Below are 72089 nucleotides of genomic sequence, written 5' to 3' on the forward strand. Positions count from 1 at the left end.
AACATTAGTTCCGCCGATGACTTGCCTGGAAAAGTGTTTGGGTTTAGTGTTATCCTATAAACCCTCGAGAATTGTGTCAACGCTGCGTCATTCTTGATTTCTTTAATGCTCTTTTAAATATATCCACGAACCTTACCGCTTGCCCGTTTGATCTTGGGTGATATGGAGGAGTAGTGATATGTTCAATTGAGTACATCTTGCAAAAATTCTTAAATTCATTTGCCATGAATTGTGTACCGTTATCGGAGACTATGGTATCCAGGACACTATAACTAGCAAATGGTTCGTGTAGAAATTCCACTGCTACCGTGGATGTCGGTTTTCTACATTAACACATTTCTGACCATTTAGTAAAGCTATCGACCACTATTAGATAATATAATCGGTTTAACGATCCTGCAAAGTCTATGTGTAGTTTGGACCATGGAATATCGGTCTTGGGGCAAGGTCAAAATTTTATAGGTGGCAATTTCGCTGCAAGAGCACAACCTCTGCATGATTTTACCAACTTCTCAATATCTAGATCCATTTTTGGCCAGTAAACTTAACTCCTCATAAGCGACTTCATCCTAAACATTCCTGGATGTCCAGTGTGGAATTCCTTTAACATTCGACCTTGAAGTGAGGTAGGCATTACGACTCTTTGCACATACATATCGAATACAAATTATCGCATATCGAATACAAATTCAAAACTGTGTTATGTCCAGCCACACCGTCCGTCTCTGCCTTAATTTTTATTTCCTCCAATGTCACAAGCAATTCACGCACAACATTGCACAATATATATATTTTTTATTTCATTTTCGCCTTTTAATGCCGCTATCACTGTGTCTTCTAGTGATTCATTGTATTTTGATATTCATCTTGTCAAACCATCTGCATGTCCCAAATTTTTCGATGGCAAATACTCCATTTTGAAGTCGTAATTCAGTAGGATCGTTCCACAGTGCAACAATCTGTTGGCTGTATGGGTGGGGATACTCTTTTTTGATCCATAGATCAACAATAATGGGCAGTGTTCTGTCTGCAGGGGGAAACTTCTGCCATGTAATTTTTTATGAAATTTTTTTACCGCATATATGATGGCTAATGCCTCTTTTTCTATTTGACTGTAACTTTTCTCAGCCGGCAATAATGAACGCGAAGCATGAGCTACTGCTTTCAAGCTACCTACCATCTTCATACTTGTGTAAAATCACAGTTCCAAAACCACCTTCACTAGCATCTGCTGTCACTACTTTTTCTAAATTCGGATCAAAATGTGATAACAACAATTCCGACGTTAAGACATTTTCAATTTCTTCAAAAGCTTTTTGGAATTTGTCCGACCAATTCCACTTAACATCTTTTTTTAACAAGTTATTCAGGGGTGTTCTGAAATCGTGTATGTTCGGTATGTATACCTGGTAGTAATTTGCAAGCCCCAAAATGCTTGTAACGTTGTAATGTTTATTGGAGGAGGCATATTTTCTATTGCACTCGCCCTAGACGGGTCTGGGCTGCGTCCATTTTCGGCAATAATCTGCCCTAGATATCTTATTTTCGGCATAAAAAATTCATTTTTCCTCACTGAGCTTAAACCCATAATCTTTTATTCTTTCGAAGACCTTTTTAACATGCACAGCATGCTGACCCCGAGATTCACTTTTTATGAGTATATCGTCAAGGTAAGCTACAGCGAAATCCGAACCTACGAGCATAATGTCCATAACTAGTTGGAAAACGTCAGGTGCTACCTTTATGCCAAAAGGGAGTCGATTAAATTTATACAACCCTTTATGGGTATTTATTGTCAATAACTTTGAATATTTCTTCTCGATTTTCACCTGCAAATATGCTTCAGATAGGTCCAACTTTGAAAAAAATTTTCCTCCATTCGACTTCGCGAAAATTTCCTCCGGACTTGGTAACAGGTAATTATATGGCATCAAACATTCGTTTAATCCCGTTGAAAAATCAGCGCATACCCGGATTTTTTTTTCTTGACATAAACTGTTGGGGACGCCCACTTTGTGTAACCAATTTTTTCAATAACCCCAAGTTTTTCAAGTCTATCCAATTCGTCGCTGACTTGTTTCAACGCTGCGAAAGGTGCCGTTCGTTTTTGTTTTGTAAAGTTTGCGTGTAGTGTATTGGATGAGTACAGTCGCCTGAATTCATGTTCTACTTTGGAGAGTGGAATATTAAAGTTGAAATATCAAGAAGGAATCTTTCTTAAATTATTTGAGGATGTGCGTAGGTCGGTGATGGGTCTGTTTAATGAATGCTACTTCGCTTAGGTTTTGATTGGCTTTAAAATTGAAATGATTTTGTCTAGTTTCCAGCTTCTCAAGTATCAGAGTAGCTGTAGTAATTCCTTCACACCGTCAGGATTTTCCTAATTTTCTAGACGGATATAGTTTTGGATGCTAATGACGAAAGTCACATTCATTTTCAAAGAAGTGTATAATAAAAATGTTACAAACCTTTGAAAGTCTAAAATTTTAGCCAGTTGGAAGTCTCCATTATCGATGTAGCAGAAGTGGTACTCGTCGTCGGGAACTAGAACTGTCGTCTGTTTCTTAGAATATCTGCTATAACCTCTAGTCTATTTCCTGTTTTCAGCCAGGTGTTTGAACCAATGCACCAAGCGGTGTTGTTTTATACAAAACTAATTATTTTACAAAATAAGCGTTTTGATTGTGAATTTCGGAAATTTTTGGATTATATCAAGACGGAGTATGGTGTAGCATTTTTTCTTTTCAAGACACAAAGTGATACCAAAAAAAAGATGTGTCATAGGTTACATGAAATGAACATGAAAGTAGTTCATAGCAACATCTGTTGGTGCTGCAACAAAAGTAAATGTCACAAATGTGTGTTAATGAGGAAAGGCAACATGATTAAAAGGTGGCAATCTTCCTCTTAGAACTGTAGCTGTTTCTTTAGACAAAACAGATTTTCGATAAGAAAATACAACCGAGGAAGAGTGTTACCTAAACAATGGGGTCTCGGTGGTGTCGCGAGGCACAAGTATTCCTTCAGGCCATGCATTGACGCAATCATTATATACTGAAAGATTACATTCGACAGTCAGTTCTGCAAGGAATAGCTATATACAGTGACTTATGGCAAGCACATTCGCTCGTAACAGAGATACCGGGCTACAAAATTTTGCACAGAACAGTGAAAAACAGCATTCAGTTTATCAACTTGCAATACGAGTCACACACAACAAATTGAAAACATTTTGACTTGCCTCTAGTGAGGAAATAACGGCGCTGTGGGACTCATCATTCTACAGTAGACTCGCATCTCTGCGAGTTCATGAGGTTCTAAATGCATTTAAAAATCCTCTTTCAAAATCTGAGCGAGTGCATAACACAATTTCGTTTTCATTTCTACCTGTCAATCTTACTTTTGGGAGCTTTTCCTTCTTTTTCTTTTTTTTCATTCCGTATATAAAAGTTATAGATTTTCATTGTATTTCATAAAAGTTTTCAACTTCGTAAAGTTTATTCTTAATTTTCTTTGATTACTCAATGCGGTGCCCCAGGATGACCGCATTCTAATGAGTGAAACAAGTAAAAGATAAATTCTTTTTATCCTTTAAGCGAAAACAATCCTTCGGAGTTTCGTAATGGTTCCGTTTTCTTATTGTGAAGACATGGAAATTGCGACTTCTGATATAATAAGGCATTCGATTGACTAAAATTTCAAACTTGCAATGGTCTGTGTGTCTTTTTTTTTATTATTATTAATCTTTATGAAAATTAAATATGATCTTCATCATTAGCATGCCATACTACAATTGTCTCTTGAATTTAGAGCAAGAATACGAATGTGAGAAGAGTGGTTATAGTAGCACTTTCGGTTTTCTTTGTTATGTTTCGTTGTATTTTGGGATTTGTCGATGCAATTTTAGATGTTTTCTGTTGTCGATTTGTATGTGTAAGTATATTGTTGGGTGCTCTTACCTTTCGGAATAATTTATCATCTCACGCGAACCATCAGTTCCAAGTTTTACCATACCGATATTTAAACATGGTTTCTTTATGTTCCAGCTCTACCTTTCTGTGAGAAAACGAGATAGTCTCAGCATTCCAACTGTGATTATTTTGTTTCTTTTCTGGCATTTTATGTCCGCAGCAGAATAATCGAGTATATTCAATCATTTGTAAAGCAGTGGGATGAAATTGAAAGAGATTTCACTGTTACTTTTATTAGGCCGAACAACCGCAGAGATGCGTCTTCTTTTGGTTCGAAAAGGAAAGTTATGGGAAGGCTTGGTGCTCCCATTCACCAAGTAATGCAGGAAATTGGCTTATCTACGAGCCAACACAAAAGCAATAAACTTAAAGCGAAGACCTTAGCGTGTCCCAGCAGATAGACTAGAATTTACATCAATGGTGTTGTTAGACACCACAATAAATGTCTATCATTTCTTCATTCAAATGTTCACCTAGGTTTTTGGAGTTTCAATAATTTGATATGTCATTCCTGCGAGACCGAACCAAAAGCTTTTTTTTTTTTTATCAATCTATGCATACGAAAATTACTTTTTGCATAGTTATGCTTCATCTATTACTAACACCTTAATAAAGAACCGGTCATTTTTCAATTAGTCATAAACCCTTTTGTCCAACAGAAATTAAACTGTTCTTTTGCAAATGCTCAATCATTCTGTTGAAAGCTGGATAAAGTGATGTTGATAAAGTAACAACAGACAAGCGATAGGGCACTAATTAAAGGTATTTTCTTGAAGTTGTTCTAGTCCTCCAAATAAGAAACCAACTAGTTACTTGTCCCAAGTGGCTGACCTACAGTGACATATAATATAGTTTGTATTTCAATGGTGTGGATTTTCTCACCATTACGCCTCCATTCGATCCACACCGTTTTTGCATTTCAATTTACAACGATGTGTAGGACAACGTCAATGGCAAATTACGAATGGAAGACCTGACATCATAATTAATTTGGTAATGGCGATATCTTATTTCTTTTTATTTCGTTTAGCAGGGGAGTCCTATTTTCGTTTTTATTTTTATAAGAAGTTCTTTGGGGTTGTTTTTTTCTTGTTAGAGGAGCAGTCTGCTATTTACATTTGATAGTAAAACAATGGGAAAGCTTCTGACAAGCTTAGACCACAATATGACTTCAGTTACATACGCCTGTACGCATCATACCACTTCACTTTATTTTAGTCAACACCACTAATACTGGTGGGAAAAACATGAACTCCATAACTCCCTACATCTCAGTAGCCCTTGTACTGTATCGAGACGATAGCAATGTTTTCATTTGAATAAATTGCCTCATAACCAAGCTGAATATTTCATCGTTATTTTTTTACTTTGATTTTTCATTCGTTTATTTCTGTCTTTTTTATTATATATTTCTTGGAACTAACTTAATCAACAATGTGGATAATAATATTTAATATATATGCAGTTTATCTAATGGCTTGTCACTCATGATATCTAAGCAACAGTTGTGTTTTCACATTCTGTATTAACATCATCTTTAAAATCATCATTATTATTATTATTATTATTATTATTATCATTATTTCTCAATCAGTACGTATTTTGTGTGCGTGTGTGTGTGTGTGTGTACTATCAATCATGATTGAAGCGGTTATTAATTGGTCAACAGACAATAAGACGTATAGAACGATTCTAGTCTAATTTATCATCAAAATCATCACCCCATATACATACACACCTCCCTCTTCGCTCTCTTACTCTCTCTCTCTCTCTCTCTCTCTCTCTCTCTATCTATCTATCTATCTATCTATCTATCTATCTCTCCACACACACACACACACACACAGAAGGAAAGGGAATTGTGTAAGAGTATGGGAAGATGATCTGAGGTGATTTGGGAGATTATCTATGTATGTATGTATATATTGATGTATGTACCCATGTATGTATGTGCGTGTATGTATGTATATATTCATGTATGTATCCATGTATATATGTATGTGTGTGTGTATATATATGTATGTATGTATGTATGTATGTATGTATGTATGTATGTATGTATGTATGCATGCATGTATGTATGTATTTATGTATGTAGCACTAACTAAAAAAATCCAAACAAGTACAAGTCATATGTATTCTAACCAACTATTAAGCTAAGAAATAGTATAATGCACAAAGAAATACACCGTAGCAAATACATCAAGCAACACCGACAAATATGCATAAACCACACACATAAGGTGTACAACAAAAATTAAATATATAGCCATGGAATAGCTATATATTTGATTCTGTTGTGTTATTAGCCAGGCTGTGTTGTAGGGAAGGATCGGAAGTAAGGGAGTAGGCATGTCCTGTCGGAAGTGGGGCCTGTGGACCCCACCGGAAGTGCCGCGGTGGACATGCGGCATTCAGTGAAGCACGAGGGTCTGTCGGCGGCGAACAACACATCAGAGCAGACGTGTGAGAAGGTAGAGCATCGGATAGCGCACGTGGACGTGGAGTGAACCTTGGAGATCGTGACAGCACGTGGATGTTGAAAGTGACCCTTTCTCCGGACCGACAGGTAAGACTACCGTAATTCTCTCTTCGCTTCTGTCTTTTTTCTTCCTTTACATCTCAGATTCCATATCAAAATCCTCATAAAACGGGATACATTGCATCAAACGATAAACTAGCCCTAATGGTATACTACAAATATTACTAACATTTAAAAACTTTATCGACAACAAATCATCAGCTGGTAAGGGCGTAATCAAGCTACTAACAACCAATGTGATTTTAAAATTCCATTGCAAATGTGGAAGCTGCAAACTTCACGACTCCAAATGATATTCGAGTGAGTGCGACATTCTCTAAATCATCATGCTTTTCCCACGAGGAATAATTATAATGTATAATACTACATGCCGCAAAGCAAAACTAGATCAGACAACATCAGTAGATAATACATCTATATCTAGACAATTCTCGAACAATAAATCTGGAATGGTCGAAACAATACCCATTTCTCAGCAGAATGCTAAAATATATTCACAGACAACACACACACGTAACAAATGGAAATGAACGAGTGGTTAATGACGTATAAATCTAAAGGCCAAAATTCAAATTTTGATGGTGATTTATGACAATCACATCGACTCCGTCTACAATAATGAAGTTATAATACACACCAGCATCCTAATGATGAGCTATGTAGGTCTAGAAACGTTGATAATGAATTTAGGAATTTCTCTGTTCTAAACGAACCCAAGAAACTTATATGATCGGTTGTTCTTCCCTCTGCAATTGCAGCAATAACCCAGTTTTCACGGATGCAGAAGCTCCTTCTCTTAGCCAGCCTACCTACCACGTAGTTTGCAATTTGGGAAATTCTAAGCAATACCATCAGTACGCAATTATTAGGGAGTTTCCTTTTTATGTCTAAAAGTTAAATGTGTATGTGTGTATTTATATCAAAAGGATGTGTTATAATACTATTCCACACATACAAAAACTGCCATACCAACAATCCAACATACTTCCATTATCAGCGGCCCCACGGATATCATTATGCTTTCGACACCTGAGCAGTACCATTCAAACCGGCGGTGTCAACAGCACTAAAATAAGTGTTGTTTGGGAACAAACATACCAAAGAAGCCACAACTGTCAAACACATTTACTACGTACAACAGTATCGGTAAATAAATTCAATAAGTAAATTTATAACCAACTCCTAAATATGTAACTAAACAGCGACCAAACCTCTAAGTCATACAAAAAATATTCCCAACAGTCTTCCATATATATATATATATATATATATATATATATATATATATATATATATATATAAATTAAACAAAGTTAAAACATAGTCTGGGTTTCACGTTTTTTTTATTATGGTTTTTTAATAAAATTAGCGCTTTCTGGGTACTCCTCAGATTTCAAATATATTTAGTAAAATAAGGATTTAGATAGAATCAGTTACTTGAAAAGATACAAACCAGGTAGGGTTGGATAATCTCCTTACTTTCCACTGCTCTAAGCCGACTATAATAAAATATCACCTACACCCCACTCCTGTCTACCTATGAACTAGTCTAGCAGACTCCTATCTCACCGGGTCGTTGACCTTAGATATCATATTACACACTTTCAAGAACTAAATACTTAACCTCAACGGCCAACTTAGTTGGTCATTCTCCCATTTCATATTTGGCCTCGACAGACTTCAGCCAAATACCTGCTGTATTCTTGAGATATTCTTTTGTTTGTAAAATCACTTCACATCTGATGATTACGGTCTTTTGTAATAATGTTCTCATTCTTCTGTTACAAATTTACGTAAGAAACAGCTGTAATGAGCTGATAATTATCCATCGTATGTTATTATTCATTTGATGTGTGTATGTGTTTGTGTGCGCGTGTGTGTGAGTGTGTGTGTGTGTGCATGTACACACACACACACACACACACACACACACACAAACACACATGCTTGCTTTTAAAGCTAGTCCAACAAAGGCTAATAGGCCAACAGTCTCCGTCACCCCTCTTAATTGTAAAAGTTTAATAATAAACAAGAGCACTCAGAGAATGCAAATCTCCGCCAGAGCAACACCAACGTCCTCTCAACGATTAGCCGGAGATGATTTTTATAAAATGAATATCTGAAAAAAACTCAACTGCTCTTAAAAACGAGAATACTATAAATGAACTCGACTGCTCTCAAAACTTAAGTTAAAAATCCAGAAAAATAATCCTGAATCCTTGTCCGGCATCTGATCGATCTCAATGGTAGTCATGGAATGTGAAGGTGGGTGTGCGGGCCGTGTTTGTAATGTTTTGTGTGTGTCATCTGCAGTAAGAACAGGGACAGTTTTCTCTATGAAGGCCTTTTTTAGTCTATCCACTGACATAGTGTCTTTACGACCATTAAGGTCTCTAGTGAAAACTTTATCCGTGCGTGAAAGAAAACGGAAAGGACCTGCATACGGTGTTGTTAATGGAGGTTTAACAACATCGTTGCGCACAAAATCGTGAGTCCAATAAGTAAAGCTTCCTTCAAGGCAGTGCTAGAAATGCAATTGTCGAGTAGGTAAGAGGTTTTTAACAGGAGCGATATATTCAAAATTGGTAAAACTAAAAATTGTCGAGGATAAATTAAATTTATTATTGTTACTGAATATATTAGTGTTATTTAATTTCTGAACTTTTTTTGCTGCTGTTTGTTTATGTAGTTTGATTTCTTTAACCATCCGTTTCTACTAAGATAGAGACGCGAATAAAATCAATAATAATAATAAAATAAATGCACCCTTTTAAAGCCTAGCCAAGCTCATGGGCCTCTTTTCCCGGTTTCAGTGGCGTATGTGTTCCCCAGCTGGACGGGACACCAGTCCATTGCAGCGTTACTCATTTTTCCAGCTGAGTGGGCTGGAGCAACGTGAAATGAAGTGTTTTGCTCAAGAACACAACGCGTCGCCCGGTCCAGGAATCGGAACCACAATCTTACGGTCATGATGCTGACACCCTAACCACTAAGCCACGCGCCTCCACAAAATCAATAATGGAGAAACGAAAATAAAACTTTGTAAACAGCAACGCCGCCATACATTACGCGGTTTCAAGAGAGATAATCAGAGAACGACTTGAAAATCAATGTAAGATCGTAATACTTCATGTAAAGTAAATATAACAAATATTCTAGTATCCTTGTCCGGTACCGGATCGATCCCAAAATCTAATTAGTTCGTGCCAGTCACGAGGTCAAACATCCAGCGGTTTTTGAAATATCTTGTCCACGGACAAACAAACATAACTGAAAACAATACCTCCGCCTTCGCTAAGGCTGAGGTAACAATTGCACACGCGCGCGCGCATGCATACACATACTAAACGGTATAGGACATTCCTTGTAACCACCCAATAAAATAAATTTTTTAAGTCCCGCACTTTCCTCCAGAGGCATGAGATGGCATCTCAAGCAAGTGCTAAATATATCTTTAGAATTCCTTGCTAAGGTTTTAGCGAAATCCAGAGACTGGCAGAACAGACAGAGGAGGGTCACATATTTTTAACGGCTGTAAAGGCGGATGATGTCTGCAACAATACATTACTCTCAGTCATCTTAAAGCGTTTACCATTGAACAAAGCGTCTCAAAGTCGGCTTCTCAAACCCAGGCATCACCCAGATCGTAAATACTCGTCCACTTTTCTGCAATATTGACAGCTCCTCGAATTCCTCAATTTTTGCAGGATGTCTTCCTTCAGTTGCGCCAAGCCTGCATTCTTTTTTATATGCTTATAATAAACAGCGAACTTGCATCTATCAACACCTAAATCCCATGTAAACGTAAATTTAACGTATAATGATATGAAGTTTAATATTTCGAAATATACTCGTGCTTAAGTTTTTAACATTACTTCTTGATTGTTTCGAAATTATTTCCCTTTCTTCTTTAAGAATTGCTAAAAAAAAAAAAAAAAGAAAAAGCCTAGCAGTGCTAGGGTGGGTTTTTTTTTTTTTTTTTTTTTTAGCTTTCTTTCTCCGACTAAAATGAACATTTCAATTAATTAGAAATGTTTTTTCGCAAGCCCTAAAATCACCGTTCCTTAATACTCCAAAATCATGACATTTAGCCCGTCTGAGTTGTTTCCCTTGGCACATTTTATTTCTTGTAACTTTGGCAATCTGTATTTGGAACGCAGATGGCCGGATAGGCAGAGAGACGAGCAGGCAGGCAGACTTCAGACATGCAGACAGACAGATTAGCAATATCGTTAGAGCGACGGATATTTACTCCGGATATCTTCGTTCTAATTACTAATCCTGCCTAAATAAGTTTTGCCTTTCATCCATTTAGAGTAGATAAAATTAATTCTAGTCTAATACATTGACTGGCAAAATGGATAAGCATTGAACGGGAAGCTTTGCAGTACCTGTTCCCATTCTTTGCGTTCTAAGTTCAAATCCTGCCGTGGTCTATAATACCATCACTTTAAACCAACCTGTTGCAAACATTCGGGTCAGGTTTCCAGTTTAAGGATCCCAACCGTGCCAATGGCCCAAAAATGGTCCTGCGTACTGCTCCCTTTCCTATTGATTGATTGTGAGAGAGAGAGAGAGAGAGAGAGAGAGAGAGAGAGAGAGAGAGAAAGAGGTGTGTGCGCACGCGTGCTGACGAAAGTTTTTGAGATCGGCGAGAGAATTGCTAATAAATCGCTGCATCAAACACAGAAACTTTATAGTAGTCATTATACCCGAGTTTCACAATCACTTCAAATGTTGTGAAATAGTTACTGATCCGTTAAAAAAACTAACGATGATATTGTTCATAAAACGCATGTTAAAATATTTTATTCACTTTTTATAAAATGATGTCTAAGGATGGAGAATATACTCATTTACCCAAGCTGTACAGTATGAACAGCTATAAGCCTAAGTAGAATTACCTTGGGCCTGTATTTAAGAGACTAGATTTTTTCATTCGCTAAATATTTTTTTCAAAGGCAGTAAAAAATCTCAAAATCGGCTATAATAATATAGTTTTCCAGTCTAATTGCTATGAAGGTATGATGTGGAGAAAAAAGTTATAGAGGTTTAAAAATCGAAAAGACTATGTATTTTTAGCAAATAGGGAGGCAGAAATTTTCTGCGTTTAGAGCAGAGCGGTGTCATCTTTAAGGCTGTACCCTATGAAATTTATAGTTTAGCGTCTGTGAAATGACCTCTTCATTGTAGGTTTCTAAATTAACAGAAATACCTAATTTCATTGCAGGTTTCTAAGTAAACAGAAATACCTAATAAAATCAACATGTATCATCTTACTGTTTCTTTTGTTCTTCATTGATTGTATGTTTTTATTATCTTTTAAAATTTGATATATTAATATATTTGTCTGCATGTGTTTACTTTATGCGTATTTCGGTATTATGTATACCTGTCATGTATTTGTGTACATCATTAATATATAAGTGTGTGTGTGTGTGTAAAAATGGGGCGTCTGTTGCCAAAACTTCAAAGTTGAGTAACGTTTTCATGCTTGGATTTGCAAACTAGGATAAGAATAACACTAGTCAACAAAGATACGAAAAATAAGTTTTGCATGCAGAATTCAAAAATAATGTCAAATTGTCTGTACTAAGTTAACATATTCGGATCTTTTTGGTTTGACGGGCAACATTTTTCATTAATGTTTTATGTAGTGTTTTTGTACCGAAACACTTTCAAACTTCGCATACTTGTATGTCTTGTCTTATAGAACAGATAACATTTTTTGTATTCGAAGTTATTTCATGTAAAAAGTTGTCGTATTTCGGTAATTTCAACCAATCACTGACGTCTACTGAGGTGAAAACAATTACTGCCGTAGAATATAAACAACATGGGATCTTTTCCTTTGAATAAAATTAGTGCCGTTGTTTGTCAACAACAACTATCGGCTGTACTGTTATCGTTCGTACGTTTGTACTGGTTTTAGCTTTAGGGTTTTAGGGTTAGGGTTCGGGTTTGAGAGTTAAAGTTAGTTTTAGGGTTACGGTCGTGATTATTTTTGCCATAACCTCACTCATAACCCTAACCCTAAAACCCTGTAACTCATAACCATAACCCTATTCCTAACCCCAACTCTAACCCTAAAACCCTAACCAAAACTCTAAAACCCGAACCCAAACGCACGAACGATGTTATAAATAACTACCGACGATAGTTGTTGTTGACAAACAACGGCACTAATTTTATTCAAGGGAAAAGATCCCATGACACCGTTGTTTACATTCCACGGCAGTAATTGTTTTCACCTCAGTAGACGTCAGTGATTGGTTGAAATTACACAAATACGACAACTTTAACATGAAATAACTTATTAAGAACTAATTTTTGTTAAGAAGGCTAAGAGAAAAAGATGTTTTATATGATACATTCTACCAGTATCCCAAGTTTGAAAGTGTTTCGTTAAGAAAACAAGTGTTGCCCGTCAAACCAAAAAGATCCACATATTCCATTCACCTTCATAATGCCAAGAAACTGTATAAACATCGCAAACAACTTTTGCTATAAATGAAAAATACGTAAAATATTAAGACAATTGGCGAAAAATATCTATAATAAAATTCTAATTGATGAATATAGATTTTTATAAAAACAAAATACGCGGGTGAAGTAAATCTGGTAGTGCGAATAATCAACACAACATGCGGGTGAAACACAACACAACGTGCAGTTGTCATGGTAACAAGCTGTTAATGCCTGCTGTCTGTTGATTGGCTAAAATTACTCAAATTTCCCAACTTTAATTCCAAATAACATTGGATTCTTTAATTTACGTGATAAAGTAATAGGTTGATCGTAATCAAAATTCAGAGTCGCATCGATATACCAAAATTGAAAACAGTCTGAGTGGTGGGGGTTATTTTGCGAATGAAAAAGACTAAATCCGAGAGCGATTGAGAAAGAGTTAAATTTATTGAAATTTGTGCGCTACCCGGAACTTTCATTAGTAGATAATATTTGATTGGACACCCTTAGTCTACATTCGTTCATGTTATTTTCGTTTAGACGGAAATTCGGTTTCTTATATTTCAAAAACTTAAGATATATCATTATGTCTGCAGCGAGCAAACGAAAGGTTGTGTGATATTGCTTTTTTTTTGTTTGTTTGTTTTTCTTAATTGTATTATATTTCTTTGATAGAAAAAATACCTCTTAAAACGAAAGAAAAGATGGAAAGACTTCCTTTTGTACCCCACCGTAAAATTTGGAAGTCTTTCCGAAAAGATTTCGTTTTTAATAGGAAAGAAACACAAAACAAATATATTGCCTTGGGCAATCCTTCGATATTAGTCATTCACCCACACAACCTTCTCTCATGTCATAAATAGGCTTAGGCTTTAAAAAATGGTAAATTACGTTGTCCCTTCACACCAATACCAAAAGAACCCATTTTATTGATTGTTATGTTTTATCTTATATGTTAAATTTTAATTGATACGGTCAAAGTTAAAACAAAGCGACTTCCCCATTTGTTTATGTTTGTAAATTTGGCGGGGAACAAATTGTTAGTAAATACGGAATTCTTTTGCCTTTGCAATCTTCTTGTTTTCATAATGGTTATTGTAATTGAACTGAAAAATAATTTGTAATAATTATATTAAATTTCCCATAACGAATTAGCAAACAATATAAATGGTAAATAAAATTTTAAAAAACAACACATAACTATACCACGTGCTATGACAAGGTATTTGTAGGAGTTGTCTTTCCCTGAAACGTTTATTTCGATTTATTCTTATGATATTAATCCGTTATCAGTATTTAATCTTATTTAATTTGTTCTTATATAGCTTTTAATTGTCCTCAAATCTCTCTCGATCACCTTGTTTGAAATGTAACCAGGAAAAGACAGGATGGTCATTGTCGGAAGGGTTTATTCGATCAAGGTTGACTTAACACTAAACAATAACATGTGACACATCGATTTTCTGTGAGCCAGTGAGGGTGCCTCTTAGTAGTCGCTCGATCAGTCAGCTAGAAATAGCAGCCAAATGTATCTCAAATCACTCATCAGTTCATTCGAGTTTTGGTACTATTCAAGAAGAGTGGTCCCGGTGCGCACACTCGCGCATCCGCGCTAGCGAGTCGTGATTAGTCGATCTTACGATTACCTAGGGCGAGTGCGCGTCATGCGCAAAACATGTATGAGGGTTTTTTCTAAACAAAGTAAATAATTTTTTTACACAAAGTAAATGAATTACACACTACCTGTTTTTGGTGAAGAGGATCGACTAGTCACAACTCGCTAGCGCGGATGCTCGAGTGTGCGCACCGGGACCAGAGAAATTTCCTGTGGTAAAATGAGAAATACTCTGACAAAGTTGTAAAAAAGTGTTTGTTGGAGATTTGACTGTTATTCCAAGGCTAATGCAGAATCACACCTCTCCTTGAAAAATGCATTTTTTTGAAAAAACATTTTTCGGATTCCTACATTTTAGATGTCGGAGATTATGAATATGCATAATTTTTTTTTTAATTTCACCCCTTTCCCCCACCACCAATTTAAAATTTTGATTTTGTTTGCTTTAAAGAGAGTGTAGTGAATTGACAAACATACGCAAATCGAAATTAAATATAGACAAAAACATTAAAGTGAAAAGAATTTGTGTTTGCCTTAAATAATCGTAAATAATAATGAAATGTTAATTAAATATATACCATTTTATGAGAAACAAACATTAATATGTTTAATAATTGATATTATAAAGTTTAATAAGGGGCTTAAATTTCACCCCTCTCCAATTTTAAATTTTGAACTTTTTCATCCATTTATTTGTCTGTCTGTCTATTTATCCCTATCCGTTTATTCATATCTATCTATCTCTTTATATACATATCTATATGCTTATTGCTGAAAAAAATATTTAAAATGTCTGTTTTTATGTGTGTGGGGGGGGGGGATTACTGTGTGTTTCCTAAACATGCATTTTTCCAAGAGAAGTGTGATTCTGCATTAGCCCCACAGATTCAGTCTTTTAATGCAGTTTTGATGTTTAACCCTTTCAACGTAGGAAGTGGATATATCCACCCCAAACTTTTATTACGGTTGACTGCAGAAAGCAGTTTTACCACCGTACTTTTTAGTAAAGACAAATTTTCAGATTTTCTTAATTTTTTTTCTCATTTTTCATCAAATATTTCTTTACAGTGCAAGCTTCATATACTTTCAGTAGTGGATATGAAAACTATACCTTTTCAGTAATACTGAAAAAGCATTGCAGAAGCAGAAAATATCAGTTCTATTGTTTTGTTGGCTAATTAATACCATTACAAAATGACTATGAAATTTAATTTTGCATTAAAGAGTTAATCCAATGGTTCCCACCCTGCGTTTAAATCCTGCTAAGGTTGACTTTGCCTTTCATTCTTTCAGAGTTGGTGAAGAAAAGTACCAATTCAAGATGCTGAATTAGTAGAACTGTTTAGATGATAGAGCAAGACACATTGTAGTATCTGTTCCAGCTCCTTTGCATTCTGACACTAATGCCTGTGATGACACTGGTATCAAATAATATCAGCTCAAATTGGAAGCTTTTCCATCATCACCATTCTGGCATGAGTTAGACAGTTTAACAAGAGCTGGCAAGCCACAGAGCTGCACCAGGCTCCATTGTCTACATTGGCATGGTTTCTGTGGCTGGATAACCTTCCTAACACCAACCACTTCACAATGTACTGAGTGCTTTTTATGTGGCACTAGCACTTATGCTTTTCACGTGGTACTGACATCAGCAAGATTGCCAAGTAATTTATGAGATGAAAACCTCTCAACTGGGAGAGGGAGTGGAACTACAGGAAGTGGTATTGTACCAGGTGAGAGGTTAGAGCATAACAGAAGGATAGAAATAGATGTCTTATTACAGAGGAGATACGTGGCTACCCCAGGAGAAAAAGAGAGAAGAGGAGGGAGAGATTAAGGAAAAAGGTAGGGAGACAGAGAAAGAAATAGATGGTGTTGGAGATGCATCAGGACTTACCTGTGAGGTAGCAATGTGGGGAGGGTATAGAGCAAGATGTCTCATAAGAGTGCGAAAGGAGGTGTTTAGAGATGGGAAAGAGGTGACTAGCAAGTGATAGAGAAATAGGAGTGGCTGGATGGGGGTATGGTATATATGTGAGGGCATACATCATGTGCAGATAGGCATGTGAGAGAGTGGAGAAGCCCGCAGTAGGTAGTGATCATTGGTGTGGCTTTGGGGAAGATAGGTTGCAAGGAAGTTTTCACAGAGGACATTGTGTGTGTGCATGAAGTAGAGGGAGCCTGCCCCAATTTTACTTAGCTTGACATGTCCTCTCAAGCACAGCAAATCACCAGAAGTCTTGGTCCCTTATCATCTCCTCTGAGGCTCAACATCCAAAGATCATTTCTTCAAACATTTTTAAACTAGGTTTGCACATGTATGTACAGCTGCATGGTCAACACTGACCAGTAGAGGCCCAACACTTTTTAAACTAACGTGCAGGTGTGACTATGTGGTTCAAAAGCTTGCTTCCAAACTATGTAGTTTTGTAGTGCTTTCTATGGACTCAGGGCTAACCAAAACCTAGTAAATTTGGTTGATGGAAAGAAGCCTGTTGTGCACGTCTATATATCATCATCATCATCATCATTTGACATCTGTTTTCCATGCTGGCATGGGTTGGACAGTTTGGCTGAAAACTGGGTTGCAATCTGATGTGGCATGGTTTCTACAGCTAGATGCCCTTCCTAATTCCAACCACTCCAAGAGTGCAGTGGGTGCTTTTTACGTGCCGCTGTCACAGGTGCCATTTATGATACACAAGCATTGGCCATGACTACACTCTCACTTGGCTTGACAGGTCTTCTCAAGCACAATATATTGCCAAAGGTCTCAATCACTGCCTCTGTGAGGCCCAAGATCAGGGAGTGCTTTTTACATGCCACCAGCACAGGTGCCTCATATACAACACTGGCATCAGCCACAACTACATCATCACTTCACTTGACGAGTCCTCTCAAGTACAGCATATCGCTCAATGTTGAAAAGGTGCTTTTTATGTGTCGGTTGCATGACACTGGCATCAGGCATGACTGCAATTTTACTTGGCTTGAAGGGTCTTCTCAAGCATGGTTATTTGTTATTGCCTCCATGAGGCCCAATGTTTGAAGATCATGGTTCATCACCTTGTTCCTTGTCTTCCTAGGTCAATGAGACAAGGTGATGAAGCCCATAGTCCCAGGACTTGATCACCTTGTCCCATATATATATATACATATATATATATATCATCATCATCATCATCATTGTTTAACGTCCGCTTTCCATGCTAGCATGGGTTGGACGATTTGACTGAGGACTGGTGAAACCGGATGGCAACACCAGGCTCCAATCTAATTTGGCAGAGTTTCTACAGCTGGATGCCCTTCCTAACGCCAACCACTCATATATATATATTTAGTTCAAATTTACAGAAAACAAAAACAAAGACAGGTGAAGGAACAACAAGCAGGTGTATTAGTTTAATGCTCGGGAAGAATGGAAAACTCTTTGACAGAAAAGATTAAGAGGACAGAGATAGAAAACATTGTAATATGATGGAGAAACATTGCAGCTGATTCCTTTTAATCTTTACTAATCTGTTTTAATAATTCCCTAACTGCACTGCTATAACTTAATCAAACTGTTGATGGTTATTTGCTTTTCTTTTTTAATTTTTACAGAGTGCAGATAATGCAAAAGCTGAAGTCAAGAAGCAGAAAACTGTAATTATGATTATTTTAATTATTTCTTAGAAAGGAGTTGTGGGGAGATGAGTTCTTTGTTTTATTTTCAGAAGGGGAAGGGCAGTGTACATGGCTTTTTTTCAGAGCCTTCAAGAATTGTGAGGAAAAGGAAGGGGAGAAGTTATCCTCAAATTAGAAATAATAGCTAAATGTCTTTCAAATCAACTTATTTAGAGGCTTCTTTGTTGGGTTGTTTCACACTGTGGAGATAAATCGTTGTATTTGATTACATATAAGATGTACTTATTTTTCAAAAACATATCTCAAAACAACTCACCCTAGGCCCTATATTACATACTTTAAAGTACTAAAACCTCTTTTTCTTGAATATGAAATTAGGGTGTTTCTAATATGCCCATGCATTTGTTATACCATGAAATATGGTTATATCGATACCAGTAATATTTTGGAGTTAATTCCAATGAACTATATTCCCCAATATAAATGTTTCGCTCTGTGTTATTCATAAGAATTTATTGGTGTTTTTTGGCAGAATCATTACAGTGCAGTATTTAATTAGTCTTTCACATTCTGTTTATGTTCTGTTTTTGTATGTACCCATAAAGGTAATCATTCAACATTCAATAAAACAATTTCTGAGGTTGATATCATCATCATCATCATTATTATTCACTGTCTGTATTCTGTGTTGGTGTGAATTGGATAATTTAACAGGATCCTACAGGTCAGGGTTGAGCTCCAGTGTCCATTTGGCATGGTTTCTAATGCAAACCACTTTACAGAGTGTACTTGATGCTTTTACATGTCACCAGCACTAGTGAGGTCACCAAGTAGCTTGCAAGACGTGACCACTTGTTTGAGGGAGGTGGCTTATGCCAGATGCTGAGAGGAAAGAGTATGATAGAAGGATAGGAACAGTTGTCTTGCTGTAGAAGAAATACATGGCTTCCCCTGCTGGAAAAGGATAAAAGAAGATGGTAGTAATCAGGTGTCAAGATATACATGCAAGGTAACAAGTGGGTGAAGTGAGGAGGATAGGAACAGAGGAAAGGTGAGGGGGAATAGGGAGAGCAACAGATGAGTTGAGGAAAAGAATAGATGATGCAGTGAACAGCAAACAGGGATGATTGACTAAAACCTTTGATGATGATATCTTGCATGGCTGCAATCCAAAGACTAAAGAACTACAAACAGTGATCTCGAGCTCAGCAATATCTTCCTGCATTTTTAAACCAGAATAGTTTGTGACAGTATACAATAATCACATTAGACAATGTGTGTTGAGATCATAGATAATGAACGGTAAGGTTATTTGACTGTGTATGTTGTCATTAATCATTTCACTTGTAGATTTATGAAATTTGTAAAATTGCCGTTGTCAATTCTTTCAAAAGGATGCTGAGAAACAAGAAGGTTCTTCAGATAAAGATGGCCAGACTCACAACTTAAAAGTTATATCCTGGAATATTAATGGAATTCGAGCTTTCTTGGGTGTGAGTACAATAATGTGATATCATTTATATATTATTTCTATTCACTTTTCATCAGAGAGTTTAAGTAACACCTAATTTGAAAATTATGATGACTCCGTTCAGTCAAGAACACACATAAATAATAAAGAGGGCAAATCTGCACAGTCCACATAGGACTCCTAGCTTCATTCTATGCCTGCAGATCAATGAAAATTCTGCTACTAAGAACAAGAAAGGTTAAGAAGATATCTGAATTTGCTACCTGCTGAATATTTGCAATATAAACACAGGCATAGTTAAGAAGCTCACTTCAGAACCACATGGTTTCAGGTTCCATCCCACTGTGCAGAATCTTGGCCAAGTTCCTTCTACTATAGCCCGGAAACTAAATGAAGCTTATGTATTTATATTCATTTCGCCTTGTCTTTGACATCATGCACTTATTGTATACAAATGTCACCATCTTAGAACTGGTTTCTCATACTTGCAGTATTTCATGAAACATGTCTAGCTATTTCATCAGTTGCTCCAACATTCATTTTTGTGAGTTTCTTGGCTTTGTGGATAAGAAGTTTGCTTCCGCATTCAGTATCACTGTGTGGCAATGGGCCCAGACCTACCAAACACTTGTATGTCAATTTGGTAGATGGAAAGTGTGAGGAGCCTGTCATGTGTATGAGTTGGTGTCTCCTCGTCCTAATATCATGTGATTGTTGCAAATGTCACTGTCATCCAAGCAGTATCCAATCTTCCCTATGAACATGCCCAGCCAAGGGGAAATAATTTCCTTGATATTGTAAATTTTATATTTTTATAATTATAGAAAAATGGATTTGACTATTTCAAGAGAGAGGACCCAGATATATTTTGTCTTCAAGAAACAAAGTGTCCTGAATCACAAGTCCCCGAAGACTGTAAAATCAAAGGTTATTATAACTACTGGTACAGTGCTGAGACTGATGGTTATGCAGGATGTTGTTTGTATAGCAAGAAAAAACCAATCTCTGTCACCAAAGGAATTGGTAAAGTTCAGTTAATTTCTTTAATCTTTCATGTCCTCTTTTATGTGCGTTATATCTACTTGTTAATAGTATGTGTGTATGTATATCATCATCATTTTAATGTTCACTTTTTTATGCTCACATGGGTTAATCAGAATTTAAGGCAGATTTTCAATGGCCAGATGTCCTTCCTGTTGCTAATCTTACTTGTTTCCAATTAAGGCAATATTTCTTCAGTTGTGGAAGCAAGATCTAGAATTGAAGGGCCTTAAAATTAACCTAGCAAAAACCAAAGTTTTAGTAAGTAGAAAAGCAGACAAATCACAAATCCCCAGAGGTAGATGTTACTGCTTGATCTGTAGGAAAGGCATTGGTAGAAATGCCATACAATGTACCCAATGTAAGCTATGGACACACAAGAGATGCAGCAATATCAGAGGAAGGTTAACAGGGAAACTAGTTTTTGTGTGTGGAAGGTGCACAGGTACAATTAACACTAAAAATGTACAGATAATAGACTCCATCAAATACCTGGGGGAAAAACTAGTAGTTCATAGCTTCCAATACATAGGTGACCAAGTCAGTAGCAGGGGTGGATGCTCTGAGAGCGTAGCTGCTAGAATAAGAATAGGTTGGGGAAAGTTTAGAGAGCTCCTACCTCTGTCAATAACAAAGAGCCTCTCCTTTAGAGTGAAAGGCAGATTGTATGATGCCTGTGTTGCGAACTGCCATGCTACACAGTAGTGAAACATGGGCTGTAACTGTCGAGGACGTGTAGGCTTGAAAGAAATTAAGCTAGCATGCTTTGCTAGATGTGCAATGTCAGTATACATGCACGACAGACTTTAAATGTCTTGAGAGAAAAGTTGGGCATAAGATGTGGCGTGCAAGTTACGACTGCGCATGGATGTGTTAAGAAGTGCCAATCTCTACCAGTGAAAGGAAGCTGTGGAAGAGGGAGACCCAGGTCTGACCTGAAACCATGTGGTTCTGAAGTGAGCTTCTTAACCCATGGTCTTCAAACGTTGGGCCTCATGAAGGCAATGACTGGTGACCGAGACCTATGACGATATGCTTGACAAGACCTGTCAAGCCAAGTAAAATCATAGTTGTGACTGTTGTCGGTAACACATAACTGGCACCCATGCCAGTGGCTCATAAAAAGCACCTTTTGAGTGTTGGGCCTCATGGAGGCAATGACAAATGATTGAGGCCTTTGGCAAAATGCTGTGCTTGAGAAGAAAGATCCATCAAGCCAATGAGGTCAATGCCAGTGTAGCATAACTAGCATCTGTGCTGGTAGCACATAAAAGCACCTTTCAAGCGCTGGGCCTCGCAGAGGCAATGGCAAATGACAAGTGAAATCATAGTTGTGGCAGATACTGGTGTCATGCAACTGGCACCCATGCCAGTGGCATGTAAAAGCACCCATTACACTCCCAGAATGGTTGGCATTAGGAAGCATCCAGTTGTAGAAGCCATGCCAAATCAGACTGGGGTCTGGTGCAGACCCTCAGCTTACCAGCCTTGGTCAAACCATCAAACCCATGCCAGCATGGACAAATGGATGCTAAATGATGATGATGATGATCAGATGTTTTCACTGATTGAAAATGATGGTGACACCTGTTTCCAACTATCATGCAATATCAAGACAAAGCAACATGAACACACACATATATATGTAATACAACAGGCTTATTTCACTTTTCCCTCTGCCAAATCCACTCACAAGGTTTACGTCAGCCTGAGACTGTAGTAGAAGACACTTGCCACAGGTGCCACATAGTGGGACTGAAATCAAAACCATATGGTTGGGAAGTAAAATTTCCAATGATACAATGTATGGCTGTGTAGTTGAGAATTTTACTTCCCAACCGTAGCTTCAGCCTGACTACAAAGCCTTGTGAATGGATATGGTTGACAGAAACTGAAACAAGCCCATTACACACACACACACACACACACACACACTTGTATGTATATGTCTAGGAGAAGTATTTGTGTATCCTTATCTTAGCATCATTATACATTGTTTACAGTCAGTGTAATTGAGGATGCCATTACACCTCCTCTGACCATCTCCCCATCATTCTTTGTATCACTCAGTATCCAACATACTTTTCAATTTCCATGCCACCCAGATCATAATGTAATCCTTGTATTGTCCTTTTTCATGCCCTGATGATTTTCAACCCAAGGTATTTTGAAATGCAAGCTTATATATCTATATAGGTTTTGTAGTTTAAACTGGATGCGAAATGAAACAATTGTAGGTGAAGATGTTAATTAATTAATTTGTTTCCATTGGATCTCTGTTTTCAAACCTAATAATTACATGCACACATACATGTATAAAAGATTCATGCTGTTTCTTTTTAGCTCTAGTTTTCAAATCTAGAGGACATAAATTTCGGCTGTGCAAAAATGCTTGTTTATCAACAGTAACATTTTCATATCTTGTGAGAGCTAGATGAAAATAATCATAAATTTGAGTGTCTGTATGAAAAATAAAAAAGAAAGTACTTGTAGCAAATGTAAGCTCACAAACTATAGAGATGCTCCATAACATACATAGTAAACTATATTACTTGCTCCAAGAGAGTCTGTACACTAGGACTTTTGTTATTTCAGGAATTGAGAAACATGATAAAGAAGGAAGAGTTATCACTGCCGAATTTGAAAAGTTCTATGTTGTCACAACCTGTAAGTAACGTTTACAGCTTTGCTAACTTTTAATTGTTTAAATGTTATCCTTGCATGAGAGACAACAGCTATGTGAGTTGCTTTGGGTTTTTTTTTCTATAATAGAAACACTCATTTTAAACTGTTCATATCTAAATTAAAACTTACCATTATGGTTTTATGTATGAACCTTTTAAGTTGTGTGTCAGCAGCCAGCTCATTATACATTAATAAATGAAACAAAGTGGTTATATTAAAAAGTTTCTTCCAAATACTTTATGGTTTGCAAAATTATTAAAACAGTGAAAATACAGGCTAACAGAGAAAGTAAGCTTCATATTTGTCATTTGCACTGCTGAGAGCCCCTTCGGTCATGACTGACCATGGGATTGCACCTAGAAAGTTACCTTCGCAGGCACAAGTCCAGGCAAGGTTGTTTATGGAAGACCAGCAGTTGCCCATGCATACCAGCCTCCCCTCTCCATGCCACCAGTGTTATCCAAGGGAAAGGCAAAGGCTGATACAGCTTGGCACCAGTGACATCGCAATTCATTTCTACAGCTGAGTGAACTGGAGCAACGTCAAATAAAGTGTCTTGCTCAAGAACACAACATGCAGCCCGGTCCGGGATTCAAACTCACAACCTCACGATCGTAAGCTCGACGCTCTAACCACTGAGCCATGCGCCTTCACCATTTACACTAGAGAGATACATATTGTGAACACACCAGAAATAGATTCTCTTAAATGACGAGATGGCTCACTTGAAGTAGTTGATAGCTTTTCTTAGCTAGATGTAATTAACAAACAAGGCAGTTTGTTTCAAAAGTATAGCAGCCTGGCTAAGAACAGGTTGGGAAAAGTTCAGAGAATTTCTACCATTGCTGGCAACAAAGGTCTTTTTCTTCAGAGTAAAGGGCAGATTGTATGATGCTTGTGCTATGATGCTGCATGGCAATAAGACATGACCTTTAAATGCAGAGGACTTTATAAATCTGGAAAGAAATAAAGCCAGCATGCTCAAATGGATGTACAATGTAAGTGTGCATGGACAACAAAATACAAATATGTGGAGGAAAAAACTGGGCATAAGAGGAATCAGATGTAGTACATAAGAAAGAAGACTGTGCTGGTATGGGCATGTGATGCATATGGATGAGGGCAGCTGTATAAAGAAGTGCTGCTCATACTAAATGGACAGAGCTTGCAAAAGAGAGAAACCCAAGAAGTATTTGAAGGCTGATCTTGATTGTCACGTATGTGCAATAAAATCTTGGTTTCTCATTCATGTATAGCTTATAGGAATTTTGTACAAATTATGAGCACATGTCCCCTTCCAGTGCACCATATCTGCCTGTCATCTATACCCCATATTATCGTATGTAAGAGAGTAATGTTATCCTAATATAATTTATTGTTTTAGAAGCCTGTAATAAATGCTTCTCGTGTCTCTTTTTATTTAGAGACAGAGTTGCTTCCCTTAGTTTAATGTTTTCGCTGGTTTACCTGCAGCTTGCAGTAGATAGATGTTTGTTACAGTCAATAAAAGTTGTAAAATAGTATTATTTGGGGTGTTTGTGCAGATTCACATTGTAACTTCATGAATACGTTTGAGCATTATTTTGTTTTATATAGTTTATCTAAGTTAGTTGGGGCTGACAGGAATACATACCTCTACAGGCTGATGAATTATCTGTTTTACAACCTTCGACTGTGTAGCTGCAGTAAACTGTCGCTCTTTGTGATAACCTTTTCTACAACTGGTCTAGCTGAGCTTGCATTATTTAAATATCTTGATCATGTACAAAACCAATGATAGATGGACAATTTACATCTTTCAAACTGTTGCCCAATATTGTAATGGTTCATCCAGTTGCTTGCAATTCTCATATGTTTTGTGTATGTATAAAAAATGGTAATAAGTAGGAAATTACATCCAAAGAAAATAAATACTTTGATGTTGAACTGTAGCAGATGTGGGACATTCATTTTATTGAAACCACAAATAATGTTAGATTAAAAAGTTTTGGAATTTATACCTTTTATTTCTTTTCTTTTCTACAGATATTCCTAATGCTGGCAAGAAATTAGTCCGATTGGATTACAGAATCAAAGAATGGGATGTGGATTTCTTAGATTATCTTGTCAAGTTAGATGGAAAGAAACCTGTCATATTATGTGGAGATCTGAATGTTTCACATCTTGAAATAGGTAAGTGTTCTAGGGTTTTTTATCTGTTTATATGTTAAGGTTTATGTTTTGTATGTTGCATTGTTCAAAGTAGGCTAAGAACTGAGGTCTGTGAAACTTCTTAACCCTTTGCCATTCAGATTATTCTGTCAAATGAAAAGCTTATTTATTTATAATGTTTTGAATTATTCATGCATTATCTCTTAGTTTTGAGATTTTGATGATGTAATTGTTTATTTTTAGAATAGCATTGTAGGATAGGCATGAGTGGCCAGATTTGGCCAGTTTGAACCCGAAACCTGTTTTGAATATACATAAAACAAATAGAATATTTGAAACGTGTTTTGAAAATAAGACAAAAGTTCACTTTGCAGCCACATGGTTTTGGGGTTTGTGAAGGTAGAATCAGAGTCAGAAACAATTACTGAATTACTCAAATGACAAAAATTAATTTGACTGATTTCACAGACATTAATCAAACCAAATTTAAGGGCTTCTGTGAAGTAGAATCTTGTAGGTAGATATAATTCAGTTTCAAACAAGATGTTAGTGAATTTTAGATTTGGATGTTTTAATTTAAACCCTATTCTATAGACAAGATGTTTCTTTAATAGATTCTGTAGGACTAAAATTTTCAATATTTTACAATAAAATCCATAATTCATTTTGCGTAATGTTTTAATCCTTAAAATGTTGGATTGTTATAATGCCCACTTCAGTATGCAGTATACTTAGCAAAACCAGTACAGATACAACTATCTCTGACCACCTACTATGTACTTCACTTTACTTATAGTGACTAGGTTATTCCATTCATCACGTGGGAGGGGTGTACCATTATTACTAATTCCCTACATCTCTCCTTTTTTTATTCACCCTACCTCCCAGTTTTGAGTTGTTTTTTTTTTTTACAATTTAAGATTTTTTGAGCTTGGCATCTATGTTCAGGAACTTTGTATGTTTTCTTTTCCGTTCACTTGTACGCCTGAGTTCAATCACTTGCAGTGGCGTTGGTACTTGGAACGTATTGTACAACCATTCCATCAGTCACTCCAACTTCTTTGGTCCACTTTCCACAAATCTCTTTTTTAGTTGGTTCCTGTATCTCTTTTGTATACCTTTTCTACTTTTTACCCAATACATCATTTTACCTATGCATTTGATAATTATGCCATTTCCCAACTCTGCTTTCTATTTTTGTATGCCCTCATATACACCTTTTCACCAACTTTAAAGAATCTTGCTATGTCTTCCCTGGCACATTTTGTTTTCTTGTCAGGTAGCAATTTATCAAAGACTGATTTTACTTTCCTTACAAACAACAGCTCCACTGGTCAGCTACCTGCTGGTTTATTCGGATTTGGTGTCACATGGTGCACTCTTAAAAATTGTTGTAGAGCTACCTCATCCATGACTATCCATATTCAATTTTCTAAGGGCTCTTTTGACAGTATCAACAAAGCATTCTGCCTGTCCATTAGATCTGGGATGGTGTGATGCCATAGCTATATGTTCTACTGCGAATCTTTCACAAAATTTTTTTAATTCGCTAGACACAAATTGCGTACCATTGTCAGACACTATCTTGTCTGGGATGCCAAATCACACAAACAATTCGTGTAAAAAATTTATCACAGTTGAGGAGGTTGGGTTTTTACACTTAAAAATTTCAGGTCATTTTGAAAAACTATCCACTACCAAGTAGTAAGAACCATTCAAAGAACCAGCAAAATCAATGTGTAGTATCAACCATGGAACATGTACTTTTGAACAATGTTTACTTTTTGTTGTGAGCAATTTTTCATTTCATTCTGGCTTACACACAGGTGTTCCACTCTTGTTTTACTGCAATTTTTTTGTTTCAGTCCCTCAGCCACAGTCAGACCTTCAACTGAACCAACTATATTTCCATACAAAACACTTATGGGTGTATTCCATACTTTGAATAGTTCCATTTACTCTGTGCTGAATAAATTAAGTGAACTTTTTAACACATTTACCTTTTCCATTTGGCCTCGAAATGTTACATTACATACGAATTCACCTAGAAAATATAATTTTTTTCTCGAAACACCATGTGCTACCTTTTTTATTTTATTAATCTTGGCTTACTGGCATATTTCCACATTTTCTTCATTTTTAATGGTGATATCACTACCAGTGTCCTACTGCATTTTAACACTTGTATTTCTGATTTTCACCTTCACGAATTTACTCATTGTTATATTACCCATTTCTTCAAATGACATACTATTTATTCTTTTTCCTTTGTTCTGACGTTCAGTCATCTTCAATCTACAGTGTGTCTTTATATGTCCTATATTTCCACAATGAAAGCACTCTCCTTTTTTAAATGCACAATTTTTCCTTAGGTCTACACCTCCACATGCAAAATATGGTTTGTTGTTTTTTAGAAAACACTTTATCTCTATTCTGACTATTTTGCATTTGCTTTACTTAGAAACAATCTTTACAGTCAATCTCCTCTCTGTCTTGTCTTAATTTGGCTATCATTTCACATTCTTCTGACACTTGTTGTAGGGTTACATCCTGGTTTTGTTCCAGTTTAGCGAGAATTCTAGTTCTAACTTCTGCATCCTTTTTGACAGTAAGTCCCTATGTAAAAATCAGGCATTTGAACATATCTGGCGTTAATTCATCCAGCTTAAACTTCTTGCATTCCCTGTTTACTCTACCAGCATATGTGATGTTGTCCTCGTTGTTTTTCTCTATGTTCAGATACTTCCAACGTTTGTTGAACAGTGAGCTTTTTTCACTGAAAATTTGACACAATATATCTTGTGTTATTAAAGTTTATGTTTGAAGATTTTCTTGGGAGTACACAATTGTTGTTATGCTCATGTTCTGTTGCTGCCAGTTTTCTCAAAACTCAGCGTGTTTTCATCTTTTCATCCCAATCTTTACATTCTTTATCAAAGATTTGCTTATGTCTTCTGTAGTATGCCTCAAGGATAACTCCTTCGCCTGGTTCATACTTGAACTCTGTTATGGAGTTTACAACATAGTCTGGCAAGAACACTTTTTCTGACTTTCTTGACAACTTCAGTAATTGCAGCATTTATTGTTATATTATATTTTTTGTTGTTGTTGTTGCTTCTGTTGTTGCTCTTGCAGCTGTATCTGCTGTTGTAGTTGTTTTGGCAACTCAAGCAAACTTGTCAACAAATTTTCCATACTTTTACAATTTTTTGTAAAATTTGTACACCATCTTTGTGAGTTTATTAACTGCACGTGAATTGGTTTATTCTTGTTGCCACTGTTGTAATCCTTCTAATGTTTGATTGTTATAATGCCCTCTTCAGTATACAGTATAGTTAGTAAAACCAGTAAAGGCATGACTATCTTTGACTGCCAACAATGTACTCTGGTACTTCACATACTTCTCTTTACTTATAGTGATTTGGTTATTCCATTCATCACATGAGAGGGATACACCATTATTACTAATTCCCTACATGTAGTCTCTCATGTTACATTCACTTGAATTTTATATTCAAACAATGATTTTATCTCAAGAAGGAAGAATTATGTATGTAATCAAGTTTATTTCTTTTAACATGATCATCTGTTTGGCTTTACATGTCCAATCTTTTTGTTTTAATTCTGATGTACATTTGATTTTTGTACTCATGAACAAAGATATTCTGGATTTTCTCTTATAGTATTTCTATAGGTTCTGTAAAACCTTCTGATAAAGAAGGCCTCTTTTTCTTAAATTTTGTAAGTTTTTTCTTATACTTAATTGTTTGTAATTGTCATCATCATTTAGCATCTGTTGTCCATGATATTAATGGCATAGTAAATAATAATAACTCTTTCTACTACAAGCACAAAACCTGAAATTTAGATGAAAGGGCTAGTTGATTACTTAGAAAAGAACTGTTTGTTCAGGGCAGCATGCCCTTAGTACAATATAGGAATAAAAAATCTTTAGTGTGACCTACTGACCTGTGAGAACTTTGGGAGATTTTCATTTCAACATATTGAATTCGCATTTAAACCAGTCATATCCAGCTCAAATATTCTACCTATTTTGTATTTAAACTGGTTAGATCTTACCTACCTTAAAATGTCATTCTAAAAATAAACAATCATATGCATTTACATATGTAGCTATATACAGCAGCTACATGTATACACACACACACACACACACACACACACACACACACATATATATATATATACATAATTATATATTTACATAAGCTCATTTATCTATACCTACACATGCATACACTTTTTATGAGAAATAAAATCTTCCTTGTTGAATTCATTCCAGATCTAAAAAATCCAAAGAATAATAAGAAAACTGCTGGATTTACTCAAGAAGAAAGAGATGGGTTTAGTAAGATGTTGGATAAAGGATTTGTTGATTCATTTCGACACCTGTACCCCAAGAAAACAGATGTTTTTACCTTCTGGACATACATGATGAATGCTAGAGCTAAAAATGTTGGATGGTAAGTTTTATTGTGAATTTAGTTAGATATAGGCACACACATGGCTGTGTGGTTAAGAAGTTTGCTTATCAGCTATGTGGATTTGGTAGATGGAAGTTGAAAGAAGCTCATTACATATATATGTGTGTGTGTGTTTGTATTTGTCTCCCACCACAATTTAACAACTGATGCTGTTTACATCCCCGTGACTTAGCAGTTCAGCCAGAGAGACCAATTGAGTAAGTACACGTGCTCATGTGTATATGTATTTATATCTCCTTGTCTTCACATCACACAACAGTTATGAATGAGTGTCACTATCATACAAATGGTGTTGTCCATTTCCAGTCTTGTGTGAAAACATGTCTGACCATGCAGAATTATTTTCTTGCTTGGAAACAAGTGAAAGTTGGTGACAGGAAGAGCATCTGGCTTTAGAAAATCTGCCTCAATGAATTCTGCTCAATCCATGGAAGTTTTGGAAAAGTTGACATTAAAGTAATTATGACAGAAAGCTGGCTGGTATGCCTTTTACCCCTGATCTGTTTGATCTAGGGTTAAACAACAGCAACCAATACTAATTTGAACCAAAGACACATCACATGTCTGGAATAAAAGATGTGATGGCAATGATTGGAAATCCTGTGATCATAAATCTGCTGGGTCAGAATTGACCCAGAATAAACAAGTGAATTAGACAGGATTCTCTTCTGGAATTATTTTTCCTTTACTTAAAAATCACTGCAAGTCAAGGTCCATCAGTAACATCTAGGTAATGGGTCAGTGGAAAGCATGAATATTGATAATGCCATAAAAACTCTCTCTATATATATACGTGCTTATTTAAGATAACAACTAAAAGGTGGCAATGAAATTTTTTTTTTTTTTTTCGTATTTCAATGAAATACAAAGAGATGATAATAAAAGTAATGGTGGAAATAATATGCAGTAAATGAGACAACAATAAAGAATCTAATTAAAAGAAATGTCAATAAAAGAACTAATAAAAATATTGAAGTGAAGAAAACCCACCTACATTTAAAAAGTTACTTGTTTGTAGAGTATGATTATGAGAAATGGATTTAGGATTAACTTCAACCCTTTAGCATGCAGATTCTTCTGTCAATTATCATACTTATTTGTGTTTACTGTTTTGAATTAATCATGCATGATTTTGTGTAGCTTTGAGATTTTAATGATGTGATTGCTTAGTTTTAGAATGACAGTGTAGGGTAGGTGTGAGAGGCTGGATCTGGCTTGTTTGAACATAAAACATAGAATAACAGGGCTGGATATGGCCAGTTAAAGTATTAAATTTATACTAAAACTAAACAATTGAGTGACAGAAGATATATTAACAATATGATGTTGATGTTCATGACAATAATATTGTTTCTTTTTTTTCTCCTCAGGCGTCTGGATTACTTTGTCATTTCTAAGAGACTGGTAGATAATCTCACTGATACTTTGATTCACAAGGATGAAATGGGGAGTGACCATTGCCCAATTGTTTTGCTCATGAACATGTAACCTGTCAACTTATATTAGAACCTTCTAAGTATAGACTATATTCTGTAACGTATCCCAAGTCTTTTCTGAAGGGCTTTTTTTTTTATCTGTTTTTGAATTGTAACACTCATGTAACATTCCTTTCATGGCAAAGCTCATAATGGGGGGGAAAAACACATTTTCTGTATTAAATTTTCATCAGGGTTTTTTATCTTCTTATTTTATTAAAGACATTTTTCATCTCAGCGTTTGAATTTTTATTGCTTGTTTGGTTGAATACATTTGTCACATTCATGGAATTGGTACAAATAGTAGAGAGCCAGATTACATGCTTATAATGGTGACTTCCACAGAACTTTGGGATTGGTTCACCCTATAATGCTTATCTTTAATAATTCTTGATGCTGCTTCAAATATCATGCCTTATGGGAAGGAAATAACAAAATTGAAAGATTTGTTTAACTCTAGAGATTCTGTTTGAATATTATATCATATAAGCAATTCTATCTGGCAGTTGTTGCAGAATCAGTGACAGTGAAATTGTGTGTGTGTGTGTGGTACATACACAGATATTGATATAGATATATGGTCACAGGTGTGCTTGAGAAACTTGCTTCCCAAGCATGTGGGTTCAGGTTCAATCCAACTGCACAGCACATTGGGCAAGCATCCTCTACTATAGCCCTATGCTGACCAAATTCTTGTGAGTGGATTTGGTAGATGAAACCTGAAAGAAGCCCATGTATAGATATATATGTGTGTTTTGGCATTATGTAATGGTTGTGAGTGAGTGTCATTGTCGTACAAGTGATGTTGTCCATTTCCAGTCTTCCTTGAAACATGTCTGGCCATGGAGAAATATTACTTTTCTTAGAAACAGGTGAGGGTTTGATGACAGGAAGTGCATCTCACTAGAATCTGCTTCAACAAATTTCATTTGACCCATGCTAGCATGGAAAAGTGGATATTAGGTGCAGAAGTGGCTGTGTGGTAAGTAACTTACTTACCAACCAGATGGTTCCAGGTTCAGTCCCAGTGTGGCACCTTGGACAAGTGTCTTCTATTATAACCTCGGCCCAACCAAAGCCTTGAGAGTGGATTTGGTAGACAGAAACTGAAAGAAGCCCGCCGTACATATATATATATATATATATATATATATATATGGGAGAATATACAAATAATAACAACAGACGAGGACAGGTGGTATATATATATATATATATATATATATATATATATATATATGTGTGTGTATTTTTGTGTGTTTGTGTTTGTCCCCCCACCATCGCTTGACAACCAATGTTAGTGTGTTTATACCCCCATAATTTAGTGGTTTGGCAAAAGAAACCAATAGAATAAGTACTAGGCTTACAAAGAATACATCCTGGGGGCGATTTGTTTGACTAAAAGGTGGTGCTCCAGCATGACCGTAGTCAGATGACTGAAACAAATAAAAGAATTAAACTAATGATGACAATAGTATAGATATATATAGATACACATGCATATGTGTTTGTTTACATCGTTATGTGTGTGTATATATATCAGGTTATTGCAGAAATAATTACAATTTTCAAAGCTATATATCTCAGCTCAGAATAAAACTTGCAATATTTTTTCTGTTGTGATGGTTTTGCCAGAATTCAAAAACTATAGTGGATGATTTCCACTTGCTAACCATCAAACATTTATCATAACCTTCATCTGATGCAGCTTTAGCTTGGGAATGTGTTTTGATGTTTCTTCTCAGTTCATCCACAGCACAATGGACTCAAGAAATGGATAAATTTTGTATATTTTCATTCAGCTCATGTGTCATTATGTGATGATTTTTTTTCTTGACTTTGCAGTATGGTGCCAATATCAAACAATTGTTAAATAACTTAGTTCTTCTGCAACCTTCAGAATGGTTCTCAGTTGGTCATCAGTTCCCAAAATTTATCTTTAACATTCTTTGTCTTTAAAGCTCACATCTCCATTACTAAATTTTTGAAACCTGTGTTACATTATATATTCATTAACCTTCCCTTGACCAAACATTTGGTTGATACCAGGAGTTGAATTTAACTTTTTTCCATCATATTTTTATTTGAAAGCCTAAAAATAAACAATGGAAGCCAAACCATGCATATAAATCAGTAGGTAAAAAGCTGCATTTCAAAATGAACTTAGTTAAAAAAAGTATCTAGTGCACCAGCCTAATGTATTTGTGTGTGTGTGTGTGTATAAAGTACTAAGACTAGGTTCTTTTGATCTAAGATAAATTTGCATTGTGCATAAGCATGTGTGTGTGTGTTTTTATCTGATAGTTAAGAGAGAAAGCAGTGACCATGACCCAACATATGGCCTTTGAGATTGCTGGGGAGCAGTATCCACAAACCAGAAACCCGATTTAAATGCTTGCAACTGAATAGATTAAAGGCACCCAAGGCTGATTTAATCCAGGTGACAGATTAAATCAACGACCCAAGTAGGTCACAACAGGATTTGAATTTATGATGCAAAGATCGGGAAGAAACATCACCTAGCATTTGTTCTGTCAATCTACAACCCTGGATTGGTACTTACATATATTGTACACACACACACACATATATATATATATATATATATTCTTCTATAATATAAATGTGACCTGGGTGAACGTTGTATTCTTTCTTGTCTTGAGGTTCACAGCCAAACGGCTGGGTGGATTCGCGTGAAAAATGGCACACATGTGGAGACTGGTGCATAGATTGGTATGCAGGTTGTATTTTTTCCTAGCCCCCATAATTACCAAGAAAATCAATTAAAACAACCTGCATGCATGAGTGTGTGTGTCACTGAAGCCATTCATACATACATAACCACTCTCTCAATCACTCACTACAAAATTTCAGTTATCTCTCTCTCTCTCATATACACACACGCCATCAACATTACTCTCTCTGTCTCTTTGCACATACTCACAAAAGCAACTCATATACACACCACAGATTCTGTCTCGCACACCTCATCAAACACACACACACACGCACACACATCAATTCTTCCATCTCATGCAACTTCAAAAGAACTTCACTCCTACAACCATGCTCTCTCTCTGTCCCTTTCACTTTCATGCCGACTGTAAAAGATCCCCTTTTACATTTAGCATATAGTCATAGTCGGTGATATGACTTACAGCAGGCCTTATTCAGTATGCAGCATCGACAAGGCAAAACAATGATGCAACATCAACGTCTGTCGCTCCGAGGAGGGAATTATGTGAGTTGTCTCGCTTGACTATGACTTACTTTCAGGTGTTTTTTACGCCAGATGCATAGAGAATATATTCTCTTTCACCTAAAAACCGCTGTCAACCCATGAACCAACAACACACACACCTAGTGAATGCGTGTTTCATTTGGTTTATATACCTCGAACTGCTTCTAATTCATATCTGAATGTCTATTATATATATATATATATATATATATATACATACACACACAGGAGGGGGTGCTGAAAAGTACCTAGCTTTAGGGGTATTGCAAAAGACCTGGTTGGGGGCCCAACATTCCAAGTTCTTTTACAGAGTTTAGAAAAACTGAAGGACCACTGCAATGTGGGAATACATTGAGTAAAATCATAATTAACTGTTCCTCCTGTATTTTCTTTTACCCAAAGCACCCTCCCTCATATATATATATATAGGTAAGGATAAATCCCAGTTTTTTCGTCTTGAAGCACATCTGCTTATTCCATTATTACAATCAATATGTATCTCTGGTTGCTACTGTATGTTAGTCAAAATACATATTAATATTGAGAATTATGGAAATGTTATTTGCAGAGGTATTGTATAACAAAACAGGAAAGTGGAAATTTGTTGATATTATTTATTCTCCATTACACATGCTTCATTTGCTAATAGGGATTTCAGAGATTTACATGTCTATCTCACATGTAAATCTTTGTAATTTCTATTAGCAAATGAAACATGTGTAATAGAGAATAAATAATTCCAAAAATTTCCACTTTCCTGTTTTATTATATACTAGCAGAGTTACCCAGCCTTGCTCAGGATTAACGTGGCATAATTTTTTTTATTGTTTTACTTGTTTTAGTCATGTGACTGTGGCCATGCTGGAGCACAGCCTTTAGTCGAAAAAAATTGACCACAAGATTTATCCTTTGTAAGCCTAGTACTTATTCTATCAGTGTCTTTTGCTGAACCGCTGAGTTATGTGAATGTAAACACAGCAACATCGCTTGTCAAGCAATGTTGGGGGTACAAACACAGACACATACACACATATACGACATTCTTCTTTCAGTTTCCATGTATGAAATCCACTCACAAGGCTTTGGTTGGCCTGAGGCTATAATAGATATACATACACAGTAGAACCTCAGTTTTTGAACAAATCTGATCAAGAATAAATCGTACTTTATCTCCTGTCTTTCTCATATTCATTTAATACAGTAGTACCTCAGTTTATAAACGCCTCTGATCACAAAAAAACATTATGCTTTATATATATATATATATTTATATACACACACACACATATATATATATATGTATACACGTATATATATATATATATACACACACACATATATCCATATACATATATATTTATTACTTATTTCAGTCATTTGAGTGTGGCCATGCTGGAGCACTGCGATTTAGTTGAAGAAATCGGCCCCTGGACTTATTCTTTGTAAGCCTAGTGCTTATTCTATAGATATCTGCCAAGTTGCTAAGTTATGGGGATCTAAACACACCAACATTGGTTACTAAGTGATGGTGACAGGGAACAAACACAGACACAAGTAAACACATGATATATATATATAGGACATACTTCCTTCAGTTAATAGCCTAGAATAGATATAGGAAGACTCAGTAAACTTACATTAGATAAATATATAGATAAACTTAATACGTTAAATAACCTTAAACTCTGGAGTTGTACCCAAGATATGTTAAATTGGTTCAAAAATATCAAAGATAAAAATAGGTGCAAGTTCATCCAAATAGATAGAGAAAATTATTATTCATTTATTAACAAGATTATTCTTAATAAGGCCTTTATGTATGCTATGAAAAAGGTTAAGATGACACATGATGAAGTTTAAGTAGTGCTAACAGCAAGGAAATCCCTAATTAAATATAAAAATTAACTATGGGCTAGTAAAGACAGTAGGGATTGCTTTGATATACCTATGGGTGCCCCAGACTCTGCCCAAGTAACAGATCTAGTAGGAATATACCTATTATCTGAGTTTGAGTTAGAACATCTTAACATAGAGGGAGGTCAATATAGAGACGACCTACTCCTTATGACTAGAAACTGCACCAATAGATCATTAGAAAACATTAACAAAAAATTATACAAATTCTTTAAGACTTATGGTTTAGCTATCTCTATAGAGAAAGAACATCCTGCGGTTAACTACCTAGATGTAAACCTAAAATTAGTAACTAATAAAACCCACCCATTCCATAAGTTAAACGAGAACCTTAAATACCTTAATGCCCATAGTAACCATCCTAGCTCAGTTAAAAAAGCATTAATAGACAATGTAGGTGAAAGAATTTCTATGTTATCCTCAGATATTAATACTTTCAATAAACATGCCTCTTACTATAATAGTGCATTAAAAGAAGCAGGCTATAATTCAAAAATTAATTTCTTTAATAATTACAAACCCAATAATAATATCATCCTAACTCTCACACCAACAATAGAATAGTAATGATAATAATAAAAAATATAAGGAAATAAAAAGAGATAATTATAATATATGTCTAAATAAAAATAATAATACTAATAATTATAGTAAGGATAATACTAAAAATTATTCGAATAAAAATGATAAGCATAATTATATACCCACGAAGAATACACTGACAACGATGAAAAAAAATAAGAAGAATTACAATAATAGTAATAATAACAATAATAAACATAATAAGGAAATTATATGGCTAACTATCCCTTATGGGGCCCAAATTAAAACTAATATTATTAAAGAAATTTTGAACATAGTAAGAACACCCTTTAAAAAGAACAATACATACCCAAAAATATTCACACAGTCATCACATTTGTTAAAATGTCTTATTGTTGAGTATGATTCTCTTTCTTTCCCTGATGAGAAGATTACATTATTTTACACCATTTATTCCTTTGGAATAATGCCAATGTCTCCGAAACATATGTCGGATGTAAAAGAATTTGAATAACACCTGCGTTTAACTCCATTTATTTATTTATATATACATATACATATACACACATATTTATATTTATATATATATATATGCATATATTGTTACAGGAGTCACCAAGTGTAAACAATATGAAATACGAAAACAAACGAGTTAAATACGCAAACAACAAGAGAGTAAAATGGAAAACAAGACAAGTAACACAAAGAATGACCCATCATCAGTTGTCGGCTGGATAAAGCGCCATTTATAAAGTAACAACAGACAAGCAATAGGGCATTAATTAAAGGTCTTTTCTTGAAGTTGTCCAAATAAGAAACCAACTAGTTTCTGATTCCAAGTGGTTGACTTACAAAAGCATATAATATACACTGTATTTCAGTGGTGTGAGGGACAGAGATGTTTTGACACCATTTTTCGATTGAATATATTTTGTTTACTTAAAAATTGGAATTTTGGAAAAAAACATTTTTTATACAACCGTAAGTTTCGTTTTTGTTTATGCAAAATTATTTTTAAAATTTGTAAGATTTGGCTGCTATTTCTAGCATGAGAGGCTTTATGTGCTGGTTGAAAATCACTTAAAAAGATTCTGGGGTCAATACATTCGACTAAAAGTTCTTCAAGGCAGTGCCCCAGCATGGCCACAGTCCAGTGACTGAAACAAGTAAAAAGAGTTTTAGAAAATAAAAAAAATGAAGAATAACCAAAAAATATAACCGAGGTGGGTTATAAAAAAATTTTAAGAGATTTGGCTGTTATTTCTAGCATGTCGAGAGACCTTCAGGGCTTAACTTCATGTGCTGGTTGAAAATCATCTACAAGAATTCTGGGGTCGATACAAGCGACTAAAAATTCCTCAAGGTGGTGCTCCAGCATGGCTGCAGTCTAATGACTGCCTCAATTAAAAAGAAAAACTAAAATGAATCATATCACAGAAGTGGTTTGATCAAACTTAAAAACAATTCTGGATTCGATACAGCCATCTAAAAATTTTTCAAGGTGGTGCCCCAGCATGGCGGGCTGAAATCTAATAACTGCAACAGGTAAAAAAAAAATTCTGAGGTCAATACATTCAACTAAATATGAAAAGATAACCAAAAAATATAACAATGGGGCTTTTGTCTGAGGGGCTATTGTCCTAGGGAACTTTTGTCTGGATCCCACGTCTCACACCCCTTCACTTTATTTCATTCATACAACTAATGCCCATGGGAAAAAAATGAACTCCATAACTTCCTAGATCTCATTCTCTAACCAATCTGTAGCCCTTACACTGTAACAGGACTATAGCAATGTTTTTATTTGAATACATTGCTTCATAACTTAGCTGAATGTTTCTTCATATTTTCACTGTGCTTTTTTTCTTTTTTCTTTTTTATCTTTTTTTATTTCTTTAACATTTCTTGGTAAATGATAAACAGCCAGCTGGCATCCATTAACACCAAAATCCCATTTAGACGTAAATGTAAACTAACCCTAATATACCATCCTCACCACTCTCCCTATAATGTAAAGTTTAAACAGTACACTGCAACAAGTATTTTGGCAAGTACTTTTTCCAGTTGGAAATTCAGTAGCTGAATAGTTTTTTCTTTTCTTTTCAGACAGTTTAGATGTTTGTGGCAAACGTATTTATACAACACATTAATTCATAATGTATATTAATTGTATTAAAATCTTGTTTAGTTTTGTCATTTCTATTAAAGCGTTACAAAATTGTCGCAAGATTTCGTTATCCTTAATCAAATTTCTGTTAAAGATGTTGCCGTTTTTGTGATTCATTGCAAAGTGAAAGATTAACTTAAGGACAACTTTAGTTATGCTTGTTCTTACATTTAAACTACACATACGATTATACCACATTATTCTGAGTTTTCTCTTTTTACTCATTGAAACATTAGTTCTAAGCAAATATTTTCTCTGAAAATCCACTATTACAGAGTTGTATAGCTATAATGAAAGTCACTCATAAATGTGGGTTCATTTGAATATTATGTTGCTATACGATTACTGATGTTGGGAACTGAATTACGTAAAATATTCTGCAGATAAGTGGAGGGATGGAACTTTTATTTATGTAAGACAATTTTTCACCTGACTTATGGTGAGGGTTAAATTTGTTTATATTTATATTCAGAGTAATGTCTAACAAATTAGCTATTGTAAGAAATAAAGCCTATTTTACTAAAGAGATTTATGCGATCTTTCTTAAATATATCTAGTCTATGTCCACTAAATTCCATGAAAATAATTCATCGCCTCTATAAATCCATACTCTTATTGTAGGAAATCTTTTATGTAAAAGGTTTGGGATAAACATTCTTTTGACACATGAACCCCATCAAATGCTCCATAAAGAAACATCAAATAATGTATTTGTGTTTGTTTTGTTATTTTGGAAAAGGTTTGTTTTTTTTTTTTAGTGGAGAGGGATTACCTAGAGGTATTAATTTTAAAAAATAAATAAAATAACTATTCTTTACATAATTATACTGATATTGGATACACAGATTCGTATGATGATACTTGTGGATACAAAAGCTTTGAGAAGAATGAGTAAGTGTCACAAGGATAAATGCTTGGAAACTGGCATAAACCGTTGAACCTCACAGGCAACTATGTTATGTTTCTTATTTTTATTTCTTACAAATTCTCCTTTAAGTTATTTTCCTTGTACCTTAAAATGCCCCCACTGTTATGCCAAGATTCCATTTAAACAAATAAATTTTAATTCACTTTAATATTCCGCTGGCAACTCTTGAACCAATCTATATAAGTATTGTAAATGAGAGGCGTTTGGCAAGTTTAACTGAAACACAACATGAAGTATTTCAACAAGTTTATTTTCCACTTAGAAATTCAATAGAATACTGTTCCATTGTTTGTTTGATTTATTTGGATTTTTTTTTTTTTTTTTTTTTTGGCTTAGATAAGATTAATCTCACGATGCTGAAGCCCATGAGAGAAATGACAAAGAATCACAAGACTTTATTGGAGACGACCCGCTCCAACTTATGTAAACATGAAAAATATGAGGGACATAGAAACGACAACGCTGACCATAATGACGATGGTTGATGGTGTGGTGGTCATGATGATAATATGAAGTTTAATAGTTCGAAATATATCCGTATTGCCCTTTGTCTTCCCACAGTATAATTTTGCAACATTACCTCTACCGCTAGGGTTTTGTTTTCTTTTTCCAACTGAAATGAACACTTCCATTAAGATTTTTTTTTTCCTGCGTGGCATTAAATCACCGTCCTTTAATACTCCAAAATCATGACATCTGAGTTATTTCCCTTAGCTCATTTTATTTCTTTTAATTTAGGCAATCTACATTTGGAAACGTAGGTGGGCCGGAAAGGTGGATAGACAGACATGCAGACCGACAGATAGATGGATGGATGGATGGACGGACGAATGCATGTGTTTGTGCTCGCGTGCAGGCGAGAGAACTGTTAATAAATTGGTGCTCGAACATAAAAACTTTGTGGTAATCATTATACCCCAGTTTCACAATTACTTCTAAGTCATCCTCTCCGTTTGAAATGCAGTAAAATAATTACTGATCCGTTAAAAACTACTAACGATGATATTGTTCACGAAACGCATGCTAAAATATTCTACTGGTGTCTATAGATGATGAATATACTCGTTTAACCAAGTTATGTAGAATAAACTGCTATATGCCTAAGTATAATTACTTGATCATTTGGGTGTGTATTTAAGAGAGCCACCCGAAACCTTCATTAGCAGATAATATTTGATTGGACACCCTTAGCCCACATTCGTTCATGTTATTTTCCTTTAGACTGAAGCTCCGTACCTTATATCTTAAAAACGTAAACTTATCATTATGTCTGCAGCGAACAAACAAAAAGTTGTGTGATATTGCTTTGTTGTTTGTTTGTTTGTTTTTTTCTTTAATTGTATTATATTTCTCTGGTGGAAAAAAAAAGCTTTTACTTTGAAAGAAAAACAAAACAAATATATTTCCTTTGGGCAATCCTTTGATTCTGGTACACGCCGTCATTCACTCACAAAACCTTCCCTCATGACATAAAGAGACTAAGCTGGAAAAATGTCAATGATGTCGCCTCACACCGACACTCTCTATACCAATACCGAAGGAACACCCCCATTTGTTTGTTTGTAAATTTGTCGGGGAACAAATTGCTAAAAATTGTTAGTAAATTCAGAATTTGGTAATAGTTCTGTTTACGGGCGTAAAAAAAAAGTTAATAAAAATTAAGGCGGGAGATAACTCATGAAAGAAGCAAAGGGAAGTAAGTCAACTTATTTTTAATCGTACTGCATTCGCAGGTGATACAGCATCTTAACAGTGAACAAATATTTTATTCTTCTCCACTGAATTACGCCATATAAACTCTTGCAAATACGAAACAAACAAAGCCTCTGAAGTATCGAATTGACGGCGTAATTTGCGCTAACATGCATCCACATGTTTCCGATATTTTATTCACCCGTAAGTGTATGCACCACCATTTAAAATTCCAATCTAATGATATGGTCGAAAGCCATCACTTACTATGTGACTCCCTGGCAGAAGCCATCGTTGAATTATTGCTGTCAAAGTCTGCTCAGAACGATCAGGTACTTCCACTAAGAAACATTTCTTAGAAACTCTCTATTCTGCCGAAGACCCACTCCTCCTTAATTTTTATTTACTTTTTTAAGCCCGCAAACTGAACAATTACCAGCTGTAAAATAATTTGGGCTAACTTTAACACCAAAACAAAAAACAAAGTGTAATAGGTATAAAAAAGATGTGTATTAAATGAATATCAAACAAAAATTTGCACCAACGAACCGGGGACGAGGACTTTCGGAAAATTCACAAAATCCGATTTCGGATCTTTTCCTTTTGGCCGGCACATAGGAAAAATAACTTTTTGTAACTAAACACTTTCAAATTTCGTATACTGGTAGAATGTGTCATCATTACATCATTTACTCTTGCCGTTTTTAAGAAAATTCTTTATTTTCGAATTATTTCGTGTTAAAGTTGTCGTATTTCAGTAATTTCAACCAATCAATGACGTCTATTGAGGTGAAAACAATTACTGCTGTGGTTTGTCAACAAGATGTTCTGGCGGTGTAAATTTACTTTGTCACTGTTATTTATGACATGGTTCGTGCGTTTGTACTGGTTTTAGCTTTGGGGTTCGGGTTTTAAAGTCAGGGTTAGGGTTTTAGGGTTAGGTTAGGGTTTTTTCAGCTACTATTTTCGGAAAGACATTTTTGCCTCCCTCCCCTCCAATTTCTTCATTTTTCACATTTTTCCGTAACTCTAACCCTAATCCTAAAACCTTAACCCTAACCCTAAAACCCTAACTCTAACTCTAAAACCCTATCCCTAACCCTAAAACCCCAAAGCTAAAACCAGTACAAACGCACGAACGATGTCATAAATAAGTGACAAATGAAATATATACCGCTGATAGTTTTTGTTGACAAACAATGGCAGTAATTTTATTCAAGGGTTTTCCCAAAATAGGCAATTTCGAAAATGTTAAAACAAAATGAAAATACTTCCAGAAACAAAATAAACTGAAAAAAATTTTTGAATAACTAATAACTTAATTGATTAAACTATATACACATGTATCTCAAATGTAAATATATCAGAAATAACAGTGACAGTAAATTTACACTGCCAGAACATCTTGTTGACAAACCACAGTAGTAATTGTTTTCACCTCAATAGACGTCATTGATTGGAAATTACTGAAATACGACAACTTTAACACGAAATAACTTCGAAAATAAAGAATTTTCTTAAAAACAGCAAGAGTAAATTTCCATGAAACATTTATTTTTAATTTATTCATATAATTAACCCGGGCGGAGATAAAGAATACGTGCACCACCCATTTCCTGATTTTGTTTTTTTTTTTAATTTCTTCGGATTTCTATGCTTTCAATATAGGAGAATACGATTATGAAAAAAAAAGTCACTTTTCAAATTTTTAATTTTGCCCCACCTCACTCCAGTTCTTCAATTTTTAACTTTTTTTAGAATATTTTTTAATCCTCTTAGAAAAATACAGACATTACGAATCTGGGGATTTTTTTTTTAATCATTTTAATTCTCCCTTCCCCTACCCACACATCACCTCCCTGATTTAAAAAAAAAATGAAAGCTCAGAATATTTCACGCATGCATAGAATTATCCTGAAATAGCAGACGTCAAAAATATCAGACTACAACCAGGAATCCCGACATGCTAGAAACAACAGCTAAATGACATTATTCCTGGAAAAACTTCCTCGCTTTCAAAAAAACCAAAAGTAAAACATTCGGAGATGATGGGTGGAGGTTGGTGAAGGGGATTTGAGTGTTTCTTGAAAAAAAAGAAAAGAAACATTCTTAGAGATTTGTAATCTCTATTTTTCTACGCAGATTAAAAAAAAATTTCAAAAAGACCTTCTGAGAGATTTGGGTATAGCTGGTGTAAATGTTTCGTCTTTAACTGTCCATGAAGCTGGCAGACCTGCCAGAAAGCCAGTACCTAGGTCAGTGGTGTCAAACTAATTTTAGTTTACAGGCCAGGTATCAACCCAATTTAATCTCAAGCGGGTCGGACCAGTAAAATCATGGCATAAGAACCTAAAAATAGCAACTTCAAAATTTTCCCTTTGTTTTAGTGTGAAAATGTACATTCTGAAAATGTTCATGTTTAAAGAACAATTTTATTTTGCAAAACATTGATATAGGTGCAGGAGTGGCTGTGTGATAAGTAGCTTACTTACCAACCACATGGTTCCAGGTTCTGTCCCACTATGTGGCACCTTGGGCAAGTGTCTTATAATATAGCCTCAGGCCTTGTGAGTGGATTTGGTAGACGGAAACTGAAAGAAGCCCATCATATCATCATTATCATCATCATCGTCGTTTAATGTCCGCTTTCCACACTAGCATGAGTTGGACGATTTGACTGAGGACTGGCGAACCAGATGGCTGCATCAGGCTCCAATCTGATCTGGCAGAGTTTCTACAGCTGGATGCCCTTCCTAACACCAACCACTCTGAGAGTGTAATGGGTACTTTTACATGCCACTGGCATGAGGGCCAGTCTGGCGGTACTGGCAACAGCCACACTCAAATGGTGTTTTTTACATGCCACCTGCACGGGAGTCAGTCCAGCGGCACTGGCAACAACCTTATTCGAATGTTTTGTTCACATGCCACCAGCACAAGTGCCAGTAATGTGAAGCTGGTAACAATCACGCTCAAATAGTGCTTTTTACATACCACCGGCATAGAAGCCAGACAGCTGCTCTGGCAGTGATCTCGCTTGGATGGTGCTATTAGCACTCCACTGGCATGGGTGCCAGTCATCGAATTTGGTTCAATTTCAACTTCACTTGCCTCAACAAGTCTTCGCAAGCAGAGTTTCGTGTCAAAAGAAGGAAAGATACGCATAAGTGGACTGGCTACACTGCTGGCAGAGGCCTTGGATTATGGTCTCACTTGCCTTGCCGAATCTTCTCACGCACAGCATATTTCCAAAGGTCTCGGTCACAAGTCATTGTGTCAGTGAGGTCTAATGTTCGAAGTTCATGTTTCACCACCTCATCCCACGTCTTCCTGGGTCTACCTCTTCCACAGGTTCCCTCAACCGCTAGGCTGTGGCACTTTTTCACACAGCTATCCTCATCCATTCTCGCCGCATGACCATACCAGCGCAATCGTCTCTCTTGCACACCACAACTGATGCTTCTTAGGTTCAACTTTTCTCTCAAGGTACTTACACTCTGTCGAGTATGCACACTGACATTACACATCCATTGGAGCATACTGGCTTCATTCCTTGTGAGCTTACACATGTCCTCAGCAGTCACGGCCCATGTTTCACTGCCATGTAGTATGGTTGTTCGTACGCATGCGTCATATAGTCTGCCTTTTACTCTGAGTGAGAAGCCCTTTGTCACCAGCAGAGGTAGGAGCTCTCTGAACTTTGCCAGGCTATTCTTATTCTAGCAGCTACACTTTCAGCACACCCTCCCTCACCACTGACTTGGTCACCTAGGTAACGGAAGCTATCAACTACTTCTAGTTTTTCTCCCTGGAATGTGGCAGAAGTTGTTCTCTGCACATTTTCAGTGTTTATTGCTCCTGAGCATCTGCCACATACAAAAACTATCTTCCTAGTTAGCCTTCCGTTGATATTGCTGCACCTCTTATGTGTGCATAGCTTGCACTGGGTACATTTTATAGAGTTTCTACCTACGCCTTTTCTACAGATCGAACAGGGCCATCTACCTGAAGGGGTTTGTGGTTTGTCTACCTTCCTACTTATTGGGACTTTGGTTTTAGCTAGGTTGATTCTAAGGCCCTTCACACACACACACACACACATATATATATATATATATATACACACACACACACACATATATATGTTTGTGTCTGTGTTTGTCCCCCACCACCACCATTGCTTGACAACCGATGCTGGTGTGTTTACATCCCCGTAACTTAGTAGTTCAGTAAAAGAAACCGATAGAATAAGTACTAGGCTTACAAAGAATAAGTCCTGGGTTCGATTAAAGGCGGTGTTCCAGCATGACCACAGTCAGATGACTGGAACAAATAAAAGAAAAAGTGAAAGTAGGAATGGTTAAAGAAGACTGAGTTATCACACTGCCTTGTAAATGTAAAAAATTTATAAATTAATAAAAACACTTTGAAAATCAGTTAAAAACACTTTTATTATTTTTTATCATTTATTTTCAATATGTTCCTGAAACTTGACATTTTCTCTCCTTCACAAGTACATCAATATCAGCTGTCAAATCCTGAGTAGCATCCAATTTCAGGATGTCATTTAGGTGCTTATGTGTGAGCCTTGAGCACTGCTTTGTTTTATCATTGCTCATTACAGAGAAAACTTGTTCACAAACATAGGTATCCCGAACATGCACAAAACTTTTGCAGCAAGGGCTGTCAATTTGGGCTACTTTGAAGATACTGATAAAATATGTCGAAGCCAACTGAAGTAAATTTGTTCTTCAAATCTGAATCACACTGCATGTCAGTCATTTCAAGTTTGATGTTAATGGACAGATCAGAGGCATTGATGTAAATCGCAAGCATAAAACTATGAAATCTGTCTCAAGTTCATCAAAAATCTGAAACCATTGCTCAAACTCTCGCAGCAGTCCCTTGATATTGTCTTTGTACCAATTCATGTCAACATTATCTGTGGTTGCAACCACATCTTTTAAACAAGGAAAATGAGCAGGGTTACCACCTGACAGTTGTGTCTCCCACAAAGTTAGCAGTATTTTGAAAGCATATGTGCATTCAAGTTGAAACTTGAATGCACATATGCTTTCAAAATACTGCGTGACAACGTTTTACGGCCTTGCAGCATTTTGTTCAGATTATTCAAGTGCTCTGTAATATCCACGATAAATGCTAAATCTTGCAGCCATCCTAATGATTGAAATTCTAACACTGGTTTGCCCTTTTTCTCTATGAACTGTTCAATTTCTTCTTGTAGATTAAAGAAGCGCTTCAACACAGCACCTTGGCTTAACCGCCTTACCTCAGTGTGATATGGCAAGCCATAGGTAATGTCTATATTGTTGTCTCTGGTGATTCAGACCTCTAGTTTGGATGAAATTAACAGTTCAGACAACCATTTCCATGACGTGATCCATTTTGAATGACTTGCAACACAATGACTCCTGGTGCAAAATGCAGTGAGATATCCAAAAATCATGTCCTCCATTTGCAGTCTGTATTTTCTCTCAGAACTGTGTCACAACACCTGTTACCTTCTCTCTGAACTGCATCACAACACCTGCTTTTTTCCTAATCAGTGATGGAATACTATCTGTAGCCACGCTGACAGCATAGGCCCAGTCCATTCCGGCCCTGTCCAGTGCTCCAATAAAAGAGATGAAAATGTCATTTGCTGTTGTAGTGTCCATCATAGGAACCAACTCCAGGAACTCTTCAGTGACGGTCAAAGTCTTGTCTACACCATGAATGAATATGGCCAGTTGTGCAACATCAGTAATGTCTGTGCTCTCATCAATTGCAACCAAAAATGCAATAAATGACTTTGTGCTTCAGTTGCCTGTCCAACTCTGCAGAAAGATCTGAAATCTTATCTGCCATAGTGTTGCTTGTCAAGCTCATGTTGGCAAAAGTTTGTCATTTCTCAGGGCATACAATTTCTGCAGCCTTCAGTATGCATGTTTTCACGAACTCACCTTCACAGTACGGCTTTGATGCTAATGCTATTTCTCTAGTAACAAGATAGCTAGCTTTTACTATTGCCTGACTGATATCTCAGCTTTGGATTAAACCAGACTGTTGTTTCTTCAGATACGCTAACAGTTTATTTACCTTCACTCTTCTCCTTGCAAGTTATTGTATTTGTTGGCGTGATGAATCTCATAGTGACACCAAATGGTATATTCCTTGAAGACTGAAACCTGCTGCAAACACACCAAGCACACAGGTTTCCCACTCACCGCCACAAATAAATAGGAAAAAGACCACTTTTCTTCAAATAATCTAAACTCTGTATCCACTTTTCTCCTTTTAGACAAGGACATTTTGGGTAAGGTAAAACAGAGCGAAATGTTGACCTAAAAAAAGAAAATTCATTGTTTGTCATTGAATAAATTTCCAAAAAATATATTTACTCCAATACAATAGTAAAACAAATCTTTAAATAATTTAAGGGAGTTTTTCTGTTAGAAATTGGATCATTGACACTATCATCAGTTATACCCAAACAGTCACCATTCACAATAATAAGTAAATATATAATATAATTTTTAGTTTTCAAAGTCATCTTGTGGGCCAGTTCTAGCCCACGGGCCGTATGTTTGAAAAAATGTAATATATTTGGATAAATCACATTTTGAAGTCCATGACTACAAGCCAATGGTTGTGAGATGGAGCAAACATGAGTCTCATCAGCCAGTGCACATTCAACAAGCGCCAAAACACGTTCCTTAATTAATATTTTGGAGTTGTTTGACTGCCGAAGGTCCAGGGCAGCTTATTAATGACTGGCGATAAATACAAGTCAATCCTACAAGCTCTCTGCACTTGGTCTGCTTAGGAGGTTGCTGTGTCCTAGCATATGTGCTGCTTCTTTTAGTTTTCGTATTTTCCAGTGGTATTCTCTGTCTATTATTTTAACTTTGTAGTGTGATGGAGGAAAAAGAACAGAAAAAGAAGCAAAAGAGACAAAGAAATACAGAGACCTTACCTGTTGACCGTGGTGGGATCAACGATCACTGACCAGGCGCTGTCTCACATTGAACTGTCTGCACGTGCTCTGTGTCCACGCATGCCCCCGTGGCTCTTCCACTGGCCCCTGCAGTCTTCACTTCCGTTTGCCTCACCTGCAATCCTCTCCACCAACACCACATAGCGCATCACAGCCCATAACACCACACGCCCTCCCCCCCCCGATCTACAGATCACTCAACCGACTTTCCCACTCACTCCTCACTCCCGAACTCACACCTTAATTGGTTTCATAATCAGCCAACCAGGGAGGAGGGTGCTGCTCCCTCTGTGGTCGCTGTGCAACCCCGGGACTGGCCTGAGTTCCTGGCAAATACATCGACCTGTTCGCCAGTCCACTTTACTTTCCCCAGGCAAGCATATGCTTCAAACATTCCTTCTGCAAAGGCCTCCATCAAGTGGATTTCTATTTTTTCCACACTAAGTTGGTCCCTTTCTTCCATTTCTAAGTATAGTGCCAACGCCGAACCATCTAGGTACAGCGGTAGAAAACTCGCTAAGTTATCTATCCCATGGAGCTTCGCAACCAACTTCATCTTCTTTAACCATGCGACTACATCCGTGTCACTGCAAAATGGTTTCACCATATCATTCAAAATACGGACTACACTCATCATTGTTTTTTTTTTTTCGTTATGGGCCAAAATAGCTTGTAGTGTGATGGAGAAAAAGACAACAGAAAAAGAAGCAAAAGAGACAAAGAAATACAGAGACCTTACCTGTTGACCGTGGCAGGACCAGATAAAAATACAACCTTTTAGACGCACCGTCTCTCATCGAACTGTCCATGCATGCCCCCGTGGCTCTTCCACTGGCCCCTGCAGTTTTCACTTCCGTTTGCTTCATCTGCAATCCTCTCCACCAACACCACATAGCTCATCACAGCCCATAACACCACAAACACCACAAACTTCATCCCACAGGGGGAGGTGGGATGAAGTTTAAAAAATAGCATATGGGAACTGGTATTAAGGAAGGATAGGAAAATATTAGATTTATAAGCCCTAAAATTCACTCCATAATTGTCCACAGTAAGATTCCAAGTTCGATTCCAGGCAGTGACCTGAATAACAATAATAATAACATTGAACCCAGGTTCGAAATTTTCCCCAAGACACCTGATGAAAGCTGGAGGGTATATCAGCCAAAACGTTGTGTAAACAAGAAACAAGATGTATGTACCTGCGAAGGGAACTTTGTCACTTCGTTCAGGGTTGCCCATCTCAGGTACATCTGATCGACAAGAGTCAACAAACTCGAAAGATCGATGTCTCAGATCCTTGAGAGCATGTGACACTGAACAAATGGGGTGTTTTCACACGTTTTACCACAAGAGAGAATTTTTCTCCACGGTAACTGCAGTATATTTGCCTTTAGCAGTTGAAATATGTGACAAACATATTTCAACTAACCTAAATTGGGATTATAAGTAAACACTGCTTAGCGCATTTACTCCGATATATATATTTATTTATTTATTTATGGGTTTCAGCCAAGTGGCTGTGGTCATGCTGGAGCACCACCGTGACTTTCTGTCTTTATGCTGTGCTCTCTTCACGTTCCTTGCATGGCTCTTCTCCTCCACCTGATATAGTCCAATCAAGAGTTTTGATGGCACATCGCTGCCCTAAACTGTGTCTCATTTCGAGCCATTGGTTCGTCTGGTATCGTGGAGAGGAAAGCGTTGAGTTTTGTCTTGAAGACCTCTATATCCATGTCTTGCAGGTCTCTCAAATGTTTTGGCAGGGCATTAAAGAGCTGAGGTCTTCTGAAACCGAGGCTGTTGCAGTACCTCGTTCTTATGTGAGATGCAGTGGACGGCACCTTTGGTACCATGCAGTGGCGACCTGTGCAGGCATTCTTGTGGTACTTGATGCCAAAGTTTGGCACCAGTCGTTCCAGTATTTTCCATATGTATATTATTACATATCTCTCCCGCCTGCGCTCCAGGGAGTAGAGACCTAGTGCCTTCAGTCGCTCCCTGTAGTTCATCTGTTGGACTGTGGCGATCTTTTTTGTATAGTGACGCTGAATTGCCTCGAGTTCTGCTGTCCGCTTGATACTGTGTGGTGACCACAACTGAGAGCAATAGTCTAGGCGGCTCAGAACAAATGTCTTCCATAGAGTCAACATGACTATATATATATATACATATTAGATAGATAGACAGACAGACAGACAGACAGACAGACAGACAGACAGACAGACAGACAGATAAAACATACTTGGAAGAGGATGCGTGGTGTTCAAGCATATAATAATATAAATAATATATATATATATATATATATTATTTATATTATTATATGATTGAACACCACACATCCTTTTCCAAGTTTTATCTTAATAATTCTAAAGCGACACTCTATTCTTCCAATTAATTTTTTGTCGTTTTCTCTCTTCCTTTCTCTTATTCTTTTATCTTCTCTTCTCCCACTAATCTATCTTTTTACTCTTTCATTTTCTTCCTTCTTTTCTCTTATTTTTTACCTCCTCTTCTTCCACTATTCTATCCTTTTACTCTTTTGTTTTCTCTCTTCCTTTCTTTTATTCTTTTACCTCCTCTTTTCCCTCTCTTTTTTTTCTCTCTTAACCTATCTCAAAATCTTTTCCTATCCCCTTCACATTTCTTTGTCTATCACTCTCTCTCCCTCACTTTTCCTCCTTTGCTCACGTGGCTCCCACATGACCATCAGCCATTTTTCTTTCTTCTCCTAACTTGTGTTTCATTCTTTCTTCCTGTTGTAGCTGGACAAGGAAGATGTATTCTTATCTGTCACCTGTCCAAGCTTCTTTCTTTGCGTTTGCCACCACAACTTCGTTTAGGTTTAGCAGCCCTTCCTATTTGTTTTCACTGTCCTGTTTTTGTCACCAATTTTGACCCTCTGCAAAATCCCAAATTTTATTTAATTTGCTTTGTGGGGGTAACTGTTTTACCGAAGGTGTATCTTGTCGTGAATTGCTCGAAATACAGATTAGAAAAACAGCCGACAACTGATGAAGGGGTGTTCTTTGTGTTGTTTGTCTTGTTTTTCATTTGTTTCTTTTGTTGTTCACAAAAGAAGTTCATATTCCATGTCCTCGTACTTCATATGTTTTGTTGTTTACATTTTGAGATAACCCATGCCTACATATATATACATATATATGTATACATGTAAGTATGTCGTATATATATATATATATATATATATATATATATATATATATATATATATATATATATTATTTATATTATATATATATATATATATAGATATATATATATACATATATATAAATGGATGAATGAATTATCCTTTCTTTACAGTTAACATGGAAAATTCAATAAACAGTTACCAGGGTAGCAAAATTCATGCAAGTAACAAAGATGTAGTGACCCATTCAAAGGTACAAACTCCATGTTAATGTGAAGTAATTTGTATAGTATAAGTAAATAAATGGAGTTAAACGCAGATATTATTCAAATGCTTTTACTTTCAACATATGTTTCGAAGACAACATTGGTTTTATTCCAAAGGAATAAACGGTGTATATTATATATATATATATATATATATATATATATATATATATATATAACTGGAACAATGAGCTTAAATAGCACCCATCCTACATCCCCTTACAAGAAGACCAACACAACTCCAACTAAAACATAAGGCTTTCTTTACCTATTGCTACTATTACACCACCACATATATTACACCCACTAATTACTTCTCCTACATTTCGCACACCACAAACTTTGAACATACTCTTCAACATTCTGATGAGATCTGCCAAACCACTGGCTTGATCGAAACGTACGTAAATGATTATTGCATAATATACAAAATGACTCACTACATAACCTCAACCTCCACAATGACTCATTACACAACCTCCACGTAATAAAACAACGGCTATCTAGTCCAACAATAATGCTTTTTCTTGTATTTGTTGCTCCATTCTCCACATAAATATATATATATATATATATCATCGTTTAACGTCCACTTTTCCCTTATGAGGTTTTTCACGCTAACTACTTGATAAATTCTTACAAAGACTTTATCCTATAATTGAATTATATGTATATATATATATATATATAGATCTTACTGTGTGAGTATCGGTTCGGTAACATGAAACCTCAAGTGGTGAATGAATATTTCAGCTAATAATAAATGTTTTAACCCTAACCTATTTCAGAAAACTAAATAGCTTAATTCCTTGTGAAGTTAGCATGTTAGAGTATTAATAGTTTCTTTAACACTTATCAAAGTAGCACAAATATGCAAATTGTTCCAGCAGTTTTATGTAAACTGTGATATATTATCCATATGTTATAAGCTATTCATTGTATCTCTGCTTCTCTCCCTCTTCCTCTTTGTGTGTGTGTGTGTGTGTGTGTGTGTGTGTGTGTGCACGCGCACGCATAAACTTATGAATATGGCATCAGAGTATTCTGTAAAAGAGAAAAAATGTGAAAAAACTACAGGAAAAGACTTCCTGCTGAGTATCTAGGTCTTTCATGTTTAGAAGAGCTGAAGGAATCTATGCAATTCAGATCCACTTAACTGTGAAGTATGAATACAAGTCCACTTTTCTAGTTCAGTTAGAAAAAATGGGTGCAGGTATGGCTGTGTAAGAAGTTCGCTTTAATACTAAGTGGTTTCAGATTTTATCTGATTGTGCAGTGCTTTAGACAAGTGTTTTCTACTGTAATCCTGCAAGTTAAATTTGGTTAACAGAAACTGTGTGATAGCCTGTCAGAGGGATAGTTCATGACCTTGGTTGGTATATTTAACTTATCGTCTAGTTTAACAACAGCAGCAGCAGTAGCAATGGTGATGACACTGCACCACTGCTGCCATCTCACCCACCTCTTCCAACTTGGCACTTGGGTGCCTTTAGCTGAGTCCACTCTTGTAAGCATTCAGTTTAGGTTTCTGCTCTAGGGATAGTATCCACTTATCAGTCTCAGAGACCCCAAAAAAGGTCACAGATGCTGTCATTCCTCTTCTGACTAAGCCATTAAAAACCTAGTTAAAAAATGATTTGCACTCAAGACAAAGTGATCCATAGCCCATCTCCATAACCTTACAGCCATTGAGCCTAAAGTGTATTAGTTATGATAAACAGTTTCCAAAAGGTAGGTCCCAACATACCTGTCTACCTAACTGCTTCAACATCATCAGCCATAAAAACCATGCCAAAACAAACCGTGGAGTTTGGTGAAGTCCTCTGACTTGCCAGCTCCTGTAAAACAGACGTTAAATGATGATATTGATGATGACAGTGTTTGTGTCTCCTTGTCTTGACATTGTGTAGTGTAAATGAATGAATATCTTTTATTTCCAATATTCTGCAAAAACATTTCTGACCATGGGGAAATATTATCTTACTTGAAAAATGAAAAAGGTTAGTGACAGGAAGATCATCTGACCTATGCAAGCATAAAAAAAGTGAATGTTGATATCAATGTTTGTAAATGAGCACTGTCACATAAACAATGTTGTTCATTTCCAGATTTCAATGGAAAACATATCTGGCCATGGGATATATTACCTTGATTGGAAACAGGTGAAGATTGGTCTCAGAAAGGGCATCTGGTTGTAGAAAATTTGTCTCAACAAATTCCATCTGACCCATGTAAGTATGGATGTGTGGATGTTAAATGATAATGATCAAAAGCATCAAAAGTAACTTTATGGGACATAGTGCATCCAACTTCAAATTATCATTGAACACTGCTTCAGCACATCTGCTGCTCCTATTCTTCTGCTAATGTAACATGTTGTTATGTCATCAATGGTGGCATTCAATGTCAGTGTGAATGTACTGTGAGTGAGCTGTTTTACCTTCAGGCAATAGAGTGGCAGCAATACACGAAGAGGTAGCAACCTACCTCAACAATCTTCCCATGTTGTCTCACTTCAGCCAGTAGTAAGTTTATCAGAAAAGATTTCCTTGTCCCTCCAGGTGCATCATGAAAGAAAATTTCATCCTTTCCCTGAATATGATTGACAATTCTATTGAAGCCTCTCTGTTAATAATCAAACAGATTAGGCTCACTTTCAGCTAAAAATTGTGCCTGAGAATTAGCATCATTGTAGGGTTCACATTGAACTTCAGGTGATGAGTCATTCCCTTGAAACTAGTTACCATGAAACAAGTCAAATCTATGTAACTCATTTCCACTGACTATTGTTGTATTTAATGCTTATAAATTATATTTAGGTCTTGTGTAAGCTTTAGCTAAAGATCACTGGGTGGTCCACATGTTTTTGAAGATACTATAAAGAAGCTTTGCAATACAAAGGTGATTGTAAAACAAGTTTCCATTACTGAGCATCATTTTGTAACAGGCTCATCTGAAACATACATCTCTGTATTTAGTACAAATGTGACTATCCAATGTTTAAAGCTGGTGGAATGATTTAGGCCCTCTGACTTCATTTATGAGCATCATTAAGCAGAAACATACTTGCTGGCTGTGATGAACAGTATAGCCATTTTCCAAAGTGTAAACAAATGTAACGTATCTATAGCTTTCAACAGGAGATCCTATTTCCCTTCTGGATCATTTTGGCAAAGATACTCTAAGTGTACCTACTGCTCTATGGAGCTAGCACTTGCTACATTGCATTTGTAACATGGTACTGATATACAGCTGCATGTAGCAGGATATAAATGGTATTTATCAGAAAGATGATATGACTGTGTGGTTGTTGAATAAGTAAAAGGTTTATCAACACATTCTTTTAATGTATGTTTGCATCAATACCAATTTTAAACATGCACATGTAGCATGCACTAGCTCCAAAGAGCAGTAAGAACACTTACAGAAGTTTTGCCAAAATGGTCCAGCATGGACTAAACAGAACAAGAGGATACATGTTGATGAAAGAGTCGCTAAAGAAGTCATAAATGTATGATGAAAGATTTCCAGACAATGGACATAAGATATAATAAGAACAATAATAAATAAGTGAAGAACAAATATATAATGAGTGTGTTTATTAGGCAAGAAAAAAAAATGACCATTCCGGAATATAACAATATCTGTTTCAACACTGGATTTCAGATCAAGAATCTTGCAAGACAAATTCATATATATATATATATGTGTGTGTGTGTGTGTGCATATACATATATGTGTGTGTGTGTGTATGTATGTGTGTATGTGTGTGTGCGTGTGCGCATTTGTGTGCGTGTGTATATATATATATATATATATATATATAAATATATATATATATATATATATATATATATATATATATATATATATAAATATATATATATATATATATATATATATATATATATATATATATATATATATATATATATATATATATATATATATATATATATATATATATATAGGTTTAGATTTAGATTCAAGATTGAATATGGTACTTATGCGTAGGCACCAGAATATCGTATGGTATGGTATTATACAAAAACCATTCCAAAAGGATAGGTGATCAAAAAATCAAAATAAGCAACACGGATTTCAAAGATGATTGCAGTACGCACGTTTCATGCTACTCCATTTATTTAAGTAATGCGAGCATTACATTAAATGCAATATGAAGAGCAATCTTCATTTTCGTGCAGCTGAAGATTGCTCTTCATATTGCATTTAATGTAATGCTCGCATTACTTAAATAAATGGAGTAGCATGAAACGTGCGTACTGCAATCATCTTTGAAATCCGTGTTGCTTATTTTGATTTATATATATATATATATATATATATATGGAGAATTCACAAAAAAACAAAAGACGAAGACAGGTGGTGTAGACAACAAAAAAGATGTATTAGTTTAATGCTCAAGAAGTGAAAAAGTCTTTAATTTTTGAGCTTATGCTCTTCCACAGAAAGGAACACAGAAAGAAACAAGGAGAGAAAATAAAAAATGTGTAGTGGCTAGTGATACACATACTGGGTCAGCCCATGAATAATGTGTTTTTTTTTCAATTGCATGAACTAAGAAGTTGGAGGGGGACGGGATAAACTACCTGCCTCAACTTGCTATAAAGGCAGGAGGTAATTTTTACCTAATACTTATTTTTAGTGCAAGGCTAGGTTTGAAGAGGGCAGTTCAATTTTAACAGTTATTTTTTCAAAGCTATAATGGAAGTGACAAAGGAGTATATTTGGCTTTATGAATTCAATAAAGGCAACAATGCAATGGAAAGTGCAAGGAATATTAATGCAGTATATGGAGATCGGACAATAAGCGTAAGCCAACGTCAATGGTGGTTCCAGAAATTCGAAGGTGGAAACTACAGCCTAGAAGATGAGCTTCATCCTGGAAGATCTGAGAGATCTCAATGAAGATGTCCTGCAAATCCTATCATAACTGTTGAGGAACTAGCAGAGAAGCTTGGATTTGATCATTCAACCATTTATCAACACCTACGTGCCATCAGAAAAGTCAGCAAATTGGGTCAACAGCTTCCTCACAAACTTTCTGTGTCTAATTGAGTGCAGAGGGTGAATGTGTGCTCTTCTTTGCTGTCACGTCTCAAGAATGAATCTGTTTTGGACCGAATAGTGACTGGTGATGAGAAATGGGTTCTCTATAAAAATGACAAGCATCGAAGACAGTGGGGAGGGAAAGGAGAAACACTGGCACCCCAAGCTAAAGAAGGTCTTCACCACATAAGGTGTTGTTATCTGTTTGGTGATATATGACAAGTTTAGTCCACTTTGAACTTTTAAACCCAAACCAAATGATAACAAGGGAGATATACTGCGAGCAGATTAAGTGGCTTAAGTCAGTGCTGAAAAAAAAATGACCATCTTTGGTTTCAAGATGAAAGGTGTTCTTCCACATACAGTGAGGAGGACATTCCAAAGACTAGAGCAGATTGAATGGGAAATGATGCTCCATCCACTATATTTGCCAGACATCGTCCCATCTGATTATCCTTTATTCCGCAGTCTTCAAAATGATTTGCACTGAAAAAGAATATGAATTCTGTAGATAAAGTCAGAAGAGTACTGAAAAAGAATTTTTTGGAATTTTCAAAGAGGGGCCTTTGCAAGTCTACCAGACAACTGGAAGAGCATTGTAGAAAATGAAGGAGAGTATTTTATATTAAAAAATAACTTTGTATATCTTAATTTTGAAAAATAAAAGCAATATAAAAAATTGCATTATTTATGGGATGACCTAATATATACAGTGGGGGGAAATAAATATTCGTACATGTCAAAATTCTTTATTTATTTAATTTCTAATGAACATAAATGAGATATACCAATACTATATTTGCATACACATACATAAACTAAGAATATGCAAAAGAAACTAATAAATTATAGTAACTAATGAATTTATATACAAATATAAATATTTAGGGGTGAAAAAAGTATTCGTACAGAACATAAATAACTGATAATTCTGATTTAATACTTCGTAGCATAACCATTATTCAGTTCCACTTCAACCAATCTCTTCTTGTAGTTCTTAATCAATGACTCGCATGTTTCTTTAGGAATTTTTTCCCATTCTTCTTGACAAATTTTTTTCAAATCTGGAATGCACATTGGGGCTCTAGAATGAGTTTTAATTTTCAAATAACGCCACAAGTTTTCAATGGGGTTCAAGTCAGGTGACTGGCTTGGCCATTCTAATAATTTTATATTGTGATTCACAATCCATTTTTGATAAACTTCGCCATGTGCTTAGGGTCATTATCCTGTTGTAAAACCCACCCTTCACAAAGCTGGAGCTTTTCTACAGAGTCCCATTAATTATTGTTCAAAATATTTTGGTACATCTCTGCATTCATTCTACCATCTATCACATGTAAATTGCCAGTGCCATTTGCAGAGAAACAAACCTACACAATGATGTTGCCACCCCCAAACTTTACAGTAGGAATTGTGTTTTTCGGCAAATAGGTGGTACCATCTTTCCTCCAAACATGGCTCCGCGAATTTCGTCCAAACAATTCAATTTTCGACTCGTCTGTCCATAGAACATTTTCCCAGAATGTATCAGATTTATTTTTATGTTCATAAACAAATTTTAAATGGGCATCTCTATGCCTTTTAGTCAACAGTGGAGTTTTTCTAGGAGAGCATGACTTCAGTTCATTTCCTATGAAATTCATTGCTGATTGTTCGTAGTGTAACACTAGTCCCTGAAGCTAACAAATCTTCTTGCAACTCCTTTCTGGTGATCATTGCGTTTTTATCGACACTTCACTTCATTTTTCTTAAAGATCTAGGGGAAATCTTGCATGGTGCACCGAATCTTATTCTGTTTTCAACAGTTCCCAATTTTTTAATATCTTTGAATAAATGAAGATATGGTAGAAAATGGAATTACAAAGGGTCTCAGATATTTTCCTGTAAATTTTACCTGCTTTCCACTGTTCAATAATTAAGTTTTTCACTGAATTTGCGAGTTCTTTACTTTTCTCCATTATTACGACACTACTTTATGTTGTTTCAGTGCTGAATGAAGAAGCTAGTGTTTTGATACTTAAAAATGACCACTGATAAGATTATTGGAACAAACGAGAAAGTTCTAGTAAAAAAAAAATTTTTTTAACAGTATTTTGTGGCATAGAAAGTCATAAATTTATTCTGTACGAATACTTTTTTCACCCCTAAATATTTATAATTGTATATAAATTCATTAGTTATTATAATTTATTAGTTTCTTTTGCACATTCTTAGTTTATGCATGTGTATGCAAATATAGTATTGGTATATCCCATTTATGTTCATTAGAAATTAAATAAACAAAGAATTTTGACATGTACGAATATTTATTTCCCCCCACTGTATGTATATATATCATCATCATCATCATCATCGTTTAACGTCCGCTTTCCATGCTAGCATGGGTTGGACGATTTGACTGAGGACTGGTGAAACCGGATGGCAACACCAGGCTCCAGTCTGATTTGGCAGAGTTTCTACAGCTGGATGCCCTTCCTAACGCCAACCACTCAGAGAGTGTCACCCGCACGAAAACGGCCACGCTCGAAATGGTGTCTTTTATGTGCCACCCGCACAAGCCAGTCCAGGGGCACTGGCAACAATCTCGCTCGAAAATCCTACAGGAGCCAGTCAGGCGGTACTGGCAGTGGCCACACTCAAAATGGTGCATCTCATGTGCCACCCACACAAGAACCAGTCCAGGGGCACTGGCAACGATCTTACTTGGCTTGCCGGGTCTTCTCACACACAGCACATTTCCATATATATATATATATATATATGACAACAAAAAACAGTCCTCCATATTCTACCAAGGACCAACATGGAGGTAACCTGGGTCAACTTGACATCCGCATCTTCTCCAAGTACCCAAAGGCCCCAACACTCAGACAAATATGGGATTACGTCTTCATAAATGAAACTTCCCCAATACTAAACAGGAAATATACATAGTAGATATCATACCCCATACCCACAGTTTACACAGGTAGAGTAGAATAGTTAGTGGGCTGTTATGTAGATAGATGTATGTATGTGTGTGTGAGTGTATGTATATATATATATATATATATATATATATATATAGATTGATGTATGTATGTGTGTGTGGGTAGGGGTATGAATATATATATGTATATGCACATGTATGTAAGCCTGTGGATATGAAAGTAAACAGATCAACACACAGATGGATAGTTACATAGGTTATATGAACAAACAAGCACGCATACGCAAATGACTACTGAAACACATGACCATATATACACACACTTTATTTCAAACAAGGACACATATGGAGACACACGTTCACACATATGAAGATGCACATCCATACATACAAACACGGTACATAGTTGCAAAACACACACACACACACACACACACACACACACACTCAGACATGCACACGCAAGGAGACAGCGGTACACACATATACAAATATACACACGCACATACATAAAAACACACAAACACAGACATGCAAACACATGAATATGCAGAATACATACATACAAATGTACACACATAAATAGATACATATGCACACACACACACACACACACACACACACACATACATACACACATGTATACATACATGCATGCATGTATAGGCACACACACATACACATACACACTGATCCACACACATGTGCACAAACAAACAAAAAGGAATGCAGTGTGAGTAACGGACAGAATCAAAACTACTGAAAAAGTTGTCAGACGCAACAAAAATTTTAGAAAAATAAAAAAGAAATAAGTGGAAATTTTACCGGTGAGTGTGTTAAATTATAAGGCACCAAAAGAGAATGACTCTCCCCAGACACAACAGAATATGCTTCAACACACGAACTCACATAAAGAATCCTGCAAGCCAAATCCCAAAACAAAATATATATATATATATATAATGATATATATGTGTATACATAATTAAAAATAACATCATTATAAAAATAACAACCCTATCAGTGGCCAGCATGTAATAAGAACCATTATCATCATCATCATCATCGTTTAACGTCCGCTTTCCATGCTAGCATGGGTTGGACGATTTGACTGAGGACTGGTGAAACCGGATGGCAACACCAGGCTCCAATCTAATTTGGCAGAGTTTCTACAGCTGGATGCCCTTCCTAATGCCAACCACTCAGAGAGGTAAAAATTAATATAGATATAATTATAACGTTGGTGCTGTTTCTCAGTACACTTAATTATAATTATATGTATATAATTATATATCTATATTAATTATTACCTATAAGGATTTTATTATATGCTGGCCACTGATAGGACCGTTATTTTCATAATGATTTTATCCTTAATTATGTATACACATATATATATATAATTTATTCACTCCGATCATTATATCCACTGCGGTATTATTTTGATCAAATAAGCACATGGTTGACATGAATAATGGGATTTGCCTCGTATATACGTGTGTATATATGTATATATATATATATATATATAAGTATATATTATATAGAAAAATGCGAGCAAGAGAAATAATATTCTTAAGATTATAAATCTGGAAAATTACAGGACAAATTATTACATTTGGAAAAGTTCAGGACAAGTTATTACATCTGGTAAGGTACAGAACAAGAAATTTTTTACTTAAAATATTGCAGCTAAGGATAAAATTTTAAATTAAATATTTAGATTTAGAAAATACCAACTTTTATTAAAACTAAAAATTTTATTACAAGTTATTGCTTCTATAATTTATTGCTTGTTACTTCTATTAAAAATAAAAAATAACTTAAATATTTTTTGCACTTAAAAAACATTCATTTTTAATTATTAATCAATAATTAGAAATTTGAAAATAGGTTATAAGAAATAATGGTAGTACATACTTAGTACAATAAGTAGAATAATACAAAAATTAATTATATATTACAGTAAAATCTACCTATAACAACAAATTCACAGTAAAATTTGCTCGAGTTATTGCCAAGACTTCACATTTTTAGTCTTGAACAATGCCTATTTTTTACATAATGAATTTGCCTACCATACATACTATTCTACTTTGCATAAAACTTTAGCTATATTGGTACTCCTGGCTCTCATATTTTAAGTATTCTAGTGTGCTGATATTTTAACAAAATAATAGTACCTTCTCTAATTATAATGTTACTTTGTAAATTAAAATCAAATAGTTTTTTTTAATATTCAAATTTTATCCTTAACTGCAATATTTTAAGTAAAAATTTTCTTGTTCTGTACTTTACCAGATGTAATAACTTGTCCTGAACTTTTCCAGGTTAATAATCTTAAGAATATTATTTCTCTTGCTCGCATTTGTAGGCAGCACTAATTGAAACAGATTCGCAAGTCCACAGAAATATTCGTTGGTAGTCAACGACGGTTATCTCTCCTGATCGAACAATCTAGAATATTTCAGAACATTCCAGGCAAACATGGTTAACTCCTACTTCGCTAATTTACCAGAGGCATAACTGGAGGTCGCTAGTAGCACATCGCCTATTTAAGCGTGAACACCCGTTCAAAACAACCTCTCTTCACTAACTGCTTCTTCGAGACGCGACAAGGTCCACCGCGATCACAAGAGAGCCAGGCACATGAATTCAATATTTAATTTCCTACCAGTAGCTCGCCATGGTATTCTACGCCTAGTGCCAGTGGAAAAGTAAATCTCGTAGTTTGATTCACTTCTATTTACTCACTGTACGCGTTCATTTGTCACGCATCTGAACAAAACTTTGAACTTGAAGTTATTCGCACAGAACGAGTGTTGTCGCTATTTATTGCCCAAAGGTATTTCATTGTTATTGGATTAATGATTCAGTTCAATTATTAAAGTGTTGACGTTTTTATTAGCAACCTTCCTCGCTAAATATCTTTCCGTCTAATTCATGTTTTTTCCAGGCTATGCTATTATGCTAATAAATAATATGTCAAATGTGTCAATTAGCGGTGTCGTTCATAATTTTTTTTCCTTACCTTAATGATGCTGGTGACATATATTAAAAGTCCTCGAGAATTATATTCATAAAAGTGTAGAACTATATTATTACCCTCAAATTTGAGAAACAAACACTCATAACTTTTTTCTTTTTAAACTTCATTGCATGAGATTGATACCATGAAATTCTTCGAATTGAATTCTATCATTTAAGTTTAATTAAAATATAGTTTGTTTTTGAAATAAAGAAATTAATTATACTTCAATCCAATTTTCTGCCTTACTTATACTTTTTTCATGATATTTTACCTCATAACTTTTTTGATACAAATTTTTGTTGCATGGGACCAAAACTATGAAATGCTTCACGCTTTCTTCTACCATTGAAGCTAAGATAAATATATTTTGCTTTTAAAATAAAAAAGTTATTTAGATCTAAACTTGATTGGTGGCGTTACTTACTCTCCTATAACGTGCTACAAATTTTGATGTACCAAATCTAAATTTTTTTAATGCCAAAATGTAGCTAGAGACCAGTGCTCTTCATAAATGTTAACGGTGTTCCATTTGGTTAAGAATTGAATTAGCGACAAGCTCTGAAGATGCTGCGTGTGAGTATATTGCGGCCTTAAGAATACTGTTATTCGACTACTACCAAAGTTGAATGATATGTACGTATTTGTATGGGTATGTATGTATGTGTATATATATATATATATATATATATATATATATATTTATATATATATATATATATATATATATATATATTTATATATATATATATATATATATATATATATATATATATATATATATATATATATATATATATTTATATATATATATATATATATTTATATATATATATATATTTATATATATATATATATATATATATATATATGTGTGTGTGTGTAAGGACGACCGTGCGAACTCAAAAAGGAGAGATGGTGACGGATGGAAAAACAGAGGACTCCTTTTATTTAAACGTGTCACACGGTCGAACACAAAAATATATATATCAAAGATGTTATACATGATATGTTATACGACGATAACATAGATGACCAGCAATGAAAGACCACAACCGTATTAGATCAATAACAGAGATATTTATTGTAGCGTTAAAGATGTATGTCTGTGTGAGAGTGTGAATGCGACATATAAGAACATTATCAAAGACAGGCCGTCATACAAAGAAAAGTGTGTATGTGTATGAGTGTTTACAGCAGATAGAAAGAGAGTCAATAACACGTGAGCATTTTATACCAGTTCTTAGGTACACATTAGTATGAGTCTGTATGTGAAGTGAGTTGGCTGTGTGTGGCAGTGCTGATCACTAGTTGTGATGTCGTGGCATCGATGCCGGGCCGTGATTCTTGTTATACAGATGTTCGTCGCTGGCTGAGATCTCTTGTCTGTTTATTATCGTGGTGAAGCTAAGTCACCTAACAGAATTGAAGAGAGAGGTGCCGCGGTGGTTTGGTGTACATAGTAAGTCGTGTAGACGCTGGTGGTGATTGAGGCTGCTTGGTAGTAATCGTGTTGGTCATGACGATGGTGCTGGTTAGTAGTCGTAGACTCATGTTGCTGATGCGGCGACGGCGGTGGTCATCGTTGGCTGGACGAAGCTGTTGAAGTGGTCGCTGACTGATTGTTGCTGCTGCTGTCGTGTGGTACACGGAACAGATCTCAAAGAGAAACTGGACCGAGACAAATTGTTGGGTATGAGTTGATCTATTTAAGGCGTTAAGGGGGCTCCAAGATGGTAGCAGAAAAACACTATCACGTGACCTTATTAAGGGCTGTGATTGGTCAGTTTGCGTTCTGGCGGGAACGGTTCGAAGAAGTTGCCGATTCGAATAATGATCAGTCACGTGATGACAAGGTTAATGTTTTCCGCTACGTTCGCGATAGCAGTTTTGTATCTAGTGACGATAGGTAGTTTCACTACATATATATATATATATATATATATATATATATATATATATATTTGCATTTATATACTATTTTGGTATATTCTACTGACGAGGACAAAGTAATTGTTATATTGCTAAGCCAGAAATCGTTCGATCTAGAATTAACTTCCAAATAAAATTTGCTAAATCTTTTTTATTTATCACCTCGCTTTGAGCCTGTGTTAATGGAGTGTTTCATGTGGCTTTAAAGTCGTTTGACGTCTACTTCTAGCATGTTGGTGCTGTTTCTCACTACCCTTAATTATAATTATATCTATTTAATTATATATCTATATCTGTATATATTTACTCACATAAGTACATATATACATTTACGTGCATACATATTTATATACATATACCTATGTGTGTGTGTGTATGTCAGGTCGCTCTTGTTACCAGATCGACCTGATGTACACACACACACATAGATATATGTATATAAATAAGTGTGCACGTAAATGTATATATATGCATATATGAGTAAATATATATGACCCAGTACAACCTGTTGCATGGTCGAGTCATCGGCGACTAAACCGGCAACCCCACCAAGCTTACGTGATGAGGAGGGTGACTGTTGGACACTCTGCGGGATAAAAAACAAGGCCCGTCAAAGGGCGGAAGAACTCAGAAGAGTCAATGGCTATCCAATAAAGTATGTAAAGTTGTGTGGGTGTATTTTATGTTGTGTTTATATGTGTGTGTATTCTTGTGTGTATTTCTATTATGAATTTTTATATTTTTATTTGTATTATATATATATATTTATATTTTTTATCTTGTTCAGTGTATATGATGGTGTATATTCATTATTACTAACTTTGTGGCAGTTAATGTGTGTCTGTGTGTGTCAATGTCAGAGCATGTAAAAACCCTATGACGAGCGGATAGTAGCTCTGGATCTTTTTTAAAACGGGGGCCACAGTATTTTCTTAACGAAACACTTTGAAACTTGGAACACTGGTAGAATGTGTCATATAAAACATCTTTTTCTCTTAGTCTTCTTAAAAAAAAAAAAGAAATCCCTAAGTTATTCCATGTTAAAGTTGTCGTATTTCTGTAATTTCAACCAATCACTGACGTCCATTCAGCCGATATACATTAAGTGCCGACTACATAAACAAACGATTCTGAAACAATTCTATCGGTGATAAAATTATTATTTCCTTGTCAAAAAATGGCTGAAGCATATTGGCAGTAGCTAATAAACCTTTCTATTATAGGCTAACCCTTACCCTAACCCTAACCCTAACCCTAGGGTTAGGGTTAGGGTAAAACAGCAAATTTAAAAAGAAAAAAGCAAATAAAACGAAGAAAAAAAAGAAAATGAAAAAAGCAAATTTAAAATGAAAAAAGCAAATAAAACGAAGCAAAAAAAAAAGAAAATGAAAAAAGCAAATTTAAAATGAAAAAAAAGCAAATTTAACGAAGGAAAACGAACACTGTCAGAAGTTATGGAGATTAAATACGCTTTACACCGCTTAATCAGCCAAAGGAGTAAATGTAAACAACTGAATACTTGTCAGTGATTGGTTGAAATTATCGAAATAAGACAATTTTTTACATGAAATAAATTCGAATACAAAAATATTTTTCTGTTCTATAACACAAAATAGATAAGTATACGAAGTTTGAAAGTCTTTCGGTACCAAAAACACTACGTAAAACATTAATGAAAACTGTGGCCCCCGTTTTAAAATAGATCCGTAGCTCTTTAGTCTTGGATGACAAGCTACCTAGGAGAAAGATACGCCGAAATTAAACCTGCAGTCTCGATGAGCATCCATTGATGAGAATCTATTCCTCTTTGTGGGTTATGCTTTTGGTACTTAGAGAATGAGATTGGGTGGGTGCAAGCCCTCTCCTCACTTTAAAAAGTTTCTGGCACGGGTATTGCTTGAGAAAATTTTGCTGAAGTTACACGAGCTCAATGAATGGGGCTGGTCGTAACCCTAAAAAAGGCTTAAATACAATTATGAGATCCATAAACTATTGGTAAGGAGATGCAAAAGTATGCAATGGACATTGTAGCGTTATCAGAGACGAGATTTCTTGGGCAAGGTGATTTTACTTAGAAATCCAGTGGCTACATATTTTATTGGAGTGGGAAAGAAGAAAAAGAAAATTGCAAAAAAGAAAGTGGTACTGCTTTTGCTCTGAAAACCTCCTTGGTTGATAAGTTAGAGGAACTGCCATACAGTGCAAACGATAGAATGATATTGCTGAGGCTACCTTTAAAAAAAGGTCGGTATGTACCCAGTATGAATGCAAGTGATAATGAAAAGCTCTCCTTTTATGATGTATTGAACGAAAATATCCGCAAAATTTCAATCGAGGATAAGATTATCATATTGGGTGACTTTAATGCTAGAGTTGGTAAAGATCATGAGACATGGGGTGTGATTAGAAAACAGAGTGGGAAATTGTAACAGCAATGGCTTACTTTTGTTACAGATGTGTTCTGAGCTGAATCTATTAATTATGAGCACTGCTTTTCAGCAAAAAGATAAGTACAAAACTACATGGATGCACCCTGGTTCAAAACGATGGCACCTAATAGACTACAAGATAACTAGAAAGCGAGATAAGAGAGATTTCTGTATAGTGCGAGTCATGCGGAAACAGAATGTTGGACAGATCATCGCTTGGTTCGTAGGAAGATCAAGTTTGTAGTGAAGCCATAAAGTAGACAAAGTGGCTCTGGCATCCCTAAATGTTTGAATGTGAATCTCCTTAAGGATAAAGCAGTCAGAGTAGAATTTCAGCAGAAAATCGAAAATTTGGATTGGACAGATGAGTGGATAGACTTCAGAGGACAACTATACAATTTAAATAAAGGAGTTTTAGGAGTAAAGAAGAAACATCAAGATTGGTTTGATGAAAGTGATGGAAATATTCCACATTTGTTGGAAGGAACACGAAAGGCATTGCATTCATTACTAGCAACTGAATCTGACCAAAATAGAACTTTTTTCAAAGAGATAAAAGCAGATGTGCAAAGAAAGATTCGAAGCATGCAAGACACTTGGTGGCAGAAGAAAGCAGAAGAGATAGAGGCTGCTTCCAATGTTATGAACACTAAGTTATTATATACTCTCCTTCATGAGGTGTATAGCCCATCCTACTTTGGCTCATGTGAAGAATAGGAATGGTGTTTTATTGAAGGAGGCCAAAGACATCTTAAAACGATGGGAGGAACATTTCAATGAAATTTTGAATCGACTATCAGTTGTTGATGAAAAGAGTTTTGATATGATTCCACAGAATGCGCCCATTGAGTGATTAGATGACACCCCATCAGTGGAGGAAACAATAAAAGCAGTCTGAATGTAGACCTGTTTAACTTTGCGGGGTACTACTTGCTAGAAATGCTGACAGCAGTAATACAGAAGATATGTAAAAATGAAGTTATGCCAAAAACTGGAAGGATGCGGTCATGGAAGTTGTGTTCAAGGGTAACGTACAAAAAGATGAATGCAATAATTTTCGTGGTAATTACCTGATTGACACAGCCGGCAAAGTTCTATCACGAATAATGCTGGACCGGCTGCAGATATATGTGGGTGGCTAATGAGATTCTTCCTGAACCATAGAGTGGATTCAGAAATGGTAGGGGTACTGTTGACATAATCTTTTCTGCACGGCAGTTACAGGAAAAGTGTGTGGAACAGCAAATAGGACTTTATCAGGTATTCATTGATCTTACTAAGGCTTTTGAATCTGTCAATCGAACTGCCTTGTGGGAGATCTTGAAGAGACTTACATGCCCGGTAAAGTTTTTCACTATTCTGAAGCAGTTTCATGATGGCATGGAAGTAAGTATCAACATTGGCGAAAAGCTCTCGGAGCCTATCACAGTCATGAATGGGGTAAAACAAGGTGACATACTAGCACCCACTCTCTTCACCCTCTATTTTACTATAGTTTTTTTCTAATTAGCTTTCAAAGGCTCTTATGAAGGTATATATATCAGATATCGTACAACAGGAAAAATCTTTAACATCCACTCTTATTAGTGACCTCCTTTATGCAGATGACTGTGATACTGTCACTCATACTGAGGAGGAGATGCAAAATCTTATGAATGCAATTTCAATGGCTTATGAGGCACTTGGCTTAACCGTAAATCTAATCAAAATTGTCGTCATGTTTCAGCCAGCACCAGGAATACCATACATAGAACCTGGTATTTTCGTGTATGGAAGAAAACTTGCTGTGGCTTCTAAATTTGTTAACTTTGGAAGCACACTAAACATGTCAGCGAATCTTGATGATGAAGTGTCACTACGCATTCAGAAAACCAGTTTTGCTTTTGGCAAACTGGAAGACCGCCTGTGGTCTAGACATGGTATTTCCACTGCAACAAAGATTTAAGTATACAATACATGTATCTTAACCTCTTTATTATATGCTTGCGAAACTTGGACTGTATATCGTAAGCACTTAAAACTTATGGAACGTTTTCATCAACAATGTCTCAGAAGGATTTTGAGGATCAGCTGGAAAATGTTTGTGAGTGACGATGAGGTACTTGAAAGAGGGAAATGCTTCACTATTGAAACTTTGCTATTGCAGTATAGATTGAGATAGAGTGGATACTTAGTCAGAACGACAGACAACAGAATGCCCAAACAACTTTTTTACAGAGAATTGGTGACAGGTAAGTGTCCATCCCACAAACCAAAGATGAGGTACAAAGAATGTCTGAAGTTGGGATTGAATGAGATAAATGTTCCAATTGACAACTGGGAAGATTTAGCACATTACCGAGAAAAATGGAAAAAATGTTGTGTATGAAGGCAAAAATGAATTTGAAAGGAAGAGAATGGAGCGTGCAAAGATCAAAAGAAAGATGAGAAAAAATGACAGGAATGATGCTATAACAAGCATTAATGAACGTGATGATCTTACATGTGATGAATGTGGAAAGATTTGTCTTAGTAAAGCTGGGCTAAAGAGCCACATGAAATCACACATTCCACAACCGCACATTGATTACAGATCGACAGATGATTTCGAATGCATACTGTCATAAAGTATGCAGATCGAAAAGTGGCTTGAAAAGGCATAGTAAAGTTCATGGAGCTGTAAACTATACAATCACCAAGTTTTCTTGCACTAATTGTCAAAAAGCATGCAAGTCTTTGGCAGGCTTCAAGAGCCATATTCGTACAGCTCATCGATGATATTCAAGGGTATAAAGAAATCAGGCAATGGCTCTACTCGAAATCGATTTGGCAACCATCATGTGTGTGTATGCGTGTGTGTGTGTGTGAGCGCGCGCTCAAGCCTCTGTGTGTTTATATAATATGCTATATATGAATTCTTTAAAAAGAGGTTAGCAAGCTACGTAAATATTTTGTCAGTATTCCAATATATGTTTAAAAGGTAAAGGAAGAGCAATTCTCATAAACTTGGGAGAAGTTTTTATCAAAAATCTGTAAAAGACCAAAGTAAGAAACGCTTTCTACGGCCAAATGCCCTTCCTTACACCATATCACAGACTGTAACGGGTACTTTTACTTGTGGTACCTTCACTAGAGAAGCTCTTTTTCCTTTCTCGACAAGATTGGATAGATCTTTTAGCCTATGTTGATCTATTTGTCAATGTAGTCTATAAATTTACAGTAACTACTCCAACTAATAATTTCATTTATGTTGGTTGCACAATCAACCTTAAACAACGATTATATAATCATTTTTCTTCATTTAGACTTAAACATAAAGCCAATAGCACATCATTATCTAATAAAATTTGAGAATTGAAGGAAAATGGTATCGATTTTAATCTTAAATGGGAAATCGTCAGGCGAGCACAACCTTATAGAAATAGTAGATATGGCTGTGGATTGTGCTCTATGGAAATTTACGAAATTTTTAAACTTAAAGATAATCCTAATCTAATTAACAATAGATCTGATCTTAGGGTTCTATGTGTGCATTGTTACTCCCGCACCTTTAAATATTTTAAAAAGTAAATATTTTTTAAAAAGTACATCTTGCTAATTTTTAATTTAGTTTCTCTCATTTCCCTGACTAATAACTATTTTATTTGAGTTATAACTTTTAATATAAACTTAGAATACATTTTAACCTTTCCCAACCCACTGATAGTATTCCTACATTTTCTCTAGGTAATTCTGAGTCTCTTCTACCTATTACTTTTTCGAAAACCTTAGCTTTAATTCTCTTAATTTAGCCCTGTTTTTCTAACTTTATTCCTCTCCCTTTTTTCCTCTTCCTTCTTCCCCCCTTTCTTTCTGTTCAGGTTTTGGCCATTAATATTATGGTTTTACTCATAAATAATACTACCCCACATTAATGTATATCTTATTTTAACTAGATATGTTTATCTTGTTCTAATTATTATTGTTCCCTATAGTTTTAAACTTAGTAATTTAGTGTTTCATTGTATTATTCTAATTATACTGTAGAATAGATATATTTCTTTAATACCTTGACCTTAATTCCCTTACCTTAAATTTTTTCCAAATTTTTACCACTCCTTAGGGTATTGTCCTTCCATTTCCTTTTTTTTTCCCCTCATGCTTGATTTACCCCTAACCTGCTGTCCATCACTACTTAATCTATCTTCCTCTAAATTTGAAATTACTACTATCCCTCCAATTAGATTTAAATTCTTGTTTGATTCACTAGTCTGTTAAACAGCA

At 35.7% G+C, this 72089-nt stretch overlaps 2 protein-coding genes and 1 long non-coding RNA gene across 3 annotated transcripts; 2 read left to right on the plus strand and 1 right to left on the minus strand.

Annotated features, from left to right (window-relative positions):
- The first annotated feature begins 13277 nt into the window (after positions 1-13277).
- Positions 13278-31789, plus strand: LOC106876458 (uncharacterized). The gene is made up of 8 exons (XM_089358601.1): positions 13278-13591; positions 18200-18241; positions 19618-19716; positions 20519-20717; positions 23331-23402; positions 25446-25592; positions 29875-30055; positions 31447-31789. Exons 1-8 carry the CDS (start codon positions 13505-13507, stop codon positions 31562-31564), a joined length of 945 nt encoding a protein of 314 aa, XP_089214727.1. The 5' UTR covers positions 13278-13504; the 3' UTR covers positions 31565-31789.
- A 25053-nt stretch (positions 31790-56842) lies between these two features.
- On the minus strand, positions 56843-63265 carry LOC128248899 (uncharacterized). The gene is made up of 2 exons (XR_008265050.1): positions 61284-63265; positions 56843-58012 (listed from the first exon to the last, which is right to left on the minus strand). It is a non-coding gene; the product is annotated as an uncharacterized LOC128248899 (long non-coding RNA).
- Positions 63266-68854: 5589 nt separating this feature from the next.
- On the plus strand, positions 68855-69792 carry LOC149133700 (uncharacterized). The gene is made up of 3 exons (XM_089358228.1): positions 68855-68977; positions 69066-69233; positions 69358-69792. Exons 1-3 carry the CDS (start codon positions 68855-68857, stop codon positions 69790-69792), a joined length of 726 nt encoding a protein of 241 aa, XP_089214354.1.
- Positions 69793-72089: the final 2297 nt, after the last annotated feature.

This window comes from Octopus bimaculoides, chromosome 10, assembly GCF_046866305.1.
Source record: "Octopus bimaculoides isolate indiv1 chromosome 10, ASM4686630v1, whole genome shotgun sequence".
In the NCBI taxonomy this organism is placed as follows: Eukaryota; Metazoa; Mollusca; class Cephalopoda; order Octopoda; family Octopodidae; genus Octopus; species Octopus bimaculoides.

What these genes read in the sequence shown, in the direction of transcription:
- LOC106876458 (XM_089358601.1), top strand. Translation starts at nt 13,505, where the DNA reads ATGTTATTTTCGTTTAGACGGAAATTCGGTTTCTTATATTTCAAAAAC. An exon ending in GTTCTATGTTGTCACAACCT is followed by an intron (nt 23,403 to 25,445) that starts GTAAGTAACGTT and finishes TCTTTTCTACAG; the next exon opens with ATATTCCTAATGCTGGCAAG. An exon ending in AGAGCTAAAAATGTTGGATG is followed by an intron (nt 30,056 to 31,446) that starts GTAAGTTTTATT and finishes TTTTCTCCTCAG; the next exon opens with GCGTCTGGATTACTTTGTCA.
- LOC149133700 (XM_089358228.1), top strand. Translation starts at nt 68,855, where the DNA reads ATGGAAGTTGTGTTCAAGGGTAACGTACAAAAAGATGAATGCAATAAT. An exon ending in TGGACCGGCTGCAGATATAT is followed by an intron (nt 68,978 to 69,065) that starts GTGGGTGGCTAA and finishes TCTGCACGGCAG; the next exon opens with TTACAGGAAAAGTGTGTGGA. An exon ending in AGTTTCATGATGGCATGGAA is followed by an intron (nt 69,234 to 69,357) that starts GTAAGTATCAAC and finishes TTTTCTAATTAG; the next exon opens with CTTTCAAAGGCTCTTATGAA.